Source organism: Haemaphysalis longicornis, unplaced genomic scaffold (genome assembly GCF_048455015.1).
Source record: "Haemaphysalis longicornis isolate Haplotype H1 unplaced genomic scaffold, Haemaphysalis longicornis Haplotype H1 scaffold_3, whole genome shotgun sequence".
In the NCBI taxonomy this organism is placed as follows: Eukaryota; Metazoa; Arthropoda; class Arachnida; order Ixodida; family Ixodidae; genus Haemaphysalis; species Haemaphysalis longicornis.
The window spans coordinates 232,133,145-232,205,233 of NW_027526335.1; the positions used below are offsets into that span (position 1 = coordinate 232,133,145).

The 72,089-nt window shown below is 48.3% G+C and overlaps 1 protein-coding gene across 1 annotated transcript; it reads left to right on the forward strand.

The window, feature by feature from the left end:
• The first annotated feature begins 315 nt into the window (after window positions 1-315).
• Window positions 316-39,624, forward strand: LOC144176047 (splicing factor C9orf78). The gene is made up of 9 exons (XM_077705167.1): window positions 316-505; window positions 584-698; window positions 17,042-17,103; window positions 18,408-18,491; window positions 20,503-20,571; window positions 23,713-23,856; window positions 27,348-27,481; window positions 30,850-31,002; window positions 39,427-39,624. The coding sequence occupies exons 1-9, from the start codon at window positions 375-377 to the stop codon at window positions 39,522-39,524; spliced, it is 990 nt and encodes a 329-aa protein (XP_077561293.1). The 5' UTR covers window positions 316-374; the 3' UTR covers window positions 39,525-39,624.
• The last annotated feature ends 32,465 nt before the right edge of the window (window positions 39,625-72,089 follow it).

Below are 72,089 nucleotides of genomic sequence, written 5' to 3' on the forward strand. Positions count from 1 at the left end.
TTTCGGCGCCGCGGAGCGCAGCCGCGGCGGAGAGGAAGCAGACGACGCAGGCGACGCGCCTCCATTGCCATACCAACGCGGCGCATGCGCAGAGAGCAGTGGGGGTGGGGTGAGTGCGAAAAACCGCTCTTTGGTTGCTATCGTTGTTGTAAGTTGTAACAACCACCGTCTTTTATGAGTGTAAAGTTGCGACCTAGAAGTTAAAAATAATAAAAAACGTACGCAAGCTCACAAAGATATTCTTAAGGCTTTAACATGCCATCCTTTCTGCAGATAAGTTTGTCCAAATTTTGTCCAATCAAACGTTTCGTTTTCACTCTTGCCGTGGAAATAGCAGCCATATCGCTCGCCCTTGTTTATATTCACGGTGGCTCATGGCGGACAGTACGGAGTCAAACGCTTGCATTTCGTTCAAGGCTGGAGTGAAAAAGCGCAAGTGCTTTAGAAAGCGGACGTCGTCTAACGAAGATGGATCAGCAAGCGACGGAGAAGACGGCATTTCGAGGTAAGTCGGTAGGTGTGCCTCAACGTGCAGGAGCTGCAGACGGCTGCTTGCGCGACGACTGAACCCGAGTCCCCGCAGGGAGATCTTGGACGACACGAAGGCGATACAGAAGCTTCGAAAACGCCCCAACGGGGTCAGCGTCCTGGGACTCAACCTCGGCAAGAAGCTCACGCCAAAGGAGGAGCTGGTGACTGTGAGTAGTGGCCTGTTTTGCCTCTAGTTCCTACTGTACTGCCCACTGCGCCTCAGCGGTGGGACGGAGGGCAGTGGCGCATGACAACAAACGCGAAAGCTGCTGGGTTGCTCGGTTTGCTAGCATTCTTGACTAAACAACGTGAGGTGGACGGGATAACACTTCTCGTTTGTCGTCCCGTCCACCTAGCGATGGCTGTCAAGGTGGTAGTGGTAACACGGATTTTTGATAGCCTATGACAGTGCGTGATTATCGGTCTAGCCGATCGGTTACGCTACCTACGAGGAACACCTCTAGGACCATAAACATTAGAAATTTGATGCTTGCAACTGTCACACTTAAAGCATGCTTTTTTGGCGGTAAACGGGAGCCGTGGCACACGTCACGAAAAATAAGGCCTTAATATACCGAATGACATTATTTGGGCGGACTGTGGTACACGCGAAAACACAAAGGTAGGGTGGCTAGAATGGGAAGGTGTGAAGACCGGCCAGGAAAAGCTGGCCCCCGTTCGCGTGAATGCCGCGCGGCGGCGCCGTCGTCAGGGGCGCCGTCAGCTCGCGCGGCCGTTCTTCGTGCTAGGCGTCTCTGCCCACGGCCTCCGCGATCGGCTGCCGGCGGCGCGCCGTTGCTCCGGCCGTCCCAATCGCCCGGAGAGAGCGTAATTCCGAAGAGGCCGTTTCGCCGTTTTCCGCCGCACGGCGGCGCGCGGAGCCGATGGTTGAAACGAAAGGCGTGTATGCTGCAGCGCTCCACGAAATGGCGTTTCGTCAGCTTTCGCGCTTTGTATCGCAATAAAAACAAAGCATACCTGATGTCATGGATGCAAAGCGACTCATAGAACCTGATAATGCATTTATTTTAGCTAGGATTGCAGCTATGCGACTTCTTTAATATGTGCCGCATGACGCCCTCGACACACGGACAATATTCCCTACTACCAATGGAAAATTTCTGGCGCTTAAATAACGTTCAGTTCGCTTTATAACGTACTTAACGCGTTATAACGTACTTTATATAATCTGCATGGTCAACGCAGTTCATTAGAGCGTCATACACGTGACTAATGGCTGTGCTTTTATCTAGCCTTTAAATTAATGGCTGTTGGGTAGAAGGACCCATCCTATTTTTAGGATTAACACGTTTAAGTAGTGTTACCCTGAGCGATAGCCTCAAGGTCGAAGCACATGTCCATGTGTTAAGCAATGATGACAGCTTTCATGTTTGCTTTGGACAATATCCACTTATATGTACACACTAAAAGTTAGGAACCAAATCTGTACTTAACGCTCGTCCAAGAGCTGCATAGTTTATTGAACGTCTATTTACAAACTACACTGCACTTAAATTCACAAATGTACGCTTTCAAGGCATCGATGCCTTGAAAGCGTACATTTCTGATCTGCTTGTCTTGACAAACAATAATTCACACATGAAGCACTTTGCGATGCAGGGGCTTGGAAACCAGTTTTTTTTTTTTTTTTTGTCGAATACAGCGTTGTTCGTGACAGTTGCACCAACATTGGCAAGCAGTGACCTCACAATAAATATGGAAAGTGTGGTGGTAGCATATGTTCATCATCCCTTGCTGCGCACGTGAACACAGGACAACGTTTTAGATGAGGCAAAGTCATTGCTTTGTACTCAAAGCAGCACGTGCTTTATCAGCATTTAGGATAAAAATAAGCTGGAGCTGTTTTCAAAGAGGCCCGTTCTTCCTCCATGACAATATCTTAGACTTGATTGATTGTAGGGTTTAACGCGCCGACGCAACGCAGGCGATGAGGCGCGCCGTAGTGGAGGGCTCCGGATTAATTTTGACCACCTGGGGATCTTTAACGTGCGCCGAAATCTCGTACACACGGGCGTTTTAGCTTTTCGCCTCCATCAGAAAAGCGGCCGCCGCGGCCGGGAATCGAACCCGCGACCTCGTGCTCAGCAGCGCAACGCCTTAGCCACTGAGCCACCGCGGCGGGTAATATCTTAGACTTGTCCATAGGAAAAAAAATTGCTGGCGGCAACAGTGTTTGCAAAATCATTTTAGTTTGACAGCACAACCTACATAAAACTCCTCATCAGATTTTCTGCGTTGTGGGGTGCAACCGAATGCCTGTAAAGCTGCTTTATTTGGATAGTGACAGTGCGCTTTTATTTACAGAAAGCTGAATAAAGAATTTTGGATCATACCATCGTAAACGGCGGCTAATTGTCTTAGCTGAGTCGGATGCCGCAAGAAAACTAATATAAATTAAAATCTTGTAGTAAATTTAAAAAAAAGCATAAGCGCAAGAACATAATCAGTAGGCTGCATAGCAGGTGTACCCTGAACGAGGTATTAAACAAAAATATAGAAATGGTCAATTTCTAAATATAACTGGCAAAAATCAAACACGGCGTCAATATAAAAATGCAATGACTGCTCTCGATTGTTGTCCATAACCCACCCTATGCGAAGAAAAAATATAATGGCTGTTCCAACAAGCAAGCACCCCATAAATCTGTCGCCGAAAAGTTTCCGCACATATGTCCGCGCACAGGAATGTCCGCACCGAAACGTCCTGCTACGAAATGTCCTGCACCGACCAAATCAAGCACAACAAGCAAAACGCGATTAACTTTTCGCCGTACAGTGACATATCTTGGTTTCCGTGCCATTCCTCGAAGCTTCTGAGACAAGCGGACTTCATGACCTGATCGTTTGGTTGGTGAGCTCAGAAAAAATAAAGCTTCAACACAGTTACGCGAATTCCGGCAGCGAAGACACGCAGCAACTCCGGCCCCGCAAAGCCGTGGAGAGGAGCGGGTGCAAGCGGCCGAACCATCGGCTAACACTGCCACCTCGCGCCGCGTTGCGGAGTTAGCCAAATTACAGGTTTTTGCTGGGGGACGCGCCGAATGGGACGGCCGGAGCAACGGCGCGCCGCCGGCAGCCGATCACGGAGGCCGTGCTCTGCCACGACCTTGCGGGGCCGCATTACTGAGCTGTAGAAATTTTAGCTGATACCGCAGTTCCACAGACAAGGCAAGGCTTGTGTTCATCATCATCATCACCAGCCTGTCTACGCCCACTGCAGGGCAAAGGCCTCTCCCATTATTCTCCAATTACCTCGGTCCTGTGCCAACTGTGACCAATTTATCCCCGCAAACTTCTTGATCTCATCTGCCCATCTAACTTTCTGCCGCCCCCTGCAGCGCTTGCCTTCTCTAGGGATCCACTCTGTTACCCTTAATGACCAGCGGTTATCTTGCCTTCGCATTACATGCCCTGCCCAAGTCCATTTCTTCTTCTTAATTTCTACTAATATGTCTTTAACACCAGTTTTCTCCCTGACCCACTCCGCTCTCTTCTTGTCCCTTAATGTTACACCTATCATTTTCCGCTCCATTGCCCGCTGAGTCGTTCTCAATTTAAGTTGAACCCTCTTAGTGAGCCTCCAAGTTTCTGCCCCGTAGGTGAGTACCGGTAAGATGCAGCTGTCATACACTTTCTTCTTCAACGACAATGGTAGGCTGCTATTCATTATCTGATAATGTCTGCCATATGCACCCCACCCCATTCTGATCCTTCTAATTATCTCTGCCTCATGGTTGGGATCTGGGGTCACAACTTGGCCTAAGTATATATATTCGCTTACCACTTCCACTGCCTCGCCATCTATCTCAAACTGCTGTGCTGTCCCGAGGTTATTGATCATTACTTTAGTTTTCTGCATATTAATTTTCAGGCCCACGGTTCTACTCTGTTCGCCCAGTGCGGAAAGCATGCTTTGCAATTCGTCCCCCGAGTTACTTAGCAAGGCAACGTCATCAGCAAATCTGAGGTTACTGAGGTATTCTCCATTAACCCTTACTCCCATCTGTTCCCAATCCAACGTTCTGAATACTTCTTGTAAGCATGCTGTGAATAACATTGGAGAGATTGCGTCTCCTTGTCTGACACCCTTCCTTATAGGTATTTTACTGCTCTCCTTATGGAGGATGATGGTAGCTGTAGACCCATTATAGATATCCTCTAGTATTCTTACATAATGCTCATCTACCCCCTGGTTCCGTAATGCCTGAATGACTGCTAGGGTTTCGACCGAGTCAAATGCTTTCTCATAATCTATGAAGGCTATATATAGGGGTTGAGTATACTCAGCGCACTTCTCTATCACCTGACTGATCGTGTGAATATGGTCCATTGTTGAATAACCTTTACGGAACCCTGCTTGTTCTTTAGGTTGACTGAAATCTAAGGTTGCAGAGATTCGGTTAGCGATTACCTTGGTAAATACCTTGTAGACGACTGACAGTAAGCTGATCGGCCTGTAGTTTTTCAAGTCCTTCATGTCGCCTTTCTTATGGATTAGGATGATGTTCGCGTTCTTCCAAGATTCCGGTACCATTGCGGTCATTAGGCATTGCGTATACAGGTTTGCCAGTTTTTCAAGTACAATTTCTCCGCCATCCTTCAAGAGGTCTGCTGTTATCTGATCCTCACCAGGTGCTTTGCCCCCTTTCATTTCTTTCAAAGCCTTCCTTACTTCTTCGGTCGTTACTGGTGGGATGTCTATCTCCTCTGAACTACTGTCTCGTTCGGCATTATCCTGTATGTCCCGGCTACTGTACAGATCCCTATAGAACTCCTCGGCCACTGTGACTATTTTATCCCTATTTGTGATGACATTGCTTTGCTTATCCTTAAGTGCATACATCTGATTTTTCCCCACGCCAAGACGTCTCTTTACTGCTTTCAGGCTACCTCCGTTCTTTACAGCGTATTCGATCCTCTCCATATTATACTTCCGTATGTCAGCTTCTTGCGCTTATTGATTAACTTCGAGAGCTCTGCTAGTTCTATTCTGTCAGCTGCGGTAGAGATTCTCATGGTTTGCCGTTTCCTGATTAGATCTTTCGTCTCCTGTGAAAGTTTACCAGTATCCTGTCTAGCCATAGTGCCCCCGACTTCTACTGCACACTCCGTGAGAATGCGTGTAAGGTTGTCGCTGGCTTCCTGTGTCGTAAGCTCGGCTTCCTCGTTAAGGGCGGAATATCGGTTCTGCAGCGCGATCCTGAATTCTTCTACTTTACGTCTTACTGTTTGCTCATTTATCGGCTTCTTTCGTACTAGCTTGTTGCGGTCCCTCCTCAACTCTAGCCTAATTCGAGATCTTACCATACGGTGGTCACTACACCTTACCCTTCCGAGCACTTCCACATCCTGCACGACGCCAGGGTTATCGCATAATATGAAGTCTATTTCATTTTTGTGCTCCCCATTCGGGCTCCTCCAGGTCCACTTCCGACTCGCCCGTTTACAGAAGACGGTATTCATTATGCGTAGGTTATTCCGTTCTGCAAACTCAACTAGTAGGTCCCCCCTGCTATTTCTACAGCCCAGACCATAGTTCCCAACTGCCTTGTCTCCAGCCTGATTCTTGCCTACTTTAGCATTGAAGTCCCCCATAACTACAGTATACTGCGTTTTTACTTTAGCCATTGCCGATTCCACATCTTCATAGAAGCGTTCCACTACTTGGTCGTCGTGGCTGGATGTGGGCGCGTAGCCCTGCACCACCTTGAGCTTGTACCTCTTATTGAGCCTAATTACAAGAGCTGCTGCCCTTTCGTTAATGCTGTAGTATTCGTCTATGTTGCCAGCTATGCTTTTATTGACTAGAAATCCCACTCCCAGTTCTCTTCTGTCCTCTAGACCACGGTAACATAAGACGTGTCCATTTTTCAGCACCGTAAAGGCTTCGCCTGCCCTCCTAACCTCGCTAAGCCCTATTACATCCCATTTGATGCCCTCTAATTCCTCGAACAACACCTCGAGACTTGCTTCGCTAGATAAGGTTCGCACGTTAAACGTTGCCAGGTTCAGATTCCATTGGCGGCCTGTCCGGATCCAGTGATTCTTAGCACCCTCTGCTGCGTCACAGGTCTGACCGCCGCCGTGGTCAGTTGCTTCGCAGCCGCTGGGGACTGAGGGCCGAGGGTTAGTTGGCGTATTCATGGGAGGTTGTGGCCGTTACTACACCAGGGTGGCCAATCCTGCTCTGGTGAGGGAGTGCATTACCGGCAATGGTCGCCGGGGTCAGGCCGCACCCCAAGCCCCTTTGTGCAATTCCATCAATACGCGGATTTTTTTTTTTTTAATCCGGTGGGAATTGTCCGGCACCGGGATTCGAGCCACGGTCCTTCTGCACGCGAGGCGGGTGTTCTACCTCTACGCCATCGCTGCACCAGGCTTGTGTTATGCTACCGCTAACTGGGGTTTGCGACACGGCTAAACACAGCCGAGTTTTACGCTGCCAGAAAGCAAGCAGGCGTTTGAGAAATACCGCATTAAAGCAGAGCGGGAGCTTATCTATGGTACAAGGCTCTTTTTGTAGGGTTTATGTGAAATATTGTTTTTTTTTTTCTTCGAGGTGAGCGCTATTTTAACTGCTGCGATCGCGCGGCATGTGTATTCTTGCCACTCGTATTTTTGTTGTTTCTGTTGGTAGTGGTGGTGGGCGTAATTACGCACGAAAATCGACAACTTCGTTTATACCTGCCAAATTCACATGAAATTATGGCATACGTGTTAGTGCAACGTCTGGAGTCATTTCATTCTCAATGTAGTTCGAAAACCGAACAAACAGATGCAACATGTTCCTGGGCGTGCAAACTTTATTGCGTGAAGCAGAATGCAGTTAAGTTCTGCTGCTTCTTTCACGTTACGCCTTTATTTTTATTTTTGCCTTTGCTCTCGGTCGTTCTATAACCGAAATTCAAATAAAAATGAAAGATGTGTAGCACGCATTAAGCGGTGTTCAGCTGTAGAGCATTGTTTGTAGTTGTACCACGTACTAGATTTAGTCGCGGTAAGATACTACAGTCAAAACTCGATCTAACGAAACCCGATCTAACGAACAAGTTCTTTTCCCCCGCAGGTGCCTACATGGCGTAATGTTTTTGTGAACTCGAACTAACGAAATAGATTCCCCCACTCCCGATTTAACGAAGTATTTCGAGCAACAGAAATTTTCGATCTATAAGTGTTTCTATCTCTAAGGAGAAATTGCTAGTGGGTCCGGACAGAACACCTCGAAGATGATTGCGCCACATCACAAAAAAGGAGGCATATATAATATATTTTTGTTCTCACGGAACTTTACAAATTACTCGAGAATCCCGTGGTGCATGGCGTCCTGTCCAGCACGCTTCCCACAATCTTGAAGGCAAATGACGCCATCATCCATGCCACTTCTTCTGGAAATGCCTCGAAGAAAAATAATCTCAAGGGCACGTATATCCGGCACGAGAAACTCGATCGAGGAAGCCCTGTTTACGTGGTTCAAGGATGTGACAGCCAAGAACGGTCCCATCAGCGGGGAGGTGGTACAGTCGAAAGCGCTGTGTTTCGCGTGACTTCTGGGGTGCGATGACTTCAAGGCAAGCCCCATCTGGCTCATTATTTTCACCGCCACTTTTAGTGCAACGCTTAATTATTGCCAGGCAAGCGCGCCACAATATTACGATCTGATGGTAGCTGCTGGGAAGCGACTCCCTTTAGAGATGGAATTTATGAAATGAACTGCTTGTAAAATTGCAGTGCCGATTTTAGGAAGTTCTCGATTTAACGAAATAATTCGCGGTTCTCGGTGACTGCGTTAGATGGGGTTTTAACTGAATGACCTACTAGAACTATACTCATCAAGCCAAAGTGTTTTGCACAAACAGCCAAATTGTCCTGAAGCGTCTTGTCGGCCCTTGGAATAGCACGCGACCACTTAAAAAACAGGCATCGATGAGCCGGCGCATGGAAGATGGACACTTTTACGGAAGAAGGCTTGTATCCGGAATCGCATTCTAGCACGAAACACCTTCTCGGAGTTTTTTTTTTTTTTGAAAAAGAAGACATAATCGCCACCGCGCAGCAGTGCAGTCATACACGAAACAAATATATGCAGTAATCTGCAGCAAAACACACAGCGACAGTCCGCGACCAGGCGCTGACGCAGACGACTGGCTTTCCCCCGCGGAAACGCCGACGGCGCCCCGGACGACAGCGCTCTGTTTTGCCCTAGCGGCAGGCACGCGCCGGGAGAACACCTGCTCTGCGGGGAAAGCGCCGCGGTCATCACACCTTCCCATTCTAGCCACCCTAACAAAGGTATTAAATGTGTTAGGCATGATGGTGGTAATAACCAAAAAGAGAAATGCGCTCATATTTTAGAAGCTTTTAACGCAGTGAAAAACATCTCACAAGGGTTAAAAATGTTTTTTGGGGTAGAAAACGTGCGAAGTAGTGATGGTGTGAGCCGTTTCTAAAGTGGCTTCAGCAGCTGCCGTCGGCCGCCAGTGGTAGCCAAATCCGAAAAATTCAAAATGACAAGTAACACTATGTTTTGCCTTTTGCTGCTGTTTTAGTGAACTTTGTCTTCTTCAGAACTTCGCCACCAAGAGTGCACAACAAATCGTCTTATTTCGAAGTTCAGCTACGTTTCTGCGTCAACACTCTGGTGCTGCGAGTTTCGTTGGTTTTATTTTGTGCTCATCGCATTTGACAGTAGGCAGATTTAGGGCATTTGTAAAGGCGAATGAGTTGTTCGGAACTCCTAATATGAAAAATGACAGAGTGAATGGCATTATATTTTTGTGTGTAGCAGCGAATTCATGTTATTAAAACTTATGGCATTAAAGAAGCCATGAAGAGAAAACACAAGTTTGGTTAATTCGAAAGATTGCCTCGTTAGAACCATACTGACACCACTTTTAACGCAAACGTTGCTCAAATAAGCTACATAATTAAGAAAAAAGGGAATGACCATGCGACCCGCTAGCTCATTTCCCGCAACAGAACCTACGTCATACTAGAGAATGCTCTGCGATTGGCGGAGGCCGGCAAAAGCAAACGCAAGTTAGGCAGGGCTTACCAGTTTGCATAATGAGCTATATGCCCGTGAAACATACTGCACATTCCTTTTATGACACTAAGAACGGTGGAGTAAACGGTTGAAGTTCCGAACGAACACGCAAACATGTACGCCAACGCGTACGAAACTACCGCCGGCTGAGCTGGACATCTCCCCGTCGTGCAGATGAATTTTCGGGTTCGAGGGTCTTTGGGGCCAACGAACCATTCTAGGATGCACAGCCGCGACCTTGCTTGGTATCTTAATCTTCAGAAAAGGGGAAACTACCGAGCAGAACGCAGGACAAGAAGAGGAGGCACACACACAACACCGCTGGACTAACAACTGGTTTATTCGGCAGAAACACATCACATTTATACGCCAAAACCTGCGTGCGCGCACACTTTTGAACAACGTGAAGATCTGAACTAAAAAGAAAAGAATTCAAATTCCTTTTCCGTGATAACAACCGAAGGATCACTAACGCATCTGTGTTTATTTTTTCTTATAAAAAACGCTTCTAGCAGTTCGCGCTCACGTCTCGTTTTCCCACGACCGATAGTGCTAGTGAGGTGAAACCGTGGGGCACAATTCTGGCAATCTGGCAAGTACTAAAAAATCATCAGGGTTTTTAGGGTTAGGGTTAGGGTTTTTAGGTATGTGGATGATTTTTTAGTACTTTTAAATTTAACTGAAACTGACCAGCTCATGCTTGTGGCAGGCCAGATTTTAACTGTTTTTAGTACATTTTCCAAGAACCTGGATTTTACAAAAGAGGTGTCTTGTGACAAGACCATTAGGTTCTTAGATTTAGAAATTTCTTTTTTACCCGACCGACACGTGTGTTGGAAATATGCCCCTCGGTCTAAAAAGGCGCTTTTGCCGTATCATTCGGCACACTCGAAGTTGGTGAAGCGCAGCATAGTAAATTTGTGTTTCATGAATGCTGTGAAGAAAAGTTGCCCGCATGTGATGCACCAAAGTCTGGCAGAACAGGTTGACCGGTGTAAGGCGTCTGGGTTTCCCGCTGAGGTTTTGCTGGCGGTGGGTGAATCCTTGGGTCAGAAAATGAAGAAAAAACTTACTGCAAAGCCTGGTAGCCCAGCGTAAGAAGGGAGAAATAAGTTTGTAGTCATCCCTTACTTCCACAAGACTTCCCATGGGCTGAAAAAAGCGGCCCAAAAATATGGTGTCAACATGGTCTTCTCTGCTCCCCGCAAACTTTCTGGTCTGTGCCCCCAAATCTCTGGTTGGAAGAGGCAAGCTTACACTTGCAAAACTAACCACCAGACGAGGTTCACCATGTGCGCAGTGGGGGTGGTTTATTCTATCCCGTTGTCCTGTGGAAAAATATACATTGGGCAGACTGGCGGGTGCCTAAATGAACGCCTGAGGCAGCACCGAGGAACCTTAGGCTTGGGCACGGGAAGCAATTTAGCTTTGCATGTAAAAGATTGCCAGAATTGTGCCCCACGGTTTCACCTCGCTAGCACTATCGGTCGTGGGAAAACGAGGCGTGAGCGCGAACTGGCTAGAAGCCTGTTTAATAAGAAAAAATAAACAGAGTTGTGTTAGTAATCCTTCGGTTGTTATCACGGAAAAGGAATTTGAATTCTTATCTTTTTAGTTCAGTTCTTCACGTTGTTCAAAAGTGTGCGCGCGCGCAGGTTTTGGCGTATAAATGTGATGTGTTTCTGCCGAATAAACCAGTTGTTAGTCCAGCGGTGTTGTGTGTGTGCCTCCTCTTCTTGTCCTGCGTTCTGCTCGCTGGTTTCCCCTTTTCTGAAGGTTATGAACCAACTAGCCCAGCAATTCACTCTCTTGAGGTATCTTAATCCCTTGATGGGAAGTTGGCGTCATATCGCCAACCAGCAAAGATAAAAATAGAAGCAAGGGGAGTGAGAAACAGCAAGCAGGGATGAGATGGTGCCACTCGTCACAGAAGTTTCGAATGGTGTTGGCTTGCTGCTGTCGTTACGAGCTCGTTTTCAGTTTACAACCACTGGAAACTTCAGTTTGTTCGAGTACTTTACAATAAAATTTTGTTGCTGCGTCCTGAAATGCCCATGTAGTACGGGCGAACCGTCGAGGGAGAGCGACATCCCCACCGGTGAAGACATCTCCTTTCATGCGCTGCCCAACGACGAACGACGAACCTCGGCGAAGCAAGTGGCTACGTTTTGTGAACTTTGCAAACAGAGGAAAAGGGAGCTAAAGGAAGTACGAGTGTGCTCGCTTCATTTCCGACCAAGTGATTATCGCAGGGACCCTTACGTTAGCTCACTCCTGGGACATGCTGGCGCGCGTCGCCGACTTCGTCAAATCGCCGTCAAAGCGCTCTTAGCTTGTAAAAAAAACACCGCGCATTGACGCTTGTATCTTTCTGGCCGGAGGAGAGAGCTCGCGAACGGCTTTCCATAAACGACACCGGCCAACTGGCATAAGCGATACTGCTACTGAAATTGAACTATTAATAACCGTAATAAAATACGGCACATGCGTATCGGCCCTCATTCACACAGCCGTTTTTCACCCCGTCACGTCACCCTCTTCCATCATGGGCGACGGTTTTTCGGGCGATTTCTGGTTGAAAACGGTGCGGCGGTGACTGGAGGCCGAGCTCGACCATGCCCCGCGGTAAACTAGCTAATCAGAAAACAAATTTTTACGGCTAAATTTAGCGAAAAGTGAGCACAAGCCAATTTTCTTTACTTTCCTGATTAAGCATGCTCAATTCCAGGCTAAACTGATCACTAGGCAGACGACCCTGTACTCTGACGGAGAGCTCCAGTACGAACGCTACTCCGTTTACGTCTCCGTCGCGGTTTCTTGACGTGGCGGTGCCGTGACGGAAGAGAAGGTGATGGCTGTGTGAATGAGGGCTCAGTCTGTGTTCGTCCGTCGCGACGGGGCTGACGAGGCAGCGGTGCCAACGACTGGGCTTTCGTCTGTTGTGTGTATCGCGGAACGGTCGCTTTCCAGTCCATCCCTGCATCCCACAACTCCTGCCACTCATGCACTTAGAAGCTCCTCGGCGAGAGCTTTGTTGTCCAGATCAAATGATTCCATGAGTAGGGCTGCGGGTGCACTAGGGCGATTCCACGAGAGAACGAACATGCGTGTGCACGACCATTTTTTGTTCATTCTTGTTTTTTTATTATAAATGCGCGCAATATGGAAACCCCCCAAGATCAAGTTTGTTTTCTCCTGAGGTGCGTAGTTCGGGAGAAAAAAATGTTTGAACGTGCCCGGAGCGCAGCAGTGGTTCCGGCAACTGCCGATTTTTTCAAGTTTGCGTCTCTGTGTACGTCAAGGACTACAAGGGGTGTGTATAAAATGTTTCGGGCCATAAACTAGACCAGAATGCTAATCAGTGTAACGCAAAATCGGCGTCCAGCAGTGAACAAAACAAAAAAAAAAAATTGTGAAATCGGCCCAGACGATAGTTTGTTACTGTTTTTGACGCCCCCCTATCTACATTTCTTCTTTTCTGAAAAACGTGTAAGTCAGCCATTTTGTTGGCCATACGTATCTGAACGCATCAGCAAAAGATGGTGTTTGTAGAAAATTTATAAGTACTAGAAAAAATTGAATAACTTCGGCTCTTTTTCAGAAATTGCGCAAATTCAAAACTCAATATAAAAAAAACCCCATACTCGATTTTCTTCAAAATTGCGGAAACCAGACTCCTTTACTTGGACAGCAAAACTGTGGAAAAACATGTTGCATCATTTTGTTCAGAACAATGTTATAAGGGGCCAAACTTGGGGCTTGAGCGACGCGTCTTGGCGCGCCGCGGTAAGTTCCGGCCGCGGTTGCCAGATGTTGCGCGGTTGTACACAGGCGGTAATTCACATTCCACTGCCACATGCCGGCACGGTCAATCTCTTTCCAATATTCCCAAACAAAAAAAAAATATTCCGGAGGGTTTTTTTTTTTTTTTTGCCCGCCTCTGTTTCCCTAATGTGTTCTTTAACGAGCTAACTTTCTGGCCGATACCAGCTCGAAAGTGCTCCTTTGCGAACGCCACTCTTCTTATAGGGAAAGGAAAGAAGGATTCGAAACAACAAGAAAAGTTTTTCCAGTGGTTATACCGGGTTTAAGTGGTAGGAGTGGTCGAAATTTTCTATTATTATGGAGCTTCGGTCACAGCACGAGTAAATTACTGAAGGGATTTCAGATTTTCTTCACAAGAATATTTATTCAAGTAAAAAGACACAAGTTTGGAAATTGGCTGTCAGACTACCGTGATTAATTATTAACAGTCAGGAACACAGCAAAAGGCATACGTGTGGGAATACAACTCAAGTAAAATCTTTATAATATCTGCAGCACAGCTTCCTCGGACGCTCATACAGTCAAGCACAGGAAACCGAAAACGGGCAAATGGCAGTGGGCTCACTTTCAGCAGTTCTGGCGACAGTTAAACGCTGTTTGTTTGGGTATTCCTTCGTGACAGGTCACATGTGACAGGACTGGATGCCTGGGATGCATGGCAGACGCTTCCATTCTTCGCGCTTTTCCATGCGAAACTCTTCGATGCCTGCAGCAGAGGCGTGAATGATGCTCACCTTCTTTAGCTTGCTTTGCAACTTGGCAATCATTTCAGCTTCTGACCGAATGACGTTGGTGCTGCCTGCCCTCAAGTTGTGTAACGAAGCGTGATGTTTTACAATACCACCAACTCCATCACACGAGTTTTTTCCGTGTCTGGTAGCAGAGAACAGCCACTTCGCAGACGTGTAGTATGCTCTGGAAAGTTCGTACAGCTGATATTTGTTCTTTAAATGGCTGGCTGCACCGTCACTAACGCAAACAACGTGGCTGTACACAAGGGCACTTTCTTCCAGGTATTCGTGCACCTTGTGGAGCGCATAGCATGCATGTGCGGTATCGTGTTGCATGTGATCGCTGACTACTGCGAAGCTATGAACTGATTTTCTTGTAGTTACAACGCACGTAAACAGTGAAACCTGTGTTTTGTGCTAGTGGTACGACTGGACTTCATTTGGCAGAATAACTGTCCAATTTTCAGCGAAGTCGAAGTGCAGTACAATGCTTGATCGCCGTTCGCATCTTTTCGCTTCGTTTATGGCAATGGCCTGGCTCCGCCTAATATAGTCATGGGAAATCCACTTGGTGACCCATTTGCCTAGCTCCTTCATGAATGCAGCTGGCGGTACACTCTTTTTTATCAGAGAACCATTTTTTCACACAGCGTACGTGACGTCTTCTTCGTCCGTAACGCCCAAAGTGGACATGATAAGGTTGTCGGCCATTGGGCATTGCCGGCACTCGCCCAAAAAACACTGCGTCAATGGTGAGGTGCAAAGACAAAGCTCCTTTAAGTTGCTCATTCTTCGGTCATCCCCTGTAACGTTTTGCAGGGCCAAAGCAGACAGGTCGGCATTTGCACAATAAACGCAGACGCACACTTCATGCTGGGGTGAGTGCAAGACCCATTTCGGGCGCAAAGAATAAAACTGAAGGTCAGTCCATTCCCTCCCTTGTAACTGCCCGTGCGCCATCTGTTTCGGTTGCCTGCGCATCGGAGAAACCTTTGTTTTTTTGTTTTGCATCCCGCAAAACACTGGCGCCGCAAAGGAGCGCTTCCGAGCTGGTATCGGCCAGAAAGTTAGCTCGTTAAAGAACACATTAGGGAAACAGAGGTAGGCAAAAAAAAAAAAATCTCCAGAATAGTTTTTTTCGTTTGGGAATATTGGAAAGGGATTGACCGTGCCGGCATGTGGCAGTGGAATGTGAATTACCGCCTGTGTACAACCGCGCAACGTCTGGCAACCGCGGCCGGAACTTACCGCGGCGCGCCAAGACGCGTCGCGCGAGCCCCAAGTTTGGCCCCTTATAACTTTGTTTTAAACAAAATGATGCAACATGTTTTCCACAGTTTCGTTGTCCAAGTAAAGGAGTCTGGTTTCCGCAATTTTGAAGAAAATCGAGTGTGGGTTTTTTTTTATATTGAGTTTTGAATTTGCGCAATTCCTGAAAAAGAGCCGAAGTTATTCAATTTTTTCTAGTACTTATAAATTTTCTACAAACACCATCTTTTGCTGATGCGTTCAGATACGTATGGCCAACAAAATGGCTGACTTACACGTTTTTCAGAAAAGAAGAAATGTAGATAGGGGGGCGTCAAAAACAGTAACAAACTATCGTCTGGGCCGATTTCACAATTTTTTTTTTTATTTTTGTTCACTGCTGGACGCCGATTTTGCGTTACACTGATTAGCATTCTGGTCTAGTTTATGGCCCGAAACATTTTATACACACCCCTTGTACTCCTTGACGTACACAGAGATGCAAACTTGAAAAAATCGGCAGTTGCCGGAACCACTGCTGCGCTCCCGGCACATTCAAACATTTTTTTCTCCCGAACTACGCATCTCAGGAGAAAACAAACTTGATCTTCGGGGGTTTCCATATTGCGCGCATTTATAATAAAAAAACAAGAATGAACAAAAAATGGTCGTGCACACGCATGTTCATTCTCTCGTGGAATCGCCCACTAGGTTTTACTAGTATTTTTAAAAAGGCCGCCATCTCAGTTTTTGCATGAGTTCCCGCGTGTGGGTGCTATATTGAGTCGACATACTAAGTATCTGTTTCATGTACTGGCTCATATGACGCCATTGTTTACGTCATGAAATGTACAATTTAGTGGGAGATTTAAAAATTTGGCTTAAATTGCCCTATTTCTCAGTGAATAAAGCATCGTTTGCTTCCGGGAAAGCGCTAGGGGTACTATGAAACTCCTAATCTTTCGAATAAAACTAACTTTTGTTTTGTCTTCATGGCTCCTTTAAGCAGTTAATGTTTTTTTTTTTTTCGTGTACTTACGGCACGGGTATTAAACGCGTTACTATTGTGCAGATCAAACGTCGACTTAAATTGCATTGCAATCCGTGTTGTACAACGTTAGAAAGCCGACGTTGAATCTGCTGCATTGGTGGTAGAGGTACAGCCACGCTTCACAAAGTGTGTGCACGCACAAAACAAGTTGTCCACGCATCTCAAGCTCCTGTCCGCTGCACAGGACTTTACCATCAAGGTGGACTCTGAGTTCTATCGCTGATTTCAGGTTACCGCAGACGGGAAAGCAGCCAAATCATCATCTCATTTACCGCTCGCAGCATTTCAAAGCTGTCAATCCAATTTGAATTTTGGGGGTTTGGCCTGCCGAAGTTCAGCCCGGGCAAGGAGGCGTGGATTAGTTTTGACCAGGTGGGGATCTTTAACGGTTGCTTAAATCTCGGCACAGAGGCGTTTTGGCTTTTCACTACCACCTGAAAAGCCGCCACTGCAGCCGGTTCCGCGTCCTTGGGCTCGCAGCAGCACTGCGGCCACTGAGCCACCACGGCGGGTAGTGCACAACTGTCGCGTTTGCTAAATGGGTTGTTTGTTGCAAGTCCCCGTTCTCAGTGCGGGATGGACGTCTTGCAGGAGGACCCATTCAAGTTGAAGACGGGAGGCATGATCGACATGAAGGCCCTCAAAGGGAAAAGGCGAGTGCGGCTCACGTCTCCTCCCACTGCCGCCATTGCGTTCTCAGGCCACGCCTGCCCACTGCACTTGGGCAATAGTGGGATGCTCTGGCCATGTTGAGAGGCCCTTGCCAAAACCAGCAAGCCAGTGCAAGGAGGGTGAGTGAGCGTCGCGTGTGTAAGAAAAGCGCAGGGAACGAGTCAGCGGTAGAAGAAAGGCACATTGTAAGCGGTCCAATATTCTTCAGGCTTGAATATCCACACAGCAAAATACCGTGGTAAAAGTTGATATTAACCATGGCGCGGGTAAAGATCTAAATTCTGAGCTAGCATAAAACTGAGCTGAGCTAGCATAAAACTAGCATAAAAAACATCTGAGCTAGCATAAAACTACGGACGAAATTCTCTTAACGAAGTTTGAAGTGGCGGTCAATGATTTGAAATTATGTTGTGTTGGCATGGGTCTGCTCAACAGGCAAAAGACTGCAGAATTTTCTCTCAAGTGCTGCTTGAAGCACAGGTTGGAGCGGCGCTTAAATCGGCTCACTTTGATTATATTTATGGTGGAATGTCAAGCAGCACTTGTGTGTAAATTGTGTGCTGCTGACAACTCACAAACACAGGAAAACATCCGTTCCTCACTCCACCATGGTCATTTCGAAGCGAAGGCTGTCGTTTCACACATTTTTAGAGAACTTGGCCCCACATTGCGGGTATTGGTGGGGTTCCCACAAATGGTGCGCGCTGTTTTTCGTCCTGCCACACATTACAGATAAATAGGGGCCCTGGACATTGGCTAAAAGATACAGCAGCTAAGTGGACTATGTGGGCTGAGTAGCAGTGGGCAGTGACAAAGTTGCCTCAGTGTCCCTTCAGGTGCTCCAAGGCCTGTGCAGATGGGTGCGCAGAAAAATGTGCTCCTCTGGAGGAAGAATGGCTTGTTGGTGGGCTTCACCTAACAAGCAGTGCTTTCTTCAAAGGACGATTGTGTGGTGGCAATGTATTGTTTTTTTCTTTCTTTTTCACTTCCTATGTACAGAGAGAAGGAGCAGGTGGTATTTACTTTTTTCATTCGCTGCTGTACAACCGTGCTTTGCACTGTGGTTAGACAGTGCGTGTATGTGTCAGCGTGTAGGATGAGTGTTTTATGATTGATACCCTGGGACCCAGGGGTCTGTGAAAACGGGAGAGAAGTGTTCAGTGGGGCGGAGTGGTGTACGGTCATTACCACGGCAGCGTTGCTACTGGTGCAGATGGGGGGAGGTTAGGCATGCCTGCAGTTGCTACAGCAAAGGTGTTCCCTCCCCCCCTTGTGGTGGACGCAGGGTGACCATGGACGAGCTGGACGCGGTGAACTTGGGCAACACCTTCTCCGTGGAGACCAACCAGCGAGACGAGGACGCGGACATGTGAGTCGGCTCTGCTGCACCCGTTTCCGGCTGCTCCACCCCTGCTTCTGGCTCGAGTGAAACTGTGAAATGAAACAGAAACTATGTGGCACATAGTGTTACAATGCGACGGTATCCATCCAAATCTACATGAGGGAAATATTCGGCTTGGGGGGTGTCACAGGGCGAGTTAGCGTCGAGGCTGTCGAGGCGACGAAAAGAACATTAGAATGCTGCTGGACGAAAGGCAGAGGAGGAGAATACTGCGTAGGACAGCTACCACCTGTAACAGAAAAAATTAGTATTCTGTGCCTAATGAATTTTGTGGCTGCCCTAAGAGCAGTGCTAGTATTAAATGAAGAGTGTAAAGCATATTGGTTTCTTTTTAGTTTTTTTGGTAAGATGACGCGTCATCACCCCACTACAAAGGGGATACCACTAGCAATCATCATCATCATCATGGGACCTATTGAGGCACCGCACTTCGGGTTTGGACCGTGGAAATGAAGCACAGCTGCGGGGCTACGTTTGGCAGCGAGTGCACAGTGTTACTGCAATGGCCATTTTTTGGCTGCATCAGCCAGTTCAAAACAGGCCATGCTGTGGCACAGTTTGGTTTCCCACTTTTCGTGAGGAAGCATCGTCGTGGCATATTGGCGAGAAGCTTGTGGTCAGAATGTGGTGTCGTGAACACCGGAAAGTCCTGTCCAGGGCCTTGAACTCGTGCATTTGTCCGCGACAACCAAGCGATATCGCACCAGGCACTTTTCAGTGTTCTCATCGGTTCCATTCACTGAATGAGAACACTGTTCAAGCGATATGCTGCCACATGTGGCACCTTGGTTCACCCAGATGTTCCTCATTGAAAGCCTTGTGAAGCGTTACAGCAGTTTCCGGGGCCGCTTTGTGTACAGGAAAGAGAGTGCACACTTTCCTCCCTAAAGTCTGCATGACAAAAATGGGAGGCAGCACTGTTCCATGGCTCCAGAGAAGGAAACGGTGCCGTTTAGTCGACATACGCGCATGATAGAGCTTAACTTGTCCCACAGGCTAGGTGCAGCACTGTGGAGGCTACATTGTCGTCAACAGCCCGCCCCCTCAGGGCGCCTAACCCGCCGCGAAGGAAACGACAAAAGGTGCCGGGGCCCTGCAGTTCCACTTGCCGAGAGGGGAGAAGGGAGTGTCCTTTCAGGCCCCACTTCATGGCGAGTTGGCGCACTGTTGCAAACAATGTAGCCTCCACAGTGCTGCACCTACCTTGTGGAATGAACTGTAGGTGCTCGCTTAGCTCTACAAAAAGAAAAAAAAAAGAAGCGTATTTTTCGTTACTCCTTCACTTGGAAAAATGTTCAGATCATTCGCTGCAAATTATGTTCAGCTTTCCTTTCATGGTGCAGTTGTGGGGATAGTAATTAAGTTGTTTAGTCACATCTGTTGCATGCAGAGAACCACTTTCAAGAGGCTTGAAGGAGAGAGAGAGAGTGCGTGTGTGCGCCGTGCCGGGTGGGGTGGAATTGCTCTGTGTAAGGAGAAGCAGTGATACTAGAGGGGTAACCATGATAACATGATGATGGAACACTGTTATTGCAATGATTACCATATCACTTGTGACTTAGTATCGTTGCAGTGACCGCCGAATATATTAGTGTAACGTCCCATTATGTAGTCAGCATTTCGCGCATGCAGTGGCCTCACTGCCTGTCACTTCACCTCTGACAGCGTCTTGCTGGATGTACCCCCTGATGAAACTGTGCATACCTTGTAAGAAGGTTTTTGTTTCCTCTTCAAGCATGCACTTGGGCAGGTGTGTGTTTCTTTTTTTTTTTTAGGTCAACCAGCTCTCGCCAACTGTACCTTGTTTTCTCTGCTTGAGGTTGTAACAGTTACGACGTCTTACCATCGACAGTGCCTCGTCAACTTCTCGGCAATTATTTTATGAAGTGTTTCTTTGCGCTCGCGCTGCATAGATGTGGTGTTGCGGCATAGCTGCCTGCGTTCACAGCTTGTCTTGTCTTGCCTTGGCTGCGTCCAGGATGAAGTACATTGAAGAGGAACTTGCCAAGCGGCGAGGGCAGCAGACAGATGCGGAGCAGACGACGTCGTAAGTACTGACAACAAGCCTTTGCCCAAGGTCGCTTTTGCAGAGAAGGACCGGGAAAAGCAGCAATTTCTGGTTTGTTTGCCTTAGCTCGGACAACTCTCTGGCAAATCCAAAGGTTAAGCTTGGCAAAACCAGCCAAAAAGAAGATGGAGACATGAGGCAAAAAAACGGCAACGCAAAACTTGGAGTTTTTGCTGGTTTTTCCAAGTTACAGCATGAGCCAGCTGGCCCAGCAAGCCACACTTCCCCTATCCCCAAAGGCCCAGGTATAGCAACTTTCCAGAATGTTCACCCACAAATAGCCAAAAAACAGGTGAAAATTTAAATTTGAAGGCTGAGCGGATATGAAAAACATTGCAATCCAGTGGAATGTCACTGAAGAAGTACGGAACTTTGTGTTTTGACTTATGCTGCCTATTGCATATAAACCTCAGCTTTACACGTCATCTGAATGATCAAATTAAACGGGCCAAAGTGAGCGTTGCAGTAACAAACACGGTTTGCACCACTTTCTTTCACTTTTCCTTTAAAAGAGCCCTGGTTGCTCTTCAATCAGTGCTGTGCAGAGCTTTCAAAACTTGATGGGTGAGGGCAGTATTTTGTCCCCTGTGCTTAAGCTGAAATCGAAGGCTACTTGGTTGGAGCAGTTCCAAACCAGAAGGGCCACTTTTTTTTAATGGTAGCATGAGTGGGAAGCCAAGAGTTTTCAAGTTGTTTTGTTGTTGCAGTGAAATAGTATTGTTGTTATAAAATTGTCTATTTGGCACTTAGTCAATTTGTCTCCACAAGCAAAACATGGAGGTACTAAGAGTATTTATAATAAGACCCACTGTGTTTTCTTGTTGTGCTGCTTTAGCCTATCCTGCTAATGTTTTACATAGTGTTCGCTACTGATCTCCATCTTCATCTGTTTTTTTTTTTTTTTTTCTCTAAACGTTCTCTGACTTTTTTTAATGAGGGAGAACTACATAAAAACTCAGGCCAAAGGAAGTGGTCTTAACCTGCCGGAACTATGTCTCTTCGTGGCCATTCATGCAAGGAAAACGTTCATTGTCATTGCCAGTGGTTTAGTAAAACGATGAAAATGATTTATATAAGCTCAGAGTAATTTGTTCAAGTCTCAGTTCATTTTTAGCATTGGTGTTCAAAAACAAAGCAGCCAGAAATTCGGCATTCCGACACCCCTTAATCGAACTGCACTTCACTGGTAGGGGGGGCCTCACCGGCCAACAGTGTGAGTAAATGAGAGATAATACGAAAGATTAAGTTTTAGGGCACAGCATATAACACAGAGGGATAAGTTTGAAATTTGCCTTGAATGTATCCTCAAGTGCAAATTCAGATTTGTTTCAAACTTTCAAGGTGTATGGCGAGTTGGAGGGGGCCCTCGGATAGACTTTTCTTTTCTTTTCCTCTTTTTTTTAAACGGCTGCTTAGTCCCCTCCATGTTTGAGACATTGGACAGCGACCACGCATGAGTGTGCGCGTATGTAAAATGGACCAGGGGCATCCCCATAACCCCAGTGATGACAAACAGCTTCAGGGGTACCCAGCTGCATATTTACAGCTTCAAAATGAACAGGGGGGACGAGTTCCCACCGGTTTGACAGCCTTTGCTGTTTCCTCAGTTCCTGCCTTTGTGAGAAGTATTAGTAAGAAGTGTTGAAAAGCTATGCGCTGGCAACTGCATTATCTCTGAAAAGATTGCATGTCTGCGAGACCAATTAAGGCTCAATAACGTCTTCCAGGAGATAATTGCTTGGTAACGAGCAGCTAATGTCCATCAACTCTGACAAAATTGTCTTTGCAAGTAACATGCGAAAAATCCCCCCTCCAGCACCAATGCACCGCTGATGTGAAGGAGAACGGCGCTTAAACGGGGACAGAGAAAGCAATTCATCGCACGCCCCTATGAACGCTTGTTTGCAGAACTAGAGCATTACAAGTGCCTTGGCCTTTGTATATCAAGCATGTTTTCATGGGGAAAACACATATACAGTATCACGGCTAAATGAGTAGTTAAGTTGTCCTTTCTATGGCATTCTTTGAAACCCTCCACACTGAACTCACATACAACACAATCATCCGACCTGTACATAGTGATAATCTGAGGCCCGTTTACAAAGACATTAGATTACATTAGATTGGAAGACATTGCAAATACACTAGAAAGCTGGGAAAAAATGGTTGTAAGATTCGTTTGCAATTCATATGGTTGCACTCAATATCAACCCCCCTTCCTCGAAGGGGATGTTGTCGGTCTCGCCGCCTGGCATTCTTATTCCATTTAGAAGACATTGCTTCGTTGACACCTTTTCGTATTTTAACCTAATCATCGGGTTACAACACAAGGCACTGCCATGCGTTTTTTTCCTGATCTCTTCGCCCTATTGTTGAGTGGAATGATCGTACCAAAGAAGCAGTTAACACAGCAGTCAATATCTTCAACAAAAAAAAGTGCTTGTAGTAAGCAGAGCTTTATTTGTGGTCAACTTTTATTTATTTATTTATTTGTTCATTTATTTGAAATACCCTCAGGGCCACAAGGCATTAAAGAGGGGATTGGTTACAAAACAAACACAGCAGTTTTACAAAATGCAGCTCTAAGTATTACATCGAGTAGAAGTGCATAATTATACAATTTTACCTAACAGGCTTTATAGCAAACAAGGCACGGGAATTATGAAAGGAAAATTACGAGAAAAGAAAGATGAAGAGAAGACGAACAGTGTGCAGGAACATAATGGGATGTAGTACAATACTTTGGTGACTGACATTATAGCTGGCACACTTTTGAAATGTAGCTGATTTTCAATGATGTGGGAAGGCGCTTCCAGTCCTCAGAGGTGCGTGGTATGAAAGACTGAGAGAAAGCGCGAGTCCTGCAGAAGGCAAGCCACCTGATGGGAATGGTCCAAGCGAGCTGAGATACAACTAGGAGGCAAGGCAAGACTATCCCGCAGCGATGGGTGATGAAAGCAGTGCAGACAAAACATTTTACGGTGGGATGAAAGTGAAGGCAAGTTAAGGTTGGATTTCATGACACGAGCTGAGAATTTTTCTGGACAGCTCTTTCGTGGCTGACTTGAGAAGAGTGTCGTGCCCTTGGTGGGGATGTGGTGACCCCCGTGCTTGCTGCAGGGCCTCGGGCGGGACGGGCGTGGACGAGAAGGACGTGCTGTTCCACGTGCCGGAGCACCTGCGCAAGTCCAGCTCCAAGAAGTCCGAGGAGATGCTCTCCAACCAGATGCTCTCGGGCATCCCAGAGGTCGACCTCGGCATCGAGTGGGTCTTGCACCTCACTTGGGGGATAGAAGGGCACTGGGGCACGTCGCTGGGACGGTCGGTAATGCGGATTGCAAGCCTGGTCGCCATGCCTGCCTGCACCATGCAAGCTCGGTCAGAACAAATGGGCGGTTGCAGTATGCACCAGAGGCATTATGTTTCGGTATCAGTGTAGACCACTCATAGCGTATGTCTCTGGACCTGCAAAAATGATAAGCGATACCACGCTATAAGCAAAACATGCGCCAACCCAACCATATAGTATCGCAGCCTACCTTTCAATCATTTAGTGTTTATGACATCACTCAGATGAACACAAAGAGAGGCGCGGACTTCATCTCTTTTTTTTTTACATGTCAGCCACTGCTGCAGGGTGTTATGCACAAGCTGCTGCATGCTCTTACAAACCGCGAGGACAGCTTGCTTTGTGTTTGTTTTAAAAGGGAGCCCGGCTGCGTTTCTTAGGTTCTGTGACCTCTGGGTGCTGCGGGACACCGTAATAAGAATGCAAGGGGGATTTTTTTTCTTTTCACAGCATATAGGTCGTGGAAACCTGCAGCATTACAGCTTGCTATCTCCAGATGTTCGAAAAGGGGAAGGGCGGATTGCTTATCTGCACAATGTTCTAATAGGAGCGACTTACTATGTGCGAGGGGAGTGTCAAGCAAGGGCAGTTGGGGTGATCACGCGAGTACAAACGAAACATGCGAACTAAAGCGCGCCTCTGTTCTGTTTTTTGTCAGAGGAGAGCAACGAGCGCGTGCTGCATCATATGGTTGATTCACTCTGGTTTTTTTTCTTTCATTGAGGCCCTAAACCCCAGCCGCACCAGTTGATTAGCGAGCCTGCCGGAAAACTGCACTATAAATGCTATTGTGCTTCCGCCAACCATGCTTTAAGCAGCATGCTTATGCAGGTCACAAAAGCCATGTGATATCTGGTCCCGCACTATATGTGATGATGATGATGATGATTTATATTGGTTTCCCCTTTGTAGCGGGGTGATGACGCGTCATCTTACCATATACCTATGTTTTGCCCTCTTGGTTTAATACTAGCTCTGCTTAGGGCAGGCACAAAAAGCTTATTAGGCACAAAATACTTATTTTTTTGCCATCACCGGTGGTAACGGTCCTAGGCAATGTTCCCTTCTCTGCTTTTCGTCGACCGGCATTCTAATCTTTTTGTCGCCTCGACAGCCTTGAAGTTAACTCATTCTGTGCTACCCTTAAATCCTAGGGCTTCTGGATGCCGAATATTTATCTCATGTAGATTTGGATGGATACCCTCGCATTATAGCACCATGTGCCACATAGTTTCTGTTTCTTTTCCGCAGACCACACATACCCCATCATTTTGTGAATACTTCCCCACAAAGCTCTTAGTTCGCAGGCAACCTGCTCTAGCCTCAAAAAGCAAAGCACTACCCTGGGAATTATCGTAGAAATTTTCCTTTCTGATGTCCAATTTCTCAGCCCTGTACATCTCGAACGACGTTTTAGCTTCCATTTTTTTCTCTCCATTTATTTGTTTCTGTCTGCCTTGCCTCTTTTTTTTTTTTTGGTTACCTTGGCTGTTTGGATTCTCCACTGTTCTTTCCGTATTTCATTGTTAGCCTTCCAGTCTTCTTTAGCCACTGCGTGTCCACGCTTTTCATGTATAGGTACCCAAAAACCTTAGCTGTCCACCTACGTTGATCCATTGCTCTCAACCTCCTCTCAAAACATATTTTACTCTGCGCTTCTCGAACTTCAAACGACGCCCAGCCCATATCTCCCTGCACTGCTTCGTCAGCTGTTTTTCCATCCACGCCTGAGGGTTTGTGGGTTTATGTGAGATTTGAACTCGGACTACCACAGCAGGCTCCATTCGGGCGACCTGACACCCTGACACGGGGGGGGCCCGAGAAGTCGCCTGGTGCGTGCCACGTGACACGTGCGCAGGTGGGCTCTGACTGTGGGCCGCGTCAATTGCAGCAAGCCTGCCTGTCCGAGTGGTTTGCATTAAAGCATGAAGAAATGAAAGCAGAGGGAGGAGGAGTGTCTGATCCACCTTCAAACAAAGTGAGCAGACTTGACTGCCTCTCCTGGCTCTATTAATTTGCGGTGCATCTAAACAAGCTTTTGAAGTTTGAAGGGCACTGAAAACACTGTCTGATCGCGGCCACTGGATCAGGTGAAAGTCTAGAGCAGGTAGGTGATTTTTTTTTCTTGCTGAACTTGCACGAAATTTGTGCTCTAAAATTATGTCCACTGCATCACTGCCAAGATTTTCAAGATTGTGGTAGTGTTGGAATTATGCTGCTGACCAAGGTGATGTGGCGGCGATTGATCGTTAAAGCGTCTGTGGTTTTGTCTTTCACCGAGCAACGGGAGGTGACTAAGGCTCCACTAAATCGTGAGAGTAAGGGTCTTGAGTTGCAAACAAGAGTCCATGAAATTCACTTCAGTTTCTCTCTTAAGTGGAATATCAAGCGAGTGGGCTGCAGCTTTTAATGTTTGACAGAAAGACCTTGAAGGACTCGAAAGCCACTGGTGTATAGTGTCCATGCACTGACAATTGGCTGTGCAGTGGCGTCACTGAGCTGCTCTGTGCTATTGGTGGCTCAGGGTGGCAGCCAACATAGTGGTCGACGCAGTTTCTGTAGGACTACAGCCATTGTTATTCCCGTCTTCTGCATCCACCCATGGGTGAAAACCTCTCGGTGACCAGCAGAGGTGTTCATGTTGCAGTGGGCATGTGGTGATGGCAATCTAAAACGTTCTCAACAGGCAAGGTCGGGCTTCTTCTTGCATGTATTGCAGTGGTAAACTGATTCAGGTGCTGCCTTTTAGCAAGTGGAAGAAATGAAAAAGCACTGCTCTGATGTGTCACCAGACTTTCTGCTTGACGGGGCCCATTTCTTGCCTCGTTCATTAACTAGGCGGGAGAGATGTCTGTTGGCCTGTGTTGAAGAGCAAACCGGGAGTTGGGGGCTCTGTTGTCAGGTGACGTTCGACTGGATGTCGGAAGGGGTTTAAGCAGCTTGAAGCACTGGTGACACTTTTGGAGGAAATGTTGGCTGGCGAGAGTTGTGCGGGGTATGTTTCGGAGTGGTGTAAATGCAGCACAAACAAAGCACTTGCGAAAACAAAACAAAACAAAAAGAAAACACGTGTCCTGTCGCTTTCTTGTGCATGCCCAGTTTTGCACAGAGTCTGTGCTTGTGCAAAAGTTTGGCCAAAGTGCAAAAATGCTTGTATGACAGACGTTTTGGGGCCCATTAGAGTTCCTCAAGGTGGTCTTAAGTTACCCCTGTGTAGCCCTGATGTGTTGAATGCAAGTCTGCTGTCGACCTTTGTGTTACACCAGTGGACAGTGCTGTACTAGTGGCCAGATAGTTTGCCTCGTGTGCGAGACGTTGCAAAGCGAGGTGCTTGATGTGCTGAGCTGGGCGGGGCAGAGGCAAGGAATGTGTGTGGGGCTGATGGGCGGTGACGCTGTCTGTGCAGCGAGCGGATCCGCAACATTGAGGCGACGGAGGAGGCCAAGCTGAAGCTGATCCGGGACCGGCTGGCTCGCAAGGAGCGCCAGACGTCCTTCGTGCCCACCAACATGGCCGTCAACTTCGTCCAGCACAACCGATGTGCGTCTCCCTTCCTCCCCTGTCAGCTTGGGACGGAGCTCTCCTCCCTTTTTCCGCACTGGATTCTTGCGGGCCTGGAAATTTCTGCGTTCAGTGCTTGGGCCTGTCTGGCAGTGGGGTGCACTGGAGACGAGCATGGGCAACAGGGTCTCAAAGGCCAACCTGCACTCAAATGTTCGGCAGCATGAAAATAACGTCATTTAGGGGTACTCATAACGGGGCAGTAGATGCAAAGCAATGCGTTCAAAACGGCTCGTGAGAACTGGCGTTTTTGGAACCGAACCTGCAAAAAGGCGGCCATTACCAGCAGCTGGATGTGATGTAGGGGATGGATCACGCACGCCAGTGCCAGCAGCCGCTTGCAGTAGCCTCCAAATGCACTTGGTGACGTCACGTCTCGCATCAGCTGAAGTGAATTAGACCGCTCGGCAGTTATTTTTGCATCAGAATGCCTGCTTGTGTAGTAATCCTCGACATTGCAAGTAAAAAGCTTCTAGGTTGAGATTTGTAAAGCTGTTTGCTCGTGCTCGTGCTATATACAAAAGGAGGTTTGTTTAGCCGGCACCTTTCTCTTTCTTTTCTTGATGGCAACAAACTGCGCACTGGCAGGAATCAGTCACAAACTGCCACGTGCTTGCGTGCGAACAGGTTTCTGAATATCCACCGAGTAACTTTCCACTTGCTGCACGTCAGGGGTTGAATTGCAAAATCAATCTGAAACTGTATGTCAGCTTTCAAAGCTAGGTGATGCACTAAAACGCAAAGCAGTTGCCTATCGTCCACTGTTTGCTCATTTCACCATGGACAAGTCTATTGGGGTAAACTAAATCTAACACTCTACAAAAGCAAGCACTTTATTTTGAAATCAAAAAAAGTAATCTTGTTTATCGTTTAGGAGAGGACCAGTTTCGTTAGCTTATTTTTGTACTTCGCGAATATGACAGCTGATCTTTGTGCGGATGTGTTTGTTGCTATGAGCGAGGCTGATTTTGGTTCACATAGTGAGTCAGGAAAAAGTCACACAAATGTTTTTGCCCGTGTCTAGAAGAACTCTAGGAAAGTCGCCAAACTTTGGGAGAGGTGTGAGGGATGGAGGTGGTGTTGGGCCAGCCCAAATGCAGCAAACGTGGCTTGCGGAAGTGCAAGTGGTCAAGGATTCACAAACGATCCTTTTTTCTGTGAAAGATGCAATAGGAATGATAAATTTACAGGCAAATGCACGTTTGGCACTATATTTTCACGAGTAAAAATGTGTATTTTTAAGTGAAAAAAGTTTTGCTAACTCCAGAGGCGCTGGAAGCATGCGTGTTGTTAAACATCGAGGCTTCGAATCTCTCTTATGTCTTTGAAAAAGTGTTGGATATTGCTACCTATGCGGCTAGCTTTAATATGTGATGCTGGCGGCAGTATAGTATTGTGATGGTGTCTCAAAAAAAAAATTCCGGCAAACACTTCCCTGCACCCGTCAGAGTGCCATGCCAAATGAGACAGAAGCGCAATCTCCACGGACAGGTTCCTCTTCTCTGCCACAAGCCGCTTGGAATTTGTTTTGGCGACCCTCATCCTGGTGCAAACGTTGTCAGCTACAGAGCTACCTTAAATGACGGTAGTTCATGGGCTCTGTGCGTATGGGGCTTAGGATTTCGCCATGATGATTTCACACGCATCAAATTTGGGCAAGGAAATACTATTTGAGTGCAGTTGTCCTTTAACACTTAGCTGGCAACCTTGAAAGATGAATCGCACAGCATCTTTCGGTTAAGTATGAGGCCCCCTACTAGCACTGGCAGCCAATGACATTGCGTCTGGGTGTGTCTGGCATGTTCCTGTCTGCAGTTGTTTTATTTCGGAGGAGAACTGTGAGATTACAGTACAGCCCAGTTTATGTGCTACTCGATGTACGAGTTGGGCCATTTTGCCCCTAGTGATACATTCAGGCTTAACTATTTCGGACGATGTGGTAATTCACAGTAATGACTGCACAGATGATTCCACTCGAAGTTTGGATTTGTATTTCAATTTACGGGGAATATTTTTCTATACATCGAGAGAGCTTTAGTACTGCTCTTAACTACCCTCGTTTGTAAAAACTACAGTGCCTACTGTGTTTTTGTTTTCTTTTCGACCTCTTGGGCACGTGTAACCCTTTGGCAGCTTCCATTAGGTCAGCCAAAGCAAGCCTTGCAGTTTACGGCGCTGCCACATTTCGAAACACCTAGAAGGCAGCCACTGCTAAGCTGTGAGCTTGTTGCCCGATTAATGTCACCCAGGAATTGGAAACAATTTCCCCACATGTGGGTGGGTCATTAAGGCAACTGGATAAATTCTTTGCTGCCAGCACTTGCTGCTTAAAGGTGGTACTGCAATGGCATTGCCTCCTTGGTGCAGTCACGTCACTAGCAAACTTGCACAAATGGTGCACTGCTGCAAAGCTGGTACAGTCTATGCCCATTACAACGAACCCTCTTAATCAGGGAAAAAATGTCCACTGTATCCGAAGTGTGCAGTATCCGATTGGGAGGGGGGGGAAAGAAGGGTATATGAGGGTGGCATGGGAACTTTGACCATTATTGTATGTACTACATGCTACAGACAATTTGTTCTTTATACATGCCTGCAGTATCTCAGCACAATGTTCATGCGGGGGGAAAGAATCGCCGAACGCTATTGGCAGCGGCTTGGCTTGGCCACAACAATGACCCGTTCTACAGCGGCAATTTTGCCAGAAATAATTGTTTTCTCACCAAAATAAACAAAGAAAAACCATATTGGGTGCCAGCACCATGGAAGTCCGCTATTAGCATATTTCCACCTGAAATTTAGTCTGTTGTGGCTGATAGTCTGCTGTAGCCGGGTCCGTTATGAGCGGACTGGATTCCACTTAAAATACATGGGGACCAAACAAACCAACAGAAATAAATGGTCGGTTGTAAGTGAAAGTCTGTTGTTGCCGGGTTCTCTCTAACGAGCGTAGACTGTACCAAACACTGAATGTGGTCAAAATGGCAGCCAGTGTTCTTTGCTTCGATTAGCTGCAGTTTCTGATACTACTTGCTAGATTTCTATGTTCACTACGGAGCCTTGACATGGTGCCAACGGTGTGTCGCTTCTGCAGTTTAGACGAGTGCTCACTGCACCTCATTGCAACTGCTTTTGATCTGAGCTAGATGCCTCACGACTCTGAAACAGCTCACAGCCTTAGATAGGAATGAATGCAGCATTTTGTTCAAGCTGGGATGATGTACGAGGGCGAAAAGAGAAGTGGCAAACAAACCTGGTGCGCTGACACGCGTCCGGACGGTGTCAGCACCGAGTGTGTGCAGCCCTTGTGTGCTTGTTGGCTGAGCTGCCTTGCCCTGGGCACGCAGTCAACATCGACGACGGCAGCCGTTCGCGCTACGCCCGGCGCATGGCAGCAGCGCGGGAGAAGGACAAGGAGCCCCCGCCCCCCAAGCACGTGGTGGTCATCGCCGAAGCCGAGGGGGTCACCGCCGACCTCATGCCGGGCCGCCAGGGCAGAGGTGAGGGCTGTCTTCCTTGCGGGGCTGGGCTGGCGCAGCACGTGGCCGGGATATTGTGCCTTTTGTGAGGCTGACGTATGCACTGCCAGAGGTGGCCTCCCATGCTCCACCACGCTGCTCGGCAGCCCATGAAAGGCAGGCTGTTTCACACTGGCTTAGCCTCCCGCGATCACATAGACGTGCTTTCAAGAGTCGTGACTCGTGCATTTCGTGCAGGCTTGTCCTTCCAGTGACCATGAAAGGCTGCAGCCACCCCCGCGTGTCTCAAAACATTGTGCTGGAGTAAACTTGTAATGTGGTCGGCTTTTGTTTCTGCCTAAATTGAAAACTTGCTCCACAAGGGAGCCTTTTCTGCATTTTCAGAATTAGCAACTCGGTTTCTGGTTTTCAGGAAATGCTTTCCTTTGTTCGGGTAATTGTCGCCCACTTGAGTAGAAGGCAAGCGTGGCAGGGGGCGGCAGGAAGTTGGATGGGCAGATGAGATCAAGGAGTCTGCACAGTTAGCACAGGAGCGAGATGATTGGACATCCATGGGAGAAGCCTTTGCCCTGCAGTGGCCGTACACACGCTGGTGATGAGTAGATGCAAGCAACTGGGCGGCATTTTCTTCTCATCAGCTGAGCTGCTTTATTTGCCGGGCTTTGTTTTCCATATTTTAAAGCCTTCTCTTGTTGCTTCTTTTAAAGTAACGCCTTAGTGGGCAGTGATAAGTATTGTGTAAAAGGAGCCAGTCTCATTTCCGTAACCATTTATTGCAATACTAATGAATGAAAACGAGTTTCAAAGATAACACCAGCAGAGCCCAGTAAATTCCCCAGACTCTGTTGTCCAACCCCAACCGGGTGCCTGCTCAGAGCCTGAGCAGACTTCGACCACCCCCGTTGATGGGGAGGGCACAGGTGAGTCTCTGCATCCGCATCAACCAGATGATTAAACGTAACAATTAATTGCAGAGCTGACGAGTTGGGAGCAAAGTGCAATGGGGTATTTGCAATAAGATACAATATATGTATTGTAATTTGTAATACAGTTAAACCTCGGTGTAGCGAACTTCAATGTAACGAAACCCTCGATGTAACAAACCACGGAATTTTTCGTAACTTCAAGTGTATGCACACCATGTATTTTCACCCTCTGTGTAACGAAGGCCCGTCTGCCGCAATTTCAATGTAACGAAATTTCATGAAGAACTAACCACGGAATTTAAGTAGTACAGGTATACTTTGGGACACGCAAGCGCCGAAATGGGGTCTCAATAAAACACTAACGGCAACACGGGCCGCCCAAGCTGCGGATGCAGCGAGCCACTTGCCTACAAACTGCTTGGAGTGCATACACGGCTGGCGCACTGTTTCTATCGGAGCTTAATCGTCTACGCGGGCATCAGCGTGAACCGGATGGAGCGTTTTCTCCCCGCAAAAACGCAAAACGCGCCCTGCAAGCCACAGGCGCGCTGACGCAGCCGCGGAGACCACCCGCGTGATGTGGGTAGTTCCAGCGATCGCTTCTAACCGCTCGCTGAAATGCAACTCGAGGGGCAAACGAGAGGTGCACGTGAGAAAGAAAACGCGGATAACATGGGCGAAATATTTCACAGTAAAACGTCGTATGCGTCGCTTATGAAAGCGCCCATCAACTATCCTCCGGTGGTACGCCTAATCACCTCTGGCAGGGCTGCCACTGCTTTGCTGTTAATTCGAGTTCACTCATGCTTTTTGGGTTTCATCGTTCCAGCAAGCATTTGTGAATCTTTACAAGCCTTGCGCGCGAGTTCTTCTCTCTTTTTTTTTTTCCCACACGTGTCCGCGATTGCGCGCAGGCGGCGGCTTCCGCCTGCCTCAGCCAGGAAGTGGCTCGTGCTGCGCGCGGCAGTGGGAGGAGCCTGACCAGTATCACCAATGGGGAGGCACGCACCACCCTATGGCGGGAGCTTCGAAATGCTCGGGGATGCTGGCTGGCCAGAGGATTAGGCTTACCGCCGTGGAGGATATTTGATGGGTGCTTTCGTAAGCGTTGCCAGAGTCCTTCAATGTTTTACTGGTCACGAAAGTGCTCCGTAACTCAATGGGAGAGCTTCATATGCTGCGTTTGGCCGCCGCGCGGTGGCGCCACCCTCTCACTGAGGTCACTCTTTGGTCGGCGTTGCGCTGGCTCGAACGGCGGAGCCGCGGCGAGTTGTGTTTGTTTTGTGCGGAAAAAAAAATGTAACGTGCATCTCGCGCTCTTGTGATGCGACTTAAGTAGTGCAACAATGGTGCCGAACATGTGTTGCATCCTGGGATGTCGTTCCTTGTACAACGATACCACAGAAAATGTTTACTTGTTCTGTTGACCAAGCAACAGGGAGCTGCGTGAGAAATGGAGGCACAGCATTCCAAGGCAAGAAACGGGGGATATTAGCTTCAATTATAAGTGTGTGACAGTGTGTGGAAATGCACTGTGTGTGAGAATGGAAAAAGCAATGTACCCTTTTGAGAGCATCGTGGACCTAGAATTATACAAAAGTAACTTAAAGCCAGATTTTTGTCATATCAGTCAGGTTGTAGCGGTGCTTCATAACCTGTTTGCAAACTTGTATTACCTTGCGCTCAGGCTCGCGTGTAAAAACGCTTTGGAACATGCTTGTGCTTTTACTTTTCATATTTCCACGAATTATCCCTTAGGGTTCGTTTTGTTTGTTTTGTAACCGCGCGTGGCCAATTCCGGTTTCTTATCTGGCATTTCCACCGGAGCGCCCGTTTGCTCTTTTTGTCGTACGTCCCGTAGGGCAATATTGTTTGATATGAAAAGGGTGCCACCTTGTCGCTAACTTGATTGTTTGTTTCTTCGACAATGTTCTCGATCCTATTTCCATGGATCTGAAATTAATAACGTTCGGAGAGTAATGCATGCATACAAACGCCACGCAACTCACTTTATCGACGTTCATCTGTGCATATCACACTGCGGACTCCTTCTTCGACGTTTGTGTTTCATTCTAGTCTTTTGTAGAGCAGGAGCTCGCTAGCTCGCTGCATTCAGAAAAGCTTTGCGACTTTTTGCTTGAAGAAAAGAAGCAATAGAGATTTAAAAATCCGTAAACACGACGGCACAGCGCTTGTGCCAGAGCACACAGAAGCCGTTGCCGTTCGCGGCCGAAGTCTACGGTAATTTACTTCGAAAAATACAACCCCGTTGAAGGCAGGTGATATACACAATGAGTGGACTATTCATCGCTAACTACTATGAAAAAAAAAACACTCTTAATCAGCGCGCTGACACGAAAAGCAGAGAGCGTTTGCACGCCAAGAGCTGGCCAATACGCCGCACACGCGGCGGCTGGATGCCCTTCGTGCGGCGGTGGCGCCTGTAGTGGCGTGCGCAGTCCCTATATGAAACGAGCGCCGAAGTGTCGTGACCAGTAAAGCATTGAAGTACTCTGGCGTTCCGTGTGACGTTTTACGGTGAAAATTTTGCCCACGTTATCCACTTTAGTTCTCGCATGCCCCTCTTGCTTGCCCCTCGAATTGCGTTTCAGTGAGCGGTCGCTGGAGCTACCCGCATCGCGCGGGCGGTCTCCGCGGCTGCGTCAGCGTGCCTGTGTCTTGCGGGGTGCGTTTTTGCGGGGAGAAAACGCTCTATGCGGTTCACGCTGGTGCCCGCATAGATGATTAAGGGGGCAGACTGGTCTTAGAGCTATTTTTTTTATTTACCGACCAATTTTAATGAAACTGCACTGCGTTATAGAGTTTTTTGTGCTGATTTCAAATCTGCCATTAGATTTTTTGTGAGTTGATTATATTTTGAGTTAATTAATGATTAATTGCCATTATTTTGGGTCACAGTTACAAAATAACCACTCCATACAGAATGGCAATTACCACGTGGCTAGGCACACAAATGACTAAAGAATACAACATAGGAAGAACTTTTTTTGATTCAGTTATTTTTGGTCGTTTTACAACACAGAGAACTTCGCTTCTCCAGCACTCTGCCAGAAATGGCTCGCAGGTGGTGCCAATTGAACACAATAATAGTTTTCCAAAGCCTTCATTTGAAAAATTTGTTTCCAACATTGTATTCTCCACACATTTCGGTATCAGAAGCAAAAAGAATTAATGTTGTACCTGCTCTGGGTGCCAAGATATCTGAGGATGAAATGCTAGCTTTGCATTGCAAGAAAAGTGCCGTTTCACCATTGAATTCTGCACTAACTGAGCTGTAGAGTGCACTTTAAAATGCTATTATATTATAATAATAACAAAATATGATGCCTTTTGATGAGGATATATACTGACTGATAGAAAAATGGCCGTGTAGGCTAAAAATGCCATTTTTGAGAAAACGCTTTTTTTGACCGTTTTTCGGCCCCAAAGACCCAACTGCCCCCTTCAGCTTCGACAGAAACAGAAACAGTGCGCCAGCCATGTATGCGCGCCACGTTTTCTTTAGCAGGAAACGCTTCACGGGATGAATACTTCATTATAACCGCGAATTTTAATGTAGCAAAATTTCAGTGTAACGAAGTAAATTGCGAATTTTACCGACTTTGTTCCGTCGAGGTTTAACTGTATGTACATCTATATTTGCATGGTATACGGCACGCATGCATCGAGGATAGAGCCAGGCACTGTGAGAACTTAAGTAGAACACATTCTTGGGTGCATACGAGTTCTAAAAATTACCGTAAAATTCCGAGCAAGCGCCCCCACCCGTGCAAGCACTTCCCCACCACTTCAGTGCTAATTTCAAATTTCCGCGCCATTCCGGGGAAGCGCCCCCCCTCCCTCCGCTCAGTTATCGCGCACCACGTGCAGGCAACCCTGGTTTGCTGGAGCCAGTCTAAGAATCCAATCCAACCTGCTTCACCCGAACGCTGCACGCCATTTGTTTCTTTGTTTTGGCAGTAGTAGGTCATGCATTCCTACACAGTTGCAAAGAAAATCGAGGTGATCCGATGGCACTGAGAGCACGGGAAAAACGTGCACCCGACCTCTCGACAGTTCAAGCTCGACCGAAAGCGCATACGGGAATAGGTGAAGAGCTTCGACAATCTCCTGCAGCAAAACTTCGGAAAAGCAAAACTTCGACGGAAGCTAGCAACGGCGCCCCAGTGTTCAGCGAGTACGTGGACGATGCGCTGTTCAAGTTCTTAGAGCGCGAAAGAAGCGTTGGACGCGCCATTAGCAACCGGCTGCTGTCTGAAGAGGCTGTGAAAATAGCAAACAGCATGCAGTTAGGTAACTTTGTAGCTTCCAGCCACTACATAAGCAGGTTTGGAAGCAGCGGTTCGGCGTTGCAATGCGCCGCGCCATGAACGAGAGCCAGAGGACGCCCGAGGAATCTGCAGAGGCATTAAGCGCCTTCCGGACTTCCGCGAACTTCCTGTGATGGCGAAATGACGTCAAAAGGCAACTTTAAGAAGCCGTCGTGGCAGCAGGTCCTTGTGGCGCGCTGCTTCAAGGGGTGCGGCATTGCAAACGCAATCGATGGCTCCGAGGACGGCGACCTGCACGGCGGGTTGGCAGATGTCGGAGCCGTGGTGCCAGAAGACCGGGGCGGACTGGAATACGAGTGCGCCGAACTGTTTTTTGCTACAGACTCTGAGGAGCCTTTCGATGGTTTTGAAAGTGACGAACAGCAGTAAGATCAAGCCGTGGCACCCGAAGACTGAGGCAGCAGAGTGCTGTGAACTTTTTTTTTTGCTGCTAAGTTTTCCACTGGTTTCCAAAGTAACTAACAGTAACATCTCTTGCGTAATAAAGTTCGTCTTCCTAATGAAAGTTTAAAACCGCGCGCACTGCGTTTTTTTTTTTTTCCCGTAAAAACAATTGTCGCCGCCATCTTGAATTTCGGTGCCGTTCCGGGATAGCGCCCCCCCCTTCACATTGCTGGCAATTCCGCCTTGCTGAGGGGGGGCGCTTGCTCGGAATTTCACGTTAGTGCTGCCTGCTGTCACAGAACTAGAACTGTTGACTGACAACTTGGTGCAACATACGAACGGCTGTTCCCCCACCCCCAGGACCTTTTGTCAGCCCATCCCCCCTTCCCCGAGTCCCTTCTTTGGTTGCCCCATTCACTTCAAGTGCACTTAACCTGTTTTGGGCCAACCCTAGCACTGGGCTGACCAGTACTGGTAGCCTCGATAGACTGTTGGAAAAAGAATACCTATATCAGTCATCAGATTAAACTCCGCAGGCCTTGTCATCTTGAAGTGAAGGCACTGCGAACTGGGCAACAGCGGTGGCTCTGTTTCAGCCCTGGAACCTTACTAGAGGTTCCAGGGCTGAAGTAACTGCAAACGGGCTGTTCACCTTTCGGGGGATCTTGGGGCAAAAACTCAGCAATGGAGGTGTTGCACGTGAACACAGGGGTGTCGCCAGTCGGTGCAGTGGTCCTCTTCTGAGCCAGAAGCAAGGATTTTGAAAAGCAAGGATTCCACCAGTTCTCAATGGGGAACATGCGCAAAACAAAACAGTGACGGCTGTGTCCTATCCGGACGTCAACAAAGCGGTGCTCACTTAGTTTTCTAAACAGTATTGGTGCAACGAGGTGCCACTCCTCGAGGTGCAGGTAGCCTCGAGGCGAGGCTACCTGCAATGGCGCCTTGAGCGTCTGCGACCGATCCTCGAACAAAGCATGCTGCTCCAGATTTCACTGAACGCTAACCCGATTTCTGCGATAAGAACTTCAGATGCAAGTCAAAAGATCACGCCCAGTCACTATATTTCTGTTCTGACGAGGACAGCGCTTCAAACCGGCCTTACACACTGCCAGCTGTTCGCCTTCCAGTTTCGTTTCCATACGAGGGTACCTCCGAGGGTGTAGTGTTGCTGCTTAGTTGAACTATGGAGTCTCCGATAAATTTTTATACTGTTCCATTTCAAAAATGTTAGGTGGCGCTGCAATAGAGGAGGCTCATTGTGCTGTTCTTTTTATCGCGCAACAGCTACTCTGCCAAAGTTTGCAGGGCACGATTCTAGCGCATCGCACCTCATTCCTGCAAGCAAGGCTACAGTTGCGATTCAGAAGATTATAATAAAGCTCAACTTTATGTTTTGAGAGCTAACTGACTGTGATAGTCAACAAGCATCAACCACAGAGTTTCGTTTTCAACTTTATGCTTGTTTTTCCGCATGGCGTGCTTGTCCCAAATATTGTGCTGGCTGTAAACGCAAAGTCAGTCATCGACAAGATGTTTTTACGTTATGTGGGGGCAAATTGGTGCCTCTGATAATGTGAAACCGCCAGATTTCTTCCATGGAACCACCCGAAATTGCACGTTTTAATTGGAGGTTGGGCTTCACCGCATGACGCGAGCACCGCACGTGCTAACAGTTTTTTTTATATCTGAAAAACTGTTTCACGCACGTCGACATTTTTTCTAGGGCGTGTTTTTGAAATGTTTCCCTACAAAATGTATGCTTGAATTTTTTTTTACTACCGGTGGTGTGTTATTACACAACTCCTTTTTTATCATTTTTTTTTTACATTTTGACAAAAATTTTGATTTTGATATTTTTTTCGCAACTATGAAATATGGAAACATTTTATGAATGGTGTTATTGGAAAGGCCGTTAAATAATCTGCATTTTGTGGTCCTGTAATTAGTGCATAATCAATTTTTCTAGCAGAAAAAAAAAAGTTTTCTTGGACCCCTAAAAATCGGCTAATTTCCCCGCTGCAACGAAAGAGTTAATGAAAGTGGAGGTTGGTCTGGTGTTCCCCTCCCTCACTGTGCTCCATGGGCAGTCACTGTTGAACCACGACTGGACAACTGCAGATTGCCTCCTCACAAGAAGCCCAGGCACATTTCTACGTTTAAATGCCTAGCATGAAACCGCTTTGCTGTGAGGCTGGAGTGCTAAGAGAGCCTTTTTTCTACGATGTTAAACTATAGTGTGGAGATTAGGCATCTTTCTCTTGCGTGTTTTTGAAAGTTGTGTCTGTGAAACCTACATTATTAACTTTTTCCTAAGACATATCAAATTTTTTGTTCCTCCTTGGAAAGTTGTTGCTGGCATTTCAACTAGAATATTTCTTTTATTCATTATTTGTTAGCACCCAATTGGGGCGTCAGTATTGTTATTTCAAAAGCAGCTTCTTTCAATGCAGACATGGGTGGGCGTGCAGTGGTGGCTGCCAGTTGACCTCGTGCTGCGCTGCCCTTCGCATCAGGCGCTTGTTGCGTGTTTTAATCGCCAGAGGCAAAAGTGTCATGCGACTGTAGACAGTCTCTTCTAGGTGTGGTGAACAAGGTGGGAAAGTTTTGTTGAAGGGACGTGGTTGGAAAGTCCAAGGAGCAGTGTCCCTCTCGTTGGCTAGGCCTGGTTGCCCTTGGCAGCAGCTGTTTTCACAGCCCTGTCGGCTGAAGCGTTTTTGAGTATGCCTGTGCCCATTGCTGATGCTGTTTCCCTCACTGTCTTTCCCCTCTGCACCCTGAAGGAGGCAAGGGGTCGTCGAGGTCCCGGGGCAATGACGACGAGAAGGCCACGGACGACTTCCACTTTGAGAAGTTCAAGAAGCAGTTCCGGCGCTACTAGGGAGCCTCCACCTGGCGGCGGCATCATCATCCTCTGTTCGTGCCGTGCCCGTCATCATCAGGTGTACATAAATAAATGCATTCCTAATCATTCCCCTACATTTGTGCCTACGATGCATTCCGTTCCATTCTTGTCAGGTGTTACAACATGAGTGTTGTTTAAATAAGGAAAAAAGCAACTGACTGTTACAGTTGTACCTTGCATTTCAGTGCTTTCAGTGCAAACTTTTATAACGAAACTGAAGCTAAGAGAGCCGCACGCAGTATCAGATATAACGAAGAAATATTTGACCAGGAGGTGGAGAAGCTACTTGGAACAACCCCCGTAGCCGAAAACTGCAGAAGTACGAAGGCCCCTTTGTTCGTTGACCCTGTGGTAAACCTTCATCCTGCTCAGAGATTCATCAAATAGATTAGGACGCAGGCCTGTATCGTCAAGGAACTTTGTTCTGTTGTAATTTCGCGTACTCATGTTCCTGTTCGTTCAGGTTGAAATGCAACTAGGACAAAAGTAAGGGTAACCTTGTTTATAATTAATTCGAAGCCTAAAAAACTCATTTTTGTATTAATTATTTTTCTACAAGCCAGACTTTTAAATTTTTACTCCTACTGTTACAACAAATATCAGATAACTAATTTGCTGTCCCGTTACTAATTCAATATTACGAGGTTCGACTGTACTATACACCATTTTCCTTGCTAAAGGTGGGCGCCGCCATTTGCTTTTTCTGACCGGACGCTAGCGCCGTCTATGAAGCGACCGCCGAAACCTCCGTGCTGGGCTGTTAAAGTGCTCCGTTCTTTCCGTGCGTCTCCTCGCTACCCGTGCATTACCGAGTGAACCGTAGTGGTTTGGCGTTAATTTAGCGGTTGCAGTGCTTGTGTGTGTGTGTGTTCTGTTTTGTTTTCATCATCTGTGTACGGATTTTAGGTCCTAAATTGCTGTCAGAGCGGAAAACGCCGACCCCGGCTGTTGTGAGCAGCAGTAGCAGTGTGGCGGTGGTGGTGGCGGTGGTGCTCCGCAGTTCCGCGATGCAAACGCTACCGGTATGGCACCGACTGACATAGAAATCGATATCGGGGAGTAAATACGTGTTTTCAGTTCCACCGCGCTTGTTATGTTCAACGATTAGTCATGTTTACGGAAGAGCGGACGTCGAATGCGGAGCGCGCGCAGCATATGTGGGTCAGGGTGATGCGTGCTCGCGATGGACCTTCGATGAGGCGATTGCTACGCTGTTGACATTGCAATGCAATATAATCTTTCTTAACTAGACTTATGATGGTTACTGACGAAACGAAATTACCTTGGCGGAAAAATAACACGACTGCACAACCAGTCAAAAAAAGGTTGAGGAGAAGGGTCGACGTTCGGCCGAATTAATATTGGTTGATCATGATCATGGTTGACCTAACTCTGCGCAGCGCATGTGGCCTGTCGCTCGGAGCCCACCTTTGTGAAACCGCTGCTTGCACCACAAATGCTTTACGCGACCAGCAGTAACTGTTTTGTAATTGTAATACTTTAGATTCCGTGACAACGTAAAAGGATTAGAAGCTTTTCTTTTGACCGCGTTGTGAACGGGTTGAGCTATTTTCCAAATGCAGCGTTCACGCGTTTTTCGAGCTGCGTTTCCACATTGGGCTGCCTGCTTATCCTGCTATCGACCAGCAGTGTGCGATGGAGAAAGTTATCCTTTCATATCGTTAGGCAGTGTAATGCGTTGGCCTGAAAAAAAGTAAACAAAACGCCGTGATTTTAAAGGTTAGGTTAGATGAAAGGGGGATTGTTTAATGTAAATCGGCTATAATGACCAAACAATACATGATATTTTAAATTGACTACAAGGAACCAGAAGTTATTGTAATGTTGTATGGTATCGGCGCTCGTGAAAGATCCCCAGGTGGTCAAAATTAACCCGGAGCCCTCAACTACGGCGCGCCTCATCACCCATGAAGCGTCGGGGCGTTAAACAACATAATGAATCAATTGATCAATCAATCAATCAATCAACGAATCAATCAATGCTGTATTGTAAAGGATAAAGTTGCTTCTAGCATTTCAGGGGGTTCCGTTCCCTGTCGCAGCTTTGCGTGTGATAAATGGATTTTGCTCCGTCTGCTTGCCTTCAAAGTGCACCCAAAAAACCACGGAGTTGGTCGTTGGTACAAAGTCGTTGCGATTTATCAATGGCATCCACCGATATCTCAATTCGGTATGCGTCGGGAAGCGATGCAGCAAAAACACGCCGCAACCGCACTGCATTTTCTCCAGGCAGTGCCGTGCACATGCGTGCTGTTAGTGACTGTTTCTCGCTTTCTCTGGTTGTTCAATAACCCACCAGCGCGCAGTGCTGACCAAGTGACGTTTGCGCCTTGAACGGCATTGGCTAAAACAGTTGAAAGTTCCGCAAAAACTAAGCACACGGTGCGAAATACTCCTGAACTACGCAGCGGAGCACACCGCGCCGAGCGATGTTAGCAGCCCAGCGCGCACAGGCAACGCTGGTCGGCCGCCGAGAGAACTGGTTTGAGAGTATTTTCCTCCTTTCCCTGCTGCTTATGGAAAATGGTGTATACTCGTGCGAAATTTGTGCGCAGCACGAACTGCAGTCTTCTCTGTCACGTCGCATAGCTGCTGCGTATTGGGAAATGATTGCGTGATCAGCGAACTGCAGCACGTGCTACTCTGCCGTTATCTTGCAGTGCGGTGGCACCGCCGAGCATGCTGTGCAAATGTCACGTAGATCAGTTGAGTGACACGAGGAGGGGGACGCAGAGCACATCTACCGGTTGCTTCGCTTGTTCAGCACTCACTCGTGGGTTGTCTTGACAGCAGCACTGGCAAGCCTATGCGTTGGCGATGCAAACTGTGCCTTGGGAAGTGAACGCATCATCACCGAGCACATGGCGGCACGCGCTGCTATGGCATCATCGCCCCGCGCGTCGCCACAGCCCAGGATGTCTCACTGCCTCTCTGTCCCACTTTTGCCAGAAGCTCCTGCTCTGTTTTTCTCTCAGCCTTTGGTGTCTCGCTCGCTCGCATCAGTTGCGAGGACATCACTGCCTCCAAACTACAGTAGCAGGCGCCAAAGTTCTGAGCACTGAAAAAAATGTATTTTTGCGTAACTGCTGGCTTATTTGCTCTCACTATTTGCACATATGCAAAATTTAGAGTATTGTACGAAAACAACCACAACTGGCAGTGGAAGTCCACAGACCAAAAATTACGCCCACCTCCCCTCGTGGGAACCCTGGTGTGATGCGACGCTGAGGGGGGTTCAAGCGCAAGCGGAGAGCAACTGTCGACCGAAAGGCCGCCGGAGAGCGGCGCACCGGTTATATGCGCAGTGCGCCCGAAGGAAAGGAGACCGCGGAGAGAGAGAGTACTGCACATGCGCAGCACCGCGCGCAGCGCCGCCCACCGGCGGAGTGAGAGCACGCTGGGCCGCACACCCGCAGATGTTGAGAGAGAGTGTTCGCTCTCACTTGGGCACGCGCCGGCGCCAGTGCGTCTGCCGCGGCTATGACGCAACACAATCCAACACAATCCACTTTAATCCAATCCAAATCCAATCGAATCCAATCCAATGCCCCTCGCGAGCGAGTGTTCACTATCGGAGAGGAGAGGGGGTGAGCAGAGAAGAGTGCGGACGCCGACGACGACGACGGACGCACGCAGGAAGGACAGGGCCGCCGACAAGAGATGCTCTCAGCGTCGCATCTAAAAATGGCCGCGTATCTGCTCCTTTCGTTGCAAATGTCGACGAAAGACAATAGTCGGCTGGTGCCCCTGCCAAGTTTTCTCTTTCTCGCTCACTTCTCATGCAGTTCCTCTCCCGTCTCGCTCCTCCCAAGACAACACACTAGACATTTGCTCAAGCCAATTTAAACTTGCCACGTTCCACTGCTCCAGCTCGAGTGCCTCAATGCCAGCGCTGCCGTACGGCGGAGACTCGCAAGAATCAAGGCAAAAACCACACTGCCCTACTCCACAAGCGTGCCAAGCAGAATGTGGAACCTATTTAGTGGAATCTTTCGTTGCGTTTGCCGTTTGATTTTTGAGGTGCCGTTAGGAGCAATAGTAGCTGGCAACAGCAGGCGACGGTTTTCTGCACTTGATGTAGTATTTCATTTGCTATCGCAAAAACCAAGCATCCACGAATTTTTTAATAAAGGAACACTGCGAATAGCACCTATGTATTGATTTTCGGCCTTATGTTTGTGTAATGTCTTTTTCTTGTTCAACTGTGTTGACAAGTATGAGCATTGACACCGGACTTAGACCTTTAGATTTGGCTGTTAGTATATAAGACTATTGCGCAGCTTCTGATTCACTTTGGCAGGGTGCCTGAATCGTGTCACAGACAGACAGACATAGTGGCAGACCAAAGTTTCTGCGGTTAAGTAACCCAAGAAAGACTATCGTCTTTGAACGACAATGCTGTTGTCTAGTGGAGGCTTCATGTGAGCACTGCGCATTAGTTACCCCCAGTGGCTTGATACGTTCTGTACATTCACCTATTGTCAGGTTCGGGTGACAATAATAACTAGAATAAGAAGCTTTATGAACGAGACTAGTTTTTATAACACTCGAGACCCAAACAATATACAAGCAATGTAGTAAAGAGCAAAGCGGAACTAATAACAAATGTGGAACAATAGAGAGACTATCGGAAAAGCGGTATAAAAAACCAAAACGGGTTCGAACAAACAAGAAAAAGTCACGGTCCGGGAATTAGAGTAAAGGACGCAGAACGTGGATACTACCAGCACAGGTCCATGGCAGCGTTGAAATGTTCACGTAGTGTGTCGCTGCCGTGGTAGTGCAGCGCGCTGCGAGCTCCCGGCACCGTTGTGGCGAACGCATCTGTCTTCGGGGCGGCTATTTTTCACCATTCTCCGGCAACACGTCTCGCTTGTGGAGAAGATGTCTCGGAGGTTGTGCGGGTGGAGGAGCTCCTGGGGCACGGCACGGTCACGCTCCACTCTTCTCACCCTCTGGGTGTTCTTCTTCGGCCCCTTCTGCCGCCAGCTGCTGTCGCTGGCTGCTTTTGATTGGCCGGCTTCTGAGTGAGGGACGAACGACCCCGAAAGACGCTGATGATGATGGTGACCTTTAAAGGAGCCATTAAGAGAAAATACAACTTCGTTTAATGTGAAAGAACTAGGATTCAGTATCTCACTCAGCTGCATTACAGCCACAAAAGACGTTTTTTAACGAAAAAAAAAAGCAAGAAGTATTTAAAAACTTTCAAATTTTGCGCCACAGTGACGTGCTATGAGCAAGAATGACGTCATATGGGCCAACAATAAAACAATTTTCAGTGTGTTAACTGCATATTAGCATTCAAGTGATGCGGTCAAATGGAACTAGAGGCCCCATTACAGACGACCAGTCATGTGTCGTCGCGACAGGTCAGTTAGGCGGCCACTAATTGCACAAACAAGGTCCGTGACGTCATAGAAAAGTTGCGCGAAATTGGCTAGGTGGTCGGGACTGCTTCAGACGTTTTCTTTCATATCTCCGTTATTTGTTCGAAGATTGCGATGATATTGGTATCATTGTTATCGGGACTAAGCAGTCTTTCTAAGAAAAACAACCTAACTTGTGTTTTGTTGTCATGGCTCCTTTAAAACATACCCCGTAGATCGCGTCATTGTCATCGTCGTTGTCTTCGTTTTCACTCATGACACCTGTGTACTGCCATGACAAATGTGGGGCCATTGGTATCTTACTGGAGCAAAAGAGTGCGAGCTGAAATTCAGAAACCCAAGAATACCCCCGGGCAACAGGAGCAAGCCTGCCAACCAACAGAAGCAACCCAGGTGGTTCGACGACGAATGGCCCGAGCTCCAAGGACGCCAGGTGCAAGAGGAAACACAACCAGCTGACCGCACCCCCCAAACGAGGAAGGAGGATGCCCTACAGAAGAAGAGAAGCAAAGAAGCCGTCAAACGGGGGTGAGCTGGACAGGTGTAGCCTCCCAGGACCTCAGGCAGACTTTCCAGAATTCAATTAAAACAGATGAAATAAACGAACTGAGGAAACTCATCCTAGACATCAAAGCAGAAAATGCTATGCTAAGAGAGAAACTAGAAAAATACGAACGCGCACAACATGACACAGACTCTACCACTGCAGGCTTTCAGAATCCCAGAGAACAGCCGAGTGCAGACACGTCAATGTGGCAACAACTTCAAGACTTTAGAAAAGAAATGAGAGCCGAAATCAGAAGGTTGATAGCGGAAATGGTAGTCTCCAGGACAAGTCCCAAAAAATCTAGCAAGAGGAAACTATCGAACACACAAGGTAGTAAGACCGTCAAGCACATCGCAATGCAGGAAAATTCAAACATGAGTACGGAGGAATCGGAAAGCGACGACGATATAGTCGCAGTGTACGGCACTAACCATGACGCCTAAATTGAAAAACACGCAAGAACAATTAGTGATATGGCAGTGGAACTGTAGGAGCATTAACAAGAAAACAAATCTCCTGGAAGCCTACATAGACAAGAAGGACGTCAAGCCCGACATTATATGTATTCAAGAGGCAGACTGTCTTAGCAACCTAAGAGGCTACAATAGAATTGATACATCTAAAGACACCAGGGTGTCTACGTACGCTAAAAAAAACGTAACATGCAATAGATACGATCTTTCTACGAAATCCCCGTCTGCCGTTCTCGTCGAAGTACTAATACCTATGCAAAAGAAATGTAAGAGCTTCTTTGTTCTCAACGTATACAGCCCACCGTCCACCAACAAGGAGAACTTCGAACCGCTCTTTAGAGAAACAATGAATATAGTCGCCAAAAATAACGTAATCCTTCTCGGGGATATGAACGCCCCGCACAAAGAATGGAATTATAACTTTGACTCTGCCAAAGGAAAAAATCTTGTCAATGCAATGGAGGCACTTAACCTGCACACGATAAACGACACATCCTTCCCCACTAGAACGGGTAACAACCGCAGTGTGGATACGTGCCCCGACCTAACAATAGTTCCCGACATGGATGGCCTCACCACCTGGCTTAATACTAAAGAAAATCTCGGAAGCGATCATGACATCATCGGAGTGAAGACATGCTCAGGCAACTACAGAAGAAGGCCCAGAAAACAAAAGATGACCGATTGGAACGCTTTTCGCGAAAAGCTAGGGGCCCTCGGTGACATACAAGAAATAGGCGCCTGGTCTGGCAACATCAAGGAAGCCTTTCATAAAGCAACAAAAGAGTACGGACAGGAGAACGAATACTTGTGCGTTGACAGCTACCTGATCAGTCTGTGGGACAAGAAACAGAAACTGTACAAACGATGGAAGAAGAAAAGACACAATAAGAAGCTCAAGCTTTGCATCAGAAACTTAGACAAACGGGCCAGAGATCATGCCAGCAAGCTCGCAAACTAAGACTGGAACGATTTTTGCGAATCGCTTAAAGGCACCCTGAACACCTCCAAAACATGGGCTATTATCAAGGGCATGTTGAACCCCGAAACAAGAAGGAGAGAAACGAGTCACCAACTCATCAAAGTGGCTCACAACTTCAAAGGTACTAACAACGAATTGATTTTGGCTATTAAAGAGCGATTTGAACTGGATCGAAACATCCCGCCGGTACGCAGGAACTATCAAGGTAGCCCCAATGACTTACTTGATAGAGAAATCTCGAAGGAAGAGCTACAGCAGGCTATATTGGCCAGCAATAAAAAAAGCGCCCCTGGTGCAGATGGAATAACAAACAATATGCTAAGAAACTTAAACGATGCTCAGATGGAGGCCCTGGCCAAATACATAAACGATTTGTGGCTCGAAGATCGACTACACCCTCAATGGAAACACTCCACGATAACAACTATACCCAAGCCGGGGAAACCCCTTGAAATAAAAAATGTAAGACCAATTTCTCTTACCTAATGTGTCGGCAAAATCTACGAAAGAATAATTACGACAAGACTTCAAAAGTACATAGAAGAACACCAACTTTTTCCGGACTGCATGATCGGTTTCAGGCAAGGACTGTCCACCCAGGACGCTTTTCTACAGTTAAAACACGATATCATAGACAACGATAACGACCAAGATCAAATCATCCTCGCACTGGACCTCAAAGGCGCCTTCGACAATGTATCGCACGAGTCTATCCTTAAGGCCGCCGAGGAGACACAGTGCGGGGAAAGAACATACAATTACATCAGAAATTTCCTATCAGACAGAACAGCAACAATCGGCATAGGCAACACTCGATCCGACCCCTTTAAGGCACCAAACAGAGGCACACCCCAGGGATCAATTATCTCGCCTCTTCTGTTCAACTTAACAATGATCACAATTGCTAAGAAACTGGAAGAACGTGAAGAAATTGGAAAAGTCATATATGCCGACGAAATTACTATCTGGACGAGACGCGGAACATTGCAATCTAAATTAGATCTGCTACAGGATGTTATCAACGACCTCCAAGATCCGATCATAAAAAATGGCTTGAAATGCGCCCCTGAAAAATCCGAACTCATCAGGCTAAGGTCGACGAGAAACAACATCCCTTCAGGCAGCATTATACTGGATGGGCAGAACATCCCCTTCCGCCCCGCAATAAGAATACTAGGCATGGTCATTCAGGAAGACAATAAAGCCACAAATACTCTCGGCAAAGCTTGGCAAGACGGTTCAACAGCTGGCCAGAGTAGTAAGAAGGATTACAAGAGCTAGGAAGGGCATAAGAGAGGAGGACACCCTCCGCCTTGTTCAAGCCCTCATAATGAGCCGCATTGCATATAGCCTCCCCTTCCACCGGATGGATAACAAACAAGAGGAAAGGGCCGATGCCATAATAAGAACAGCTCACAAGACCGCTCTAGGCCTACCAATTTACACATCCAACGAAAAATTCATGAAGCTTGGCGTACACAACACCTTCAGAGAAATCAAGACTACTCTATTAGATGCCCAGAAAGAACGCCTCCTCAAAACCACAAAGGGCAGAGAAATTCTCAGAAGATGAGGACAAGAGGTTCATGCAGCCTTCATTAATAGGTTGGTCGATTTAACACCCGCTCAAAGACACTGTATCAAGACCTCTCCAATTCCCAAGAAAATGGACCCCACTCACAATAAGGGCAAAGATTGGCAAGAACTCGCTACATCCGAAAAACATATCAGGACAATCCAAACGCAATCTACACCGATGCGGCCGTAAACAAGCAAGGCAATGCATCAGCCGTAGCTACCAATGAACATGGGAAGATGCTGGATTTCATCATTACCAAACAACTAAATATTCAAGAAGCAGAAACTGCTGCCGTCATACTAGCAATCAGATGGGCTGAATTCAAGAATAAGGATTCAATAATTATCACTGACTCGACCAGGGTCATAAGGAACTTCATCTGCGGCATCGTCCCAAGGAATGCTGAAAGACTTCTCCCAAAAATTCTAAAACAGAACCACACACTTGTCTGGACTCCCGCCCATCAGGGGCTAGAGGGTAACGAGGCGGCCGATTCTCTTGCGAGGACTACCATACACCGCAGAGACCCGGAACATTCGTACTCCCTCCCTGCTTACTGTCAAGGCACAGACAAATTAGCATCCTACAGGCTTCACCGGAGATCAATGCCTACGCCACACCCCAGCCTAACTGCTGAATAAGCGAGAAATCTTAGAAAAATACAGACGAACACCTACTTACATAAGTCCAGACTATCACTTATGTTCCCAGAAAAGTATAATGAGGACTGTAAGCAGTGTCACGAGAAGGCCGATCTATTTCATACAGTCTGGAATTGCCCAATTACTTGGGACAAAAATACCCACCAAACCTCATTAGAGTCCTGGGAGGAAGCCCTGTCCAGCCCGGACCCTGCACAGCAGCTTGCGCTGCTTAGTAGGGCCAGGGATGGCCAAATAGCTTCTGGGGTCCTGGAATTTGGATCCCACCCTTGATCTCTCCCCCTTTTCCCTCACCCCTTTTCACCAAATAAAGTTTACCACTACTACTACTACTGGGGCCATTGGCGGTTCAAGTGTGAGTGAGCCAGCAGTGTCCCCTCTTTCCACCCTCCTTTTTTTTTAGGGTTCTGGAATGCCTGGTTGATTGCAGCAGCTGCAGTCATACAAGTCGCAACTTCCAGCAACTTCCAGCATTTAACCTGTGGTAGTTAACCATCTGTTTTTGGCGCTCTTTGCCCCAGTTGGCCTTGCGAATGCAACCATCATCATCATTCCAGCGTGCATGAAATGTTAAGTTAATATGAGAGAACAACGCCTAACAAAGAAAGGCGCAGCACTGACAGCCGTAGTGGTGAAGGTGTCCTGGAAAAAAGAAATGCAGGTTGAGTGAAAAACAGGAAAACTCTTTGTGGCAAAAGTTGCAGACCACTTTGAGTGGGTTCTTTACTCCGCTTGAAAGTTTGGAAGGGAAAGGGAGAAGAACTTCACTGTAGCAGAGAATGAGAGCTCGCTCTATTTAGATGCAGAGCATCTGATTCACTCGCCTTGTCCCTCCGGCGTCGTCGTCGTCGGCGTTGTCCACCCCTCCCCCATTCTCCTCGCCGCGCCAGCTGCGCTCTCCACCGCTCACCCCCTCTCCTCTCCGATAGCGAACACACTCTCGCGAGGGGCATTAGATTGGATTGGATTGGATTGGATTAAAGTGGATTGTGTTGGATTGTGTTGCGTCATAGCCGCAGCAGACGCGCTGGGGCCGGCGCATGTTCAGTAGTCTCTCTTCCGCGGTTTCCTCTCCTTCGGGCGCGCTGCGCATATAACCAGGCCTCTCAAGCTTGGACGTTCCCTGTCTTCCCTATAGGCGGCGTAAAAATCGACGCCCCACGTGACCAACCTAAAGCGCTGTTTTCGACCATCAAGCCCACCAGACGGCGCAGGCAAAATGTTACTTTTGGTATAGAATACAAAACATTCATTCCGTGACTCAAAGAGCCCACACAGTTCGCTTACAATGTGTTATTTAAAAATACTATTAACAAGTTCCGCATCAAACATCCGTTGAGCAAAAATGTACGCAACTTTTTACGAACAGCCGACTGGTGCACCACCTCGTTTCTGAATTCGCAACCACAAAGCCGCCAATTCAAATTGAAACCGCTGCAACGGCCGACCGTTTCAATGTGCGCGGAGCACCGGTTTCGTGACTGTTATTGCTGTTATGTGCTTTTGCGTCCATCAGTTGTTGAGAGGACTGGCAAAACACGGGAATTGAGTGCTTGTGGAATGACAAATGGGGGAAATTCCGCATCGGAAGGCAGCTGTCGAGGCCAGAATATTCGATTCTTCCAACAGAAGGTGAGTGTTATGCACTCCGCTAGAAAGACGGTGCAAAGGAAACCGTTGTCGCCGTCAATACTTCATTTGTGCCCTTCGTTCGAAATCTTAGCGCAAGTGAACGAGTTGTTATGGCAAAAAAAAAAATGTTGTCACGAAAGCGACGTACAATTGCAGCGATCGAAATGAAATGATGTCCTGGCCTCTGTAAACTTGCGGATGTCAATAAACGATTTGTTCTCACTTGCTGCTCACTGTGGTCTGTGCCAGTCGAGGCCATCTGGTCACCTGGCGTAACATCACTTCACTAGCGCGGCGCAAGTAAACACGCGACCAGCGTGCCAGCCAGGAGCCAGCAGGAGCAGCCACGGCCGGACTCGACGCCCCTTTCGCGCGCGGGAGGAGGAGAGTCGAGTCCGGCCGTGGAGCAGCGAGCCGGCGGCCGCCGTGCGAGGGCAGCCATGTTATTAAGGAGCTCAAGCGGCCTGTGCAAAAAGCATCCGCCATGTTTACAAAGCCGTGTTTACAGCGCCATCAAGCGGGCGTACTGGGTAGTTCACGACGCCGCCACTACGCTTTTTCTGGCACTACAGGCAAAGCTAGACCTTTGCTTCTCTAAAATCCTCCCTGTTCTGTGATATAACCGGTGTGCCGTTCTCCGGCGAAGCAACATCCACGCTTGGCTCAAACACCTAGAGTCCACGCCGCTTTACAAGTACGCCAACGTCGTCATCGACTGGGACCGGCTTACGCAGTCCCCTCAACGTTATGCGCGCTATAAAACGCGGTCCCTTCGCCGCTCCGCCTATGCGTCGCATCTACACAGGGGTTCCTGCGAGGGGAGGTGGGAGTTTTTGCTTGCTGGTTTGCCACGTGCAGCCTTAGCTTCATCTATAGGGGAGATACGCCTCTTCTGTTTTGTGGGGAAAATCTTAGTTGTGGAATTGTCATCCACTTCCATGACGTAGGAGTCGTCGATATCTACAGCCGGGGTGGCTTTTCCAACCTCGTCATTACTAACAACCTGAACTCCCTTCGGAGCGACCGGCTCATCGCTATCCCAATCTGAATGTGATAGTGCTGTATTCCTTGAGGAGCAGCCTGCAATAGCCTGGCTATCATGTGCTTCAGAGTGCGTTACAAGCTGAGGTTCAGAAGCAGGACATTTGGCCTGGTGGTTGACAGGAACAACCGGTAGTGAGCATCCTAACTTTGTCGCCAAAAGGCTTGTGATATGCGTCAGCGTGACAAGAGTCTCAGTAAGCGGAGCGACCACTTGCAGCAGTACCTGCGTGATGGATGATGGAGTAATGTGGTTTGAAACGCGGCATCAGCAGCGGCACTTGTTTTGTGAATTGCTGCCGCATAACTCTGGGTACGATGAGGAGGAGGAGGAATGCCTTTAATGATGAAGGGAAGTCAGCCTGGCAGCGAGCTTGGCTTGCTACTCCACATGAACAGATGTGCGAAAGTGAAAGGAAACGAAGACACAAAAACTCATACAGACACTACAAAAGCAATTAAGCACACAAACTGACAGACGCAGGATCACGCACACAGCACAAAAACAGAATTAAGGTTAAGGCAAACATTCACAGTTTCGTTCAGGCCGGAATCACGGAGAAATGACACCAAGGCCCGTGTACTCCGTGTTGCCGCGGCAGTTGAGTGCCATGGACCAATGGCGTCGCAAAGCTTCAATGGTGCATCAGCACGCAGTCCCAAAGTTGTCTTCAAGGTTAGCCGCGGGGTGTCATAACGGGGACACACTCACAGTACATGTTCTATGTCCTCGCGTGCACTGCATACTTGACAGTGAGGGGAGGCAACTCGGCGCGTCTTGTGCAAGTAGTGGCTGGTAAAAGCGACGTTGAGGCGAATGCGGTGAACGACTGCTTCGTCGCGCTTTCCCAGGCCACAAGGCATTCGAAAAGTACAGGCGGGATCAATTCTGTATAATGGCTGATATTTTTTTGTTCCGTCCGTAACTGCCGCTCCACGGAGTACGCAAGTGTCGCGGCGTCACGTCGAGAGAAAGGAATCGGGATGATGACACTAGATTGGGTGTGGGCCGCGCAAGCTGTTTCGTCGGCCACCACATTCCAATTCACCCCACAATGTCCAGGTAGCCACTGTAACACTACCTCGTGAAGCATGCTGGCAGCCTGTGTATGCAGGGTGTGTATTTCGTGGGCCAGTTGTTCGCGCGGGAATGATAATAGTTGTTGAAGCGCCGCCCGTGAATCTGTGAAAATCACCCGCACAGAAGCTTCTTGCCCAAGAATGTGCTGCAAAGCGGAGCGCAAGGCCGCAAGTTCTGAGGTCGTCGACGTTGTTTTGTGGCTTAACCTGGCCGCAATTGTGGTCCTCGTCGATGGAACCCAGATTCCGACAGCGGATGACGTGGCCGTAACCGATGCATCAGTGTAGATATGCTTGTGGTTCGGGTAGCAATTCCACATGTGCTCTAGAGTAAAGTACTTTAGGGCTGGAATTGGCAACCGTGATTTACTGCTGATGCCCGGTATTGTGGTGACAATTCGTCAGGGGGAGTACAACCAGGGCGGGAGATGAAGCGGCGCAGGGCACTTCTGACACAAGGGTGGTAGAGTGTCTTGTACCTCTAAGGCGGAGCTAGAACTCAACGGATGTCCATGAGTCCTAGTCGCCAGCCGCAGATGTAGGCGAAGCTGCTCCTCTTTCACCAGTACACTGGGTAAGAAGCGCCTAGACTCTCGTATGGTCCCCAGCGTAGAAGTTGTCTTCGGAAGACCCAGACAAAACCGCAGAGCTCGGGCCTGCATACTTTCTAACAGCCTTGTGTTTGTCTTGGAAAGAGGACCGCGAGTACTGGGAGGCTGTATCGGAGCAGGCCTTTGCAGAGTGCTGCGTAGAGAGACGTATCTAAACTTTTTTTCCTCCCATATACGCCTCGAGATTCGCAATCACTGCGCCGCCTACCGCCGCTTCTCCGCGGCGTTGGCGGGATTTGCGCTGCGTGGCTGATAGGGGCTCGTGCAGTGTTTTGGTTCTGTTTTGCTTCTTTTCACCTTTCCGCGCCCTAAAAAAACTTGTTATGGTGTCGTCTATAAGCAAAGAGTACGTTTAGGTCACTTAAAAAGCAGCTGCGTCTTCGTAGAGTACGCGATCGCCTTCAAGAGCTACCCGGGGACGCGGTTCTGCGCACTTCATCGCCGCTCTTCCGGGCGTCGGCGACGGTAGCAGCATATCACCACTGTCACCTCCAAATACGTCAAGCACAAATTAATTCTAATGTCGCCTTGTTTAGACCTGATACTGGCGCAGTGAGAGGTTGGCTTCATTTTGCAGCGTGGACAAAGAATGCGGCTTCGTTCGAATATATACGTGGGCAGAAAAATATTTTTCGGAGATATGATTACCATATCCCGGGCAATAACTTATGCCTTTTTTTAAATATAAACCATGCGAAAATGCTCAGTATATTCCAAGCCTGTGCGTCGTTAAATATTTGCCCACACACGCCTTATAGCATGAACCAAGGCAAGTTAATGAAACCACGGAAAAATAAATGCTGTGCAAAAGCGGAAGAAACATAATAGCTCTAACGGAAATGAAAAAAAAAAAAAACAGTACAGCTTCTGACATGCTAAAGACGTTCGTCGAAACTTAAGCCAGGTAGGGTTCACCAGACCAACTATACGCGAAATGCACTGCTATTTCGCGAAACATAGGGGGCGGGGGGGGGGGGGGGTGAGGGGGACGCTGTGTACAAATGCGGAGCGGAATCAAGCAATGAACGTTTTAGTAATCACACACACAAATCTCGCGTTCACTGTCCTTTTGTTTTTCGCCTTCAACGATCATACGGCGGACGCATTTTTGGAAGTATACAGGATAGGTACAACAAGCGATGAAAGGGGTCGTTGGAAGAGTGTGGCATGTGATAAGGCCCTCTGATTTCTGTTTCTGCTTTATTCTACAGGATCCCTGTGCCATATGGCGATATTTCGAAGAAGCATTTAATAGCGGACGCGGATTATATTCTAAGCCCGTCTCCGCGCTGCTCTCAGAGGGTTATGTAGCAGACGAATGTTTGCGGGCGCTCACCTCACGACAAGACCACTCTGTCGTGTGCTGATCCCCGAGTATAATTATGCATTGTCCATCGTACTTTTGTTGAATATTCCCGGAACTACCTCAGACTGGCTTGTGAATGGTGGTGATCAATATCAGAGGTATAATATTGGCAAACGTAACTGGCGTGCTGTCAGGTATGAGTGCTCCGCTGATTATGTACGCGCACAAAACTGATTTTCATTGTATACCTGTAGCATGAATATCTGAGGAACCGGTGGTTACGGAGACACTACTAGTAAATTCAGGGCAGTGTAACTACAATCGGCTCCATCATACGCCGGTTCCGCGACGCTGGCCTGTGACACACACCTGGCGCTTATATAGACCGAATATGCCACACTAAGATCGTGTCAGAAACAGTTACACTCTCGTAAGCACACCACATTTGCGAACAGCTAGTGACTGCTCCACATAAACATGGATTTCAAACGCCCGCAAACGGTAAATATCGGTCGTGAACGTGCCGCAAAAGCAGTGGCGACAGTGGGGAGCGGGACGCGGACTCCCGCGGCTGCTTTCGAAACGGGCCGCTAGGGGGATTTCAGTGGCGCCCCTACAGGCCGCGCTCGAGGCGTATACTCCCTAGAGGTTCTTTTTCGCCTGTCCTCTAGTGGTCCTCCTTGAATGAGTTTTTTTACTACATGGAACAGGGAGATTTTGTTTACCTCCTCAAAACAGGGCGTTTTTAGGTTATAGAAAAGAGGTATTTAGGGAGTGTTAAGAAATGTTCAGATGTTCAGAAATGTTCAGGATGCAGCGATGGCGTAGAGGTAGAACACCCGTTTCGCGTGCAGAAGGACCGTGGTTCGAATCCCGGTGCCGGACAATTTCAACCGGATTAAAAAAAAAATCCGCGTATTGATGGAATTGCACAAAGGGGCTTGGGGTGCGGCCTGACCCCGGTGACCATTGCCGGTAATGCACTCCCTCACCAGAGCAGGATTGGCCACCCTGGTGTAGTAATGGCCACAACCTCCCATGAATACGCCAACTAACCCTCGGCCCTCAGTCCCCAGCGGCTGCGAAGCAACTGACCACGGCGGCGGTCAGACCTGTGACGCAGCAGAGGGTGCTAAGAATCCCTGGATCCGGACAGGCCGCCAATGGAATCTGAACCTGGCAACGTTTAACGCGCGAACCTTATCTAGCGAAGCAAGTCTCGAGGTGTTCTTCGAGGAATTAGAGGGAATTAAATGGGATGTAATAGGGCTTACCGAGGTTAGGAGGGCAGGCGAAGCCTTTACGGTGCTGAAAAATGGACACGTCCTATGTTACCGTGGTCTAGAGGACAGAAGAGAACTGGGAGTGGGATTTCTAGTAAATAAAAGCATAGCTGGCAACATAGACGAATATTATAGCATTAACGAAAGGGCAGCAGGTCTTGTAATTAGGCTAAATAAGAGGTACAAGCTCAAGGTGGTGCAGGGCTACGCGCCTACATCCAGCCACGACGACCAAGTAGTGGAACGCTTCTATGAAGATGTGGAATCGGCAATGGCTAAAGTAAAAACACAGTATACCGTAGTTATGGGGGACTTCAATGCTAAAGTAGGCAAGAATCAGGCTGGAGACAAGGCAGTTGGGAACTATGGTCTGGGCTGTAGAAATAGCAGGGGGGACCTACCAGTTGAGTTTGCAGAACGGAATAACCTACGCATAATGAATACCTTCTTCTGTAAACGGGAGAGTCGGAAGTGGACCTGGAGGAGCCCGAATGGGGAGCACAAAAATGAAATAGCCTTCATATTATGCGATAACCCTGGCGTCGTGCAGGATGTGGAAGTGCTCGGAAGGGTAAGGTGTAGTGACCACCGTATGGTAAGATCTCGAATTAGGCTAGATTTGAGGAGGGACCGCAACAAGCTAGTACGAAAGAAGCCGATAAATGAGCTAACAGGAAGACGTAAAGTAGAAGAATTCAGGATCGCGCTGCAGAACCGATATTCCGCTTTTAACGAGGAAGCCGAGTTTACGACACAAGAAGCCAGCGACAACCTTACACGCATTATCACGGAGTGTGCAGTAGAAGTCGGGGGCACTATGGCTAGACAGGATCCTGGCAAACTTTCCCAGGAGACGAAAGATCTAATCAGAAAACGGCAAACCATGAGAATCTCCACCGCAGCTGACAGAATAGAACTAGCGGAGCTCTCGAAGTTAATAAGCGTAAGACAGCTGACATACGGAAGTATAATATGGAGAGGATCGAATACGCTGTAATGAACGGAGGTAGCCTGAAAGCAGTAAAGAGACGTCTTGGCGTGGGGAAAAATCAGATGTATGCACTTAAGGATAAACAAGGCAATGTCATCACAAATAGGGATAAAATAGTCACAGTGGCCAAGGAGTTGTATAGGGATCTGTACAGTATCCAGGACATACAGGATAATGCCGAACGAGACAGTAGTTCACAGGAGATAGACATCCCACCAGTAACGACCGAAGAAGTAAGGAAGGCTTTGAAAGAAATGAAAGGGGGCAAAGCACCTGGTGAGGATCAGATAACAGCAGACCTCTTGAAGGATGGCGGAGAAATTGTCCTTGAAAAACAGGCAAACCTGTATACGCAATGCCTAATGACCGCAATGGTACAGGAATCTTGGAAGAACGCGAACATCATCCTAATCCATAAGAAAGGCGACATGAAGGACTTGAAAAATTACAGGCCGATCAGCTTACTGTCAGTCGTCTACAAGGTATTTACCAAGGTAATCGCTAACCGAATTTCTGCAACCTTAGATTTCAGTCAACCTAAAGAACAAGCAGGGTTCCGTACAGGTCATTCAACAATGGACCATATTCACACGATCAATCAGGTGATAGAGAAGTGCGCTGAGTATACTGAACCCCTATATATAGCCTTCATAGATTATGAGAAAGCATTTGACTCGGTGGAAACCCTAGCAGTCATTCAGGCATTACGGAACCAGGGGGTAGATGAGCATTATGTAAGAATACTAGAGGATATCTACAATGGGTCTACAGCTACGATCATCCTCCATAGGGAGAGCAGTAAAATACCTATAAGGAAGGGTGTCAGACAAGGAGACACAATCTCTCCAATGCTATTCACAGCATGTTTACAAGAAGTATTCAGAACGTTGGATTGGGAACAGGTGGGAGTAAGGGTGAATGGAGAATACCTCTGTAACCTCAGGTTTGCTGATGACGTTGCCTTGCTAAGCAATTTGGGGGACGAATTGCAAAGCATGCTTTCCGCACTGGGCGAACAGAGTAGAACCGTGGGAATGAAAATTAATATGCAGAAAACTAAAGTAACGATCAATAACCTCGGGACAGCACAGCGGTTTCAGATAGGTGGCGAGGCAGTGGAAGTGGTAAGCGAATATATCTACTTAGGCCAAGTTGTGACCCCAGATCCCAACCATGAGGCAGAGATAATTAGAAGGATCAGAATGGGGTGGGGTGCATATGGCAGACATTCTCAGATAATGAATAGCAGCCTACCATTGTCGCTGAAGAAGAAAGTGTATGACAGCTGCATCTTACCGGTAGTCACCTACGGGGCAGAAACTTGGAGGCTCACTAAGAGGGTTCAACTTAAATTGAGAACGACTCAGCGGGCAATGGAGCGGAAATTGATAGGTGTAACAGACAAGAGAGCGGAGTGGGTCAGGGAGCAAACTGGTGTTAAAGGAGCCATGAAGAGAAAACAAAAGTTTGTTTTATTCGAAAGATTAGGTGTTTCATAGTACCCCAAGCGCTTTCCCGGAAGCAAATGATGCTTTATTCACTGATAAATAAGGCAATTTAAGCCAAAATTTTAAATCTCCCGCTAAAATTGAACATTTCGTGACGTGTACAATGGCGTCATAGAGCCGGTCCATGAAACAGATACTTAGTATGTCGACTCCATATAGCACCCACACGCGGGAGTCGATCGAGACGGCGGCCATTTTAAAAATACTAGTAAAACCTAGTGCACCCGCAGCCCTAGTCATGGAATCGCCTGATCCGGAGAACAAAACTCTCGCCGAGGAGCTCGGGCTTGCATTTAACAACCTCAAACCACAAAAACGCTCAATGCTTCTAAGTGCACGAGCGGCAAGGGTTGTGGGATACGCGGTGGACGGGAAAGCGACCATTCCGCGATAGCCACAACAGACGAACGCCCAGCCGTCGGCACCGCTGCCTCGTCAGCCCCGTCGCGACGGACGAATATAGACTGGTACGTATGTGCCGTATTTTGATTACGGTTAATAATAGTTCAATTTCAGTAGCAGTATCACTTATGCCAGTTGGCCGGTGTCGTGTATGGAAAGCCGTTCGCGCGAGATCTCTGCTTCGACCAGAAAGATACGAGCGTCAATGCGCGGTGTTTACGGCATTTTTTTCCCCAAGGTCAGAGCAATTTGACGAAGTCGGCAACGAGCGCCAGCATGTTCCAGGAGTGAGCTAACGTAAGGGTCCCTGCCGTAACTGAACAAACTGAAGTTTTCAGTGGTTGTAAACTGGAAACGAGCTCGTAACGACAGCAGCAAACCAACACCATTCGAAACTTACGCGACGACTGGCACTATCTCGTCGCTTCTTGCTGTTCCTTACTCCCCTCGTTTCTATTTTTACCATTGCTGGTTGGCGATATGACGGCCAACCTCCTGTGAAGGGATTACGATACGAAGCAAGGTCGCGGCTGTGCGTGCTGGAACGGTTCGTTGGCCCCGAAGAGCCTCGAACCCGAAAATTCGTCTGCGCGACGGCGAGATGTCGAGCTCGGCCGACGCGCTAGTTTCGTACGCATTGGCGCACACGCTTGCGAGTTCGTTCGGACCTTCAACCGTTTACTCCACCGTTCTTTGTCATAAAAAGAATGTGCAGTATGTTTCACGGGCATTTAGCTCGCTATGCAAGCTGTAAGCCCTGCCTAACATGCGTTTGCTTTTGCCGGCCTCCGCCAATCGCAGAGCTTAGCCCATGTGACGGCATAGGTTCTGTTGCGGGAAATGAGCTGGTGGGTCGCATGACCATTCCCGTTTTTCCTAATTATGTAGCTTATTTGAGCGAAGTTTGCGTTATAAGTGGTGTCGTTATGGTTCTAACGAGGCAATCTTTCGAATGAACCAAACTTGTGTTTTCTCTTCATGGCTCCTTTAAAGACATATTAGTAGAAATTAAGAAGAAGAAATGGACGTGGGCAGGGCATGTAATGCGAAGGCAAGACAACCGCTGGTCATTAAGGGTAACAGAGTGGATCCCTAGAGAAGGCAAGCGTTGCAGGGGGCGGCAGAAAGATGGGCAGATGAGATCAAGACGTTTGCGGGGATAAATTGGTCACAGTTGGCACAGGACCGAGGCAATTGGAGAATAATGGGAGAGGCCTTTGCCCTGCAGTGGGCGTAGATAGGCTGGTGATGATGATGATGAAGAAATGTTCGGGAGAATTTAAGGAGGTCAAAATGGAGTATTCTTTACTTCCTGAAGGGCGTTTTTAGGTGATGTTTATGTAATTTTTAGGCGGTTGATTAGGAGCCTATTATGGCTCCCTTTGGAAGTACTTATGTTAGTTTAGGGGCGTTTTTAGGAGGTTCAAGGGAAGCATTTACTTCTTTTGCATGGAGTTTTACGAAAGCTTGGGGAGTTTTGTAGGCCTTCCGAAAGGAGGTTTTCAAAGCCACAAGAGAGAATTTCTGGTTCCCTGCGGGAGTACTGATTTCACAGGGTTTTTCTCGATTTCAGGTTTATTTCAAACGAACTTTCGTAGACAAGTTTACATGGTACATGGTGTACACAAGGAGGTTCCGAAATAAAAACTGAGGGCGACCTCCTATAAGAAATCACAAATGGTACATTGCTAAATAACACGTAAGTTAGGAATTGAAGACAGCAATACGATGCTAGTTGAACAAACCGTAGAAACAATATTACTACAAGAACTGGAAATATGCGAAAAACAAAGATAGGCACGAACACAACCGCATGGTAAGGGAAATCATTATATAATGCGGATCGAGAACGCGTCAGTACTTATCAGAACTTATCACTACGCATCAGCGCTCATTACACAAAGTGAAAAAAATGGTTGCAGTGGTTTACAAACCCCCCCCCCCCCAAAAAAAATTTCAGTCGGTGGTGAAATGAGCGAGAGCTGTGTGCTGGTTGAACAAATTGTAGAAACAATAACAATACAAGAACTGGAAATACTTCAAAAACAGATAGGCACAAACACAACCACATGGTAAGTGAAATCATTAAATAATACTAGAGGATCGAGAACGCGTCAGTATTTATCAGAACTTATCAAAAATGGTTGCAGTGGTTTACAACAACAAAACATTTTTTCAATTTGTGGTGAAATGAGCGAGAGCTGTGCAACGATTTGATATTGAAAGGTAACGAGCATTTTGTAGGTGGTAAAGGCACAAGAGATAAATGATGTAGGAGACAGACAGCAGTGAGATGGCTATGGATAAATGAGTAATATAAAGAACGAAAAATATGCTGCGGAAAATACCAGTGCGTTTTGATAAAGACACAAATGCGCCAAGAAAAGTGACCGAGTCTGACGGGTTAATTGCAAAGATATAGAACAGAATGGGTACAGCTTCTTTAGAGTGAGAACAAAAAGCCATGAAATTCGTGTTTTTCGGATAATTTTTAGTTGATTCATTTCGCACCAGTTGCCAATATTATTTAGATAATTGTTTCAAGTTAAATTAGTTTGTTAATATTATTGCTTCACTGAAAGATAGCTGTAGTATCAGCATACAGAACGGCCCATCAAATATCCCCTTTTCAGTAAAAAAGAAAAAGAAATAGTCAGAAATATAATAGGGAATTCTTTTTGACTACTATCCAATGATTACAGGATTGAAAACAAATATTAGTGAGCGATATTGATGCGATAAAAGTTAATTAGTTCTAAATCCTTCGCACGTGGTTTGGTGCTGGCAAGGTCCAAAAAGGCATGTTCCACAAACGTTAGAGCTCTGTGTGCCTTCTTGGGATATTGAATGTTGACAACCCGCAACGATGCAAACAGACTACACAGTCCTCCCAGTAAAGATGATGCAGTGAAGACACGCTGGCCATCGATGTGGAGGCTAACTTCCCCGTTCACGGAATGCAGGCAGGGAGTCAGAGGAACATCTGCCTGAAAAAGCAAAAAAGAAAAAAATGCCCCACACGTAAAATTCAACAGACACTATGGTTAAATGAACTTAATAACTCGGTACAGTAATAAAATTGTAAGGCCAGGTTCCCTGCGAATTCCAGTACCAAAATTAGGAATGCAAAGGCTTCCTAAAACCAAATGCCAGTACATTACCCGTCGTGGCTTTTGCAGCAATAAAAAAGATATTACTTCCGCACAATATACTCGAGCACAACTTTAAATGACAGTGAAGATAAAATGCAAGTCTCTCTAGGTTGATAGATTAGTTTTTGTTTTTGACTGAGAAACACTTTGGTATTGCATGATTTTGTTAACTGCTGTTTCTTGCTTAAGATGCCAGCTTGCATCTATTCAAGTAAGTGGGCACACAGTTAAAGATGCAAAACCTTACACTGCCTCTCCCCTACCATGGTGGCTCACTTTCATAGAAAAAGTGCAGCTTTTGCGAGCTGGACGGCTGTTGAGAGCCGTGACAATACTCACTTCTGCTGGAGGGGCCAACTTGGTTACCGAATGCAGCCTTGCCTTGTACAGCACAGCCTATCCTGCCTTAAGATCTATGAAGTCATTCAGCTCGATCATGTATCAGGATCTGCAGAAGAAAATCGTGTCAGAAAATAATGAATTCATGCCGGACAGGCACACACTGTTTCAGTTATATTTGCAGATACCTTCACCTATTTCCCTCCTGGTGTTACATCCAAAGCTAATTTGTTACGGCTTGTCTCATCAAGTATGGTCATCTGTCATAACACAGCTAGTCATACAGGAAAGTCAGCGCGATGGACCTAAGCCTAACGCGCAGAAAGAAAGGGATCCAAGATGGACAGGCCGCCGACCTCGACGGCGCCACGGGCGGCGTTCTACGTCAGCAAAGGACGCAGAAGAAGATACACAAAGGGAAATCGCTGAAGGCCGCGCGGCTGCCGGAGCTGCCGCGCGACGACACGAAGGTCATTATGCGGCCGCGCGGAGGGCTTCGTGTGAGCCAAGTGTCGCGGGCACAAGTCAGCAGAGCAGTAACGGCGGCGGCTCAGATCGGCGCAATGGAAGCAAGAGAAGACGTGATTTGCTTGAACAACCAGCAAAATATAATCGCGGGACAGGGCAGACAAGTACGTGGCCGTGGAGTGCATCGATGTTCGAGGCACGGCGCACGCGGTCAGCGCCTGTGAGTCGGCCCCACGAGGCACCGTCAAGGGTGTTATACTATACACGGCGTTCCCTTGGAGGACACGGCCGAAGAGATCCGAGACCTCATAGTGCATAAATACAATCCGACTGCACTTCAAGCCAATCGCATCGGCACCGTCGTGATCGCGTTTGAGGGCCACAAGGTCCCGAATTACCTGAAGTACGGCAACGTCTTGATGGAATGCACTTTACATCGGAAACAAATCGATGTTTGCTATCAATGTGGAAGAGTGGGTCACCGAATGGATGTGTGCCCGAACCCGCAAGATCGTATCTGCCGGGGCTGCGGACTGAGTAACCCGGACGAAGAACACGGGTGCGATCCCAAGTGCGCACTATGTAGCGGCAAGCACATGACGGGCGACCGCCGATGTAAAGCAAAATACAAGACGCCGCACGTGGTCAGACGCCGCCGTTGGGAACGCCAGCGCGCGGAGGAAGAGTCCGACGAAAGAGACCAAAAGAAGAGAGGTCATGCCAGGCGACCCCAACGGAGCTCCGCTTCGCGGAGCCGATCGAGGACGCCGGCCCGCGGGGGCGGGGGCGGGGGCAGACACCAAAGCCGCCGGCGCCGCCGCCGTCAGTCGCGCTCCTGCTCCCGCGGCCGCACACCATCAACCAGGCGGTTGCGTCGCCGGCAACCGCCGCACCAGTTCGGGGTTCCGGGCCAGCTCCAGGGCGAGTTCCAGATCGGGCACCGGGCCGAGCACACGCCGAGGGATCCTGCTCGCCAAGAAGAAGGTGGGCTGGACAGATGGATCTCCCGCAGCTCGAGCGGAAGAATTTCCGCCGCTCGTCCCTTTTGCGATAACTCCCCAAATCAGGCCTCCGCAACCCCAAACTTCTAACCAAGTAGCATCGGCTGCAAAGCCGAAGGACGAGAGTGCCGAACTCAGAAAAATCATAGAAAAACAGAACGCGCAGATTAAGTCTCTGATGAATAAGATCGCGAAATTGGCCAGCGAACATACAGCGACCAGAGTGGTTGCTCAGCAAACAGCGAGCGTACTGAGAAGCAGAGAAAGATGCCGCGGAGGGAGACGCCGCTGGCCCGCATAGTGCGGGAAGGGGCGTCGAAGACCGCACAGGAAGCATCGGGTATCCAAGAGGCGATGGACGCCGAGACGACCCCAGCCAGCGAGGCCGGCAAAGCCGCAGCCCCAGCTCCGGAGGTACAGAACCCAAGTTGGTGCAAGGTGATCGAGGAGAAGCTCGAAGCGATCCTCTCAGCAGTCAACCGAGTGAGCGTCAGGGTAGACAACCTCGAAGTAAAGGTTGAAACACTATCCGTAAAGCACGAACGACTGGCGGCGCGCGTGAACGCCATGGCCGCCAACAACAGAGCGCAGGGAAGGCTCGCCGCACTTCGCAAGAAGCGAAACGAAAGACTCAAAGCATCGGTCGCGAACAGACGTGGCCGCCTAGAAGCGGCCGAAGAAGATGAAGAGAACAAATAAAGGAAAGAATAATCGGGGGGGAGACACCACGATAGTGTACCAATGGAACTGCAGAGGAATTCGCAACAAAGACAGCGAACTATTACTTCAAATTTCAATTTGAAGTAATTTGAAGCCTAGACCAGAAACCAGACGTAATTGCGTTGCAAGAAACGCACGCCAGACTGCGCCTGCCGGGGTACGTGACCTACACGGACCCGACGGAGCGCGGCACGGCGGTGCTTGTACGAAACAACGTGGCCACAACGCAGCATGTAACTGCCCAGAGCGGCTGCGAGCACACGCTGGTGAAGGTACATTCGAGAACGATTGGCAATGCCGGAAACATGTTTATTATGAGCGCGTACTGCAGACCCTCGCAAAAACAGTACGATTTCGATAAGATGGTGCGAGAAGCGAAAAAGATTGCCGGGAACAGGACGCTCCTGATACTCGGCGAGTTTAACGCTCCTCATCCGAAATGGGGTACAAGCATCAAACCAAGAGAGGGACAAAATTAGCGCAAGTAATGGAAGACCAACACATGGTACTCCTGAACGAGCCGGGGACGGTCACCCGGAGAGGCAACAGCGCCTGCCGAGACACCGCGCCGGACGCGTGGCTCTGGGGAACGGCACCGGTGGCCTGGCAGTGCGAGGACCAAGACTTCGGGTCCGACCACTACCTTATCTACAATCAAATTCAAGGACCGAGTTACCGAGCAACGCTGGGCAAGGCCAGGGTAACGGACTGGGACCGGATGCGAAAGTACACCGAAGAGAAAGCAAATGAAGAAGAAGACTCGGACACCGAAGAAGGCCGAGACGAAAGAAGCAACCAAACGTATACGCCGAGTGGGCCCGCGAGCGAAAGACAACGCCCGACAAGTTCACTAAGGAAATTGTGACTGCGCAAACACCCTTCGTGAACGCCCGCCTCGCGCACATGTGGGCAGTGCGCCACTCGCTCACGCGAAGGTGGAAACGGCAGCGTCACAATAAGAAGTTAGTCAAAAGAATAGCGAGGTTGAATGAGGAAATAGCCGAGTACGCGAGCAAGCGATGCCGCGAAAACTGGCTCAGCGTGTGTGATGGCCTACAAGGCAAGCTGTCGGCGCGGAAGACGTGGTGTCTCCTGAGACATCTCATCGACCCGCTGAGCAGCAAGAAGGCCGGCTATAGAATTTGATCAAGACACTGAACGCCTACAACGGGGATGGACAGCGCCTGCTGAACGACCTGGAACGGACGTACTTCAAAACAGAGAAAGGCCAGTATCCGATCCCTGACGAGTATGCGGGGTCGGAGAACCCGGACCTCGACGAACCTTTCACCACGGCTGAGCTTTGGTCCGCAATAGACGAAGGTAACAAGAGGAGTGCCCCCGGTACGGACACGATTACCTACAAATTGCTCGGTAACATGAGCAATGCGGCGGCAAGAGAACTGCTGGGTCACATCAACAAGGCCTGGGAGGAGTCGCGGCTACCGCCTGAATGGAAAACGGCCGAAGTCAGGTTCATACCGAAGCCCGGCAAACCACTCAAGATCGAAAACATCCCCCTCGCGAGGGGCACGATCAAATGCAGAGCATTTCCGCGGGGGGCGTGCCTCCAAGTCTTATGGATTACGTATTGGTTGTTGTTGTTGTAATTGTTGTCTTCCAGCGTAGACATTGTCGATGAAGTCGATGGTGAAACGTGAAACGTGCCGTGAACCCCCTGCCGCGGCTATTACGCAACGTGGAGAGGCTACGACGCAACGTGGCGCGGCTATGACGCAACACAATCCAACACAATCCACTTTAATCCAACCCAATCCAAATCCAAGCCAAGCCAATCCAATCCAATCCAATCCAATCCAATGCCCTTCGCGAGAGAGTGTTATAGCGCCGAAATCGCGCCACCACATGAACGCGAACCGAACGCGGCGAGAGAGGGTGTTGCGAGCGGAGAGAAGGACAGGAGGACGCGGGGGAGAGGGCGCACCTGTGGCCGACGGTTGAATGAGTCAAGGATATAAGGCGCGTGCGTAACCTTCCATTCTGTGTCGGCTCCGTGGAGCAGTCGGTAAAGTGCCGTGTACCTTGCGTTCCGCCCGCAGAGTCGTGGGATCGAAACCTGGCGCCGGAAGGTATTACTTCTTTATATAGTGTAGGGTGCGGACTTCGTAGTGATGCGGACTACGGACGCTAACGCGGGTGACATCGTGAGTTACTAAAATGCTCTGCATTTAAAACATGCGTCCGATATCGCTGACCTCCTGCGTGGGGAAGGTGCTCGAGCGCATGGTGTTCAAGAGGCTGCAAGCTCATCTAGATAAGACGGGACAGATGCCGGCCACGATGTACGGCTTCAGACAACATCTAAGCAAGCAAGACGTGATGATCCAGCCCAGTGAACTGGTGGTGAAGGAAGCAACGAAGACAGCACCGCGAGCGATACTGGCCTTAGATCTGAAAGGGGCGTTCGATAACGTGTAGCACGCGGCCGTGCTGGAAAGTCTAGGAAGGACGGGATGCGGCCGGCGTACGTGCGGCTACATCAAAGACTTCCTGACCAAAAGAACGGCAATGATCAGGATTGGCAAGGAGATGTCAGAACCCGTGGAGCTCGGGGACAGGGGTCTGTCCTGTCGCCTCTGCTGTTCAACCTGGCACTCCTTCCCCTACCCTCGTTACTCGAGCGAATAGACGGTGTGAGCCACGCATTATACGCCGATGATATCACGGTGTGGACCAACCGCGCGGGCTCTGACGCCTGGATAGAAGGAGTGCTGCAGAGAGCGGCGGAGACTGTCCACGGATACACCAAGTCCTGCGGCCTGAGCTGCGCCCCGCAGAAGTCAGAACTGCTCATCGTCTAACCGGGCAGGCCAAAGAAGCAAGCACCCCCGAACGTAACCGTAAACATCTACGGCACGCAAATCATACCGACTGAACAGATTCGGATCCTCGGCCTGTTACTCAGGGGAGACGGAAAAGCCTCGGCCGCCGTCACCAAGATCAAGCACTCGACTGAACAGATCGCAAGCATGATACGTAGAGTTGCGAACCGCAACCGCGGTCTGAAAGAAGAAGACGCACTGCGGCTAGTGCAGGCGTTCGTTGTGTCCCGCGTAACCTACTCCGCCCCGAACCTCCGGCTAACGAAGGCGGACAGGGAAGCGCTGGACACAGCGATGCGCAAAGCCACCAAGATAGCCATGGGTCTGCCAATGTACTCGTTAACGAAAAGATTGATGGAAATGGGCACCCTCAACACCACGGATGAACTCATCGAAGCACACTTGTCCAACCAGAGAGTTCGTCTGCACAGGACAGAACACGGAAGAGCCGTCCTACACAAGATAGGATGGCAGGTTGAACCACAGACGGAAGAGGCACCACTCCCTCAGGGATGGCGAGACTCCATCACAACCAAACAGTTACCGCGCAACATGACAGTGGAACGGCACGAAGGCAGGCGGACCGCGCGGGCCAAAGCCCTGGCCCGGAAGCTGGTGGAGGACCCCCAGGTCCGGTACGTGGACGCCTCACTCCCAAAATACGGAACAAAGACCGTGGTGGCCGTAACGGACATCCACGAGCTGAAGATCTGCGCGTCGGTGAAGACTACGGACCCGACCGTGGCAGAAGAGGTAGCCATAGCGCTGGCCCTAGCCATGCCGGAGGTCAGCACGGTGGTTACCGACTCCAAGAAAGCGTACGCAAGCTATCGGGAGGGGATCGTCTCCTCTGCGGCAGCAACTATACTCGAGAGACATCCCACAACACCGGGACGAGTCACCGAGCTCGTGTGGGTCCCGGCTCACTCGCTCGTGGAAGGCAACGTCACCGCCGACCACTATGCCCGAGAACTAGCCATCCGGGCCGAGTAAGAGCAACCACACCCCGTCACGAGTTATAAGGAGATCGTCCGCCTATACAAAGAAAGTAGAACGAGGCCTCCGAAGCCACACAAGCAACTCAGCAGACTGCAGCAGACGATATTGCGCCGCTTACAGGCAGGGTCGCTCGCACACCCGGCGCTTCTGCACAAAATGTACCCTGCAGAACACGACAACACATGTCCGTTCTGCCGGGGAGACGGCACTCTCGCGCACATTATTGGGGAGTGCAAAAAACTCAAGACACCCCCCTACACCCTTCCCCCCTCCCCCAATTCCAACCCGCTCGAGCGATGGGAGACCTTACTGTCCAGCTCTGACCTCGCCATTCAGCAACAGCTGGTGGCTCGAGGAGAAGAATTACTGGACACATATGGGTCCCGCGAATAGGGAACCACCCCATCAGGTGCCTGCGCGCACCATTCTTTATTTGAAGCTCCGTTAAAGTTGTTCACTCACTCATTCACTGGGTCAGAAAACAGTTTCTTTTTTTACAGTAGTGATAAACTAGGCGACTCAGTCATCCGTATTCCGACACCTTAATATTCTGTGTCACCGAGCTGACAAGCATGATTGGTGCATAAGGTAATTTGTAGCCGCAACCGTTACTACAGCCTTGTTAGCTAACGAAAACCTCGTTCATGGCACCAAATTACTTGTGATTGCATGGCAACAAAAAAAAAAACAGTTGAAATGAAACGGTATTCTCGCAAACTTACCAACGCTGCAGGCCACACACAATGTTAACGTGATTGTAAAAGTTTCCGTCACGCAAACCCACAGTGCATTTTTTGGAGCTGCAAGCTCCGTGTCAAAATCGAGTGTCAGATGATTCGAGTAATTTTTGTGTATGGTCTTAATATTCATTATGACATAAAGTTATTACCAACAAAAGAGTGTGTGCATTGCTCTTCTAAAAAATGATATCCTTTTTTATGCCCGGCAGGCTTGTGTCATGCTACGGCAAACTCGGTTCTCTTTCATAAGGGCATGCATTTTTATTTTTAATTACGTGGCCTTAGCTGGCGACTGACAGGCCCCGATTGTATACCGAGCCCTCATTATCGTCCGAAAGGGAATAAAAACATTTCGGGTTCGAACCACGTCGCTGTCGTGGACCACACTATATGCATTTAATCGTTCGATAGGCTCATAGCATCTTTTACGTATCTCACCGATTCCTCAATAGGGTGCGCTGTTAGAAGATGCGGGGAGTCGACTCAAGCTAACAAACAATCCCACCGAATCTACAGGGCACAGGTGACGAAGGGGGTGGCCGTCTGATGTGCAGCTTTCGCCGACCAGAGCGGTAAGAATGAGCCAGAGCCTAGAATGAAAACACAAACACTTATATTTGGACAGGAAAAACACGGTACAAGCACGAGGACAGGAACGTAAGCGAGAGGTAACTTAGAATGAATACAAATGTGAGCAACAGTTCAAATATAAAATTTACAATCAGGAGCGTTAACAAATAGATATTACAAAGTAGAGCAGTTAACTAAAAAGAACACGAACAGTTCAATGCATATGAGAGACAGAGTCCCACAATATTCACCGACCGGGCCGGATGATGCACCGCTGCCGGAGGCGATTCGGCTACCTCTGAACGACGTCCAAACGTAGCTAACTTGGTTTGGCGCGAGTCTCTTTTTTATAACTGCGCACTTCGCGGAGATAGAGGGCACAACCCGCAACGCGCCCGCCGCCGACAAGCACACCACTTCCCTCTTTCTCCCTTCTAGAATCATCGACACGCCTTAGCACTGGCAAAGCAACGCTCACCCCCTCGAAAGAACTGAGCTTCGGTGAAAGCTGAGCGGAGGAGTTTAAATTTTGGTATTTTCTTGCCGGCGAGCCGGCGAGTGGTCGCGTTACGGCCGCTTCGTTCGAGAGAATTCCAGCATTTTCTCGGGGTGAATAGAGCTGAACTGAATGAATCGGACGACTATAGCAAGAATTAGGCGCTGTACAATAAAAATGAAAAAAATATACCGTACTTTTAGACGTCGTACGCTCGAGTTTGTGGCAACGTACCCGTGTGCGGCTCTGTCCTGAATTTCGGAGAAACGCAGGCGGGTTGCGTTCTTTTTCTCGTCTTGCATTACGCTTTCTTTTAAATATGAACGCCCTCTTTCCCGACCTCTGTACCTTCCTTCCCGCTTCCGTCTGACTGCGCTGATTTTGGCCAGCACGAAGTAACTGTCACGTTGCTTTGAAACGACGCCGCGCGCGACAAGCGATTTTATCTCGAATGCCCTGTTACAAACCGGCCTACAAAAGAATGCGAATGCATACCCCAAAACCCACAAACAAGTAAAATAAAACGAGTGAGCGCTTTTTTCTTTGCCCGTGCGTGTACGTGCTGTGTGCGGCACGGGTACTTTGCAGTTAACCCTATAGGCTCCGTGCAGTCAAGTTTTCCGAGCGGGCGTAGCGCCATCTACCGCGCCTCCGCGCAACACTGGGTAGGCCGAGCCGCACCGTCCTGGCCGGCCGCCTGCTTTAGGCAGTGTGCACGCGCCCTTGCAAAGTGGTTAGGTGGTTAGGTGCGCTTAAGCGGCTCAAGTTTGCGGAATACGCTGCCACGGCGACAGGATGGAGTGTTATCGACCGAGAGGCTTTAAAAAGAAACAAAGCGCAGAAGGAAAGCTACCGCCTTCACTGCCCTGAATCGTCCGAGTTGGGAAGGCTGGCCACAGCCTCACAGGCGGCACAATTCCGTGAAATGTTTAGAAAATACAACGGCGATGACTACCAAGCAGATTACATGCTAATGTCAAAGTAAAGTATATCGGTTTGCCAGCTGTTAATACTCGTGAGCTTACAATAAATTTCCCCTCTTAGCGAATACCGCGCGCATTGGCAGTATTTGCACGAAGGTTGGTTTTTCTGCTGTGTGCATGTGTCTTCCGCGGCGTTTATAATGAAAATTCATGCGGCACGTAACACTCAGCTGCCGTTTGAACGGGGCTCACAACATCAACTTCAGAGCACAATAAAAAATAAACGGAGTTTATGATAATTCTAATATTTGGAGGCCCTGCTTACCCCGTAAAAAGGAAGAGGTAGTCTTGCAGCGAAGCCCGTGTACATTGTGAATGTATTCACGGAAAAGGAGACAGAAGGCACAGAGGTTGTAGTCTTTCGCTCCTGAGGCGATAATTGACTTTGTGCGCGGAGCAAGAAAGCGTGCACGCTCCGTGTTCTCGGGGTGGGACGAACTGGCACCAGCTGGAACGAACTGTCAGGGGCGAGGAGCAACGCGCATTCTGCGAATGTTTGGCGATAATTCAAGCCGTGAAATTGAAAATCGGCGTCAGGTTCGTTTCCCGGCCGCAGCGGCCGCTTTTCCGATATAGGCGAAAAGCGAAACCGCCCTCGTGTTCGAGATTCTTGCTGGCCACGTGAAAGATCCCCAGGTGGTCAAAATTAATCGCGATCCCTCCACTACGGCGCGCCTCATCGCCTGTCTGGCGTCGGCGAGTTGAACCGCACAATCAATCGA

What these genes read in the sequence shown, in the direction of transcription:
- LOC144176047 (XM_077705167.1), top strand. Translation starts at nt 375, where the DNA reads ATGGCGGACAGTACGGAGTCAAACGCTTGCATTTCGTTCAAGGCTGGA. An exon ending in AAGGCCCTCAAAGGGAAAAG is followed by an intron (nt 17,104 to 18,407) that starts GCGAGTGCGGCT and finishes TGGTGGACGCAG; the next exon opens with GGTGACCATGGACGAGCTGG. An exon ending in CTTCGTCCAGCACAACCGAT is followed by an intron (nt 27,482 to 30,849) that starts GTGCGTCTCCCT and finishes CTGGGCACGCAG; the next exon opens with TCAACATCGACGACGGCAGC.